Source organism: Lissotriton helveticus, chromosome 8, assembly GCF_964261635.1.
Source record: "Lissotriton helveticus chromosome 8, aLisHel1.1, whole genome shotgun sequence".
Taxonomy (NCBI): domain Eukaryota; kingdom Metazoa; phylum Chordata; class Amphibia; order Caudata; family Salamandridae; genus Lissotriton; species Lissotriton helveticus.
Window position 1 is genome coordinate 328,398,819 of NC_136069.1, and position 72,089 is coordinate 328,470,907.

Consider the following 72,089-nt stretch of genomic DNA (forward strand, 5'->3'; position numbering starts at 1 on the left):
GTTCTAAGAACTACTTGCTGATCTAGGGACATCTTAAGGATTTTAGGGGTCCCTGATAAACCTATTTTGAGGGCCCCGGATCCCAACAATTAGAATTTATGATCCATTTACTGCTAAATCACATCGATTGATCATACCTTAAAAGTACAGAAATGGTAAAAGAAAGGCAATTAATAGGCAATTGCTTATTTCAAAATAACACCCATAACAACACCCCTGCTTTTCTTGAGTTCTATTGGACTGCCTTGATCCAAAAACAGCACATAGATTGGCAAGGAAGCATACCATGAGACGGCCCTGTATGAGGCTATGGTATTTGTCAACATTCTATGACCAAAAGAGGTAGAAGTTTTAGATTGCTGACATGCTATTTTGCATAATGATGACGTCAAAGGAAATTACATCATATGGTTTTTAACCTGACCATGAGATCACAGGTAATTACCATACAACACATGACCTGGTACGCACCACAGAAAAAGACTACCAGGCCCTTGAATTAGAAGATGGAAGATCTAAGCTAAATTTATAGTGCGGTTTTATTGTCAACGAATTAAGCATATTAGCAGATAAGGACTGCAAGCCCTTTCCGGTCTAGATATTTGATACACATTGTTTATTTACCAATCATATGTGAGCCCATCTTCTAAGGGGGAACAGGGCAGAAGAGATGAGTGAAAGAAGAGCGAGAAGGAATGGAAACAATGCAAATGGGAAAAAGAAAGGAGGAACAGGGATAAAAGAGAGGGATCGAATGGACGCTGTAGAGAGGATTAAACAGAGTAGGAAATGAGGGAAGCACCTGAGGGTATCAAGGGAAAGGAAAGGGAAAATTATAGAAGTAAGAATGAGAGTAAACATTTATAGTAAGAAAATGGGAGTGGACAAATGAAGGAGTGGGGAGGATAAGAACAGGGAGAAACGATGAGAAAGCAGAACAAAGAGAGAAGAAAATGAGAGAAGGAAACCAAGGTTTAAGACTGGCAAATTTGATATTCGAGTAAAAGGTGTTGGAAGAGAGGACGTTGTAAAGAATGTGAAGGAAGAGAAAGCAAAGTAACAGGGAGAATGAGCGTGTGAGGTGGGGAACTGGGAAGAAAGTAAACAGAAAGAGAAGGTGAGGGAGTGGGAGTGGAATGACATATGGGGGAGCGAAACAAGGAATTCTCCATACAGAAAAAGTGAAGACTGGAGAAAAGGTGAGGAGAGGTGGAGAAAAAGTGATAAGGAAAGAAGTAAGCACATTAAAAAATCTTACTGTGATAAAGCACTTATTGTTTTAGATTACGTCGCAGACAATAGTGGAATTTTATATTCCCGTACAGTGCCTAAATGTTGATGAAATAGATTTGGACCTTTGTCTGTTCAATGATTTGATCATTCTAGACCTGTCTACTGCCTTTGATGTGGTCATCCATCTAATTTCTTGATCAATGACAGATGACAAATTAGTGATTACCGCACTTATTTTTAGATCTCAATAGCGAGTAACAAGCACGTAATGATCCCAGATATCCCTACTTCATTAACAGTAAGGCACATGTCCCAGATGTAAACAGCTCAGGCAAGTGAGCGACTTGAGAATAATACATAATTTGAGGACTGAGCCAGGGTGGCTCAAAGTTTCCCTATAGAAGTGTGTTTGTCAGTACACACCAGTCCTGAATATCCTCAGAGGCCTCTTCATTAGGTCATATCATTTTAAGACATATTTCTTTGGCCAACAGCCACTCCCTGACACCTTGTACTACAGAATTATTAAGGGACATCTAGGCTAGATCCAGTGTATCATTATTCTACATTTTGATAACAGCAGCACCAGGAATGTGAACCTATATCAGGTTTTACTTTTTGGGGGTTTATGGTGTAGGCCGAGTATACAATGTTTCAAAGAGCAGTCTATCTTCAATAATGGTACTCCACAAAGGGCCCCAAGCACCATTCCCCAAAAGTCTCAAATTACCGGACATGACCATATCATATGAAGGTCTGCCGCAGGCTGGTTGCATCTGGGACAGACCCCCATATGCGCAGGGTTCATTTTGCTAAAAATGTGCAGAGTTAGGTGAACGGGGTTAGGAATTGTAAACTGTAGTGAGCAGAATCTAGCATTGCTAGATACCCCTCTGTGATATTTCAGAGTCCTGTCCCACTCCAAGTCTGACCATACCATTTGTTTTATCTGCCTAGATGTGCAGTCCTAGAGGGGAATGTGCACAACAGATCACAGTCCTTTCTATCCAGATGCGTGCAAGCTGTAAAGTTTGATTTTATCTCCAAAAATGTCTTCACCCAATATGTTCATTATTTATTTTGTACCCATTGCAAATGCTCTCTCTAATTTAGACTTTAAATGGATTCTGATGATACAAAAATTGTTTTGCATCTTGATAATAATGCTCCATTCCAGGAAACCTTCCAATGCTTTATGCAATTTACTTGGTTCAGTTTGTGAAGCAATTGCCTAAAGCTTCAGGCAGAAAAACAAGGTCTTAGTAATTAGTGGAAAACCTAGCCTCTGCTAAACTCTTACTGGCCACACCAAAATTGTCCCCTCTGCTGCTCTAGTACTAAAGAACGTTGGGGTCAAAACTGATAGCTGCCCGACCCTGTCCAGCCAGTTCTCGGTTATAGTCACAAACTGTTACTTCCATCTTAGAATTTGAAGAAACTACTTCTTTTTCTAACAGAAGTTGGCAGAAAAACTGTGGTAAAAGCTATTATTGGAAATAGATCATATAACTCTAATGTCCTTGGTGAAAAGACTTTAAATATTCTGAAATGCGGCAGTGTAGTTGATCCTTACAGGCCACACCTTTTTGTCAGTTCATCCTCTTTAATGAATGCATTTGCTCCTTATCATGCAGAAGATCTATTTCAAATTTATCTGCATTAAATTTAAAGCTGTTCATGGCGCTGCTCCTAATTTAATCTCTGATTGTGTGATTGGATTTATCCATTGCCACATGCTATGCTCAGCATCTGACTTTCAGTTGATTCGCCTTAAGATCAGGAAAGCCATGAGTGGAGATAGCTTCTTTTCTAATTGTGCCATAAAATATTCTGCCCTACAGCCTCCTTATGGAATCTGATCTTCTATCTTTTAGACACACTTTAGCATATATTTTCCTTTTTTCAAACACTCAGCCCTTAACGGTTCAACATGTATTGTTTAACACGCCACTTAATGCCAAGGAACCTATAGGTGTACATGCATCCTACAAATGTGATTACCATAACAACAAGATTTTCAACAGGTTGAGGACAAAACTAGTCTTATTTGGCCCCAACTGGTTGGGAAGGGATTAAAAACTATAATGTGATTGGTATACACGCTGGATGTCATTTCTTACCTTCTGGTAGGTCACTGTTTACAACAATGAGAGATCATCATTAAAGTTTTACCAAACGTGGTAGGTATAGGCAATATTTTGTGGCTTGAAAGGGGGCTCCCCCGCTTTTGATCCCAGTCACTGATTTTCCATGCCAAGTGACCAGCATGATTTGCTCCTTCCTCTCATCATTTGCATATCAAGGAGTCATTGCAAAGAGGCCAGGGAAGTTGCAGCACTGCCTTCTCAACAGTATTCCGGATCTTGACCCACCTTCTCTCCTTCTCCTATATGAGATTTTTCGAGTCTAGTTGACCTCCAGTCACCTAAGTGCCCTGGGTCTCTGGAGACTTACCCCTGCTGCAGAGAGAACAGGAGTGGAGCATCAAGTATTTACCTGCTCATGACTGCGATTTAAATGGGCAGGTACTGAGTAGCTACACTTTTGCAATGTATAAGGGGATGTGCAAGCATTTCTCAAACAAGGCCACAAGATGTTTAATAGGAGACTAGCAACACACTTCTCATTAAAGAACACATACTGTCAGAATTTGCAATTATTTCCATTTATATCAGTCACTTTTGCGGTGAGTGCGTCCCCTCACAACCTTCGTCTTTGTCCTGCACTGCAGTGCACAGATTGACATGGAGATTTCTGAACACCAGGTGAGCTCTGGCACTGATAGCTTGATCACCAAAGGGAATTCAGTGTCAAAACACCAGCAGTTTGCAAAATTCATGTAATTTGCTTTGCGTAATTCCTTGATATTTTAGGAGAATTACATGAAATTCTGCGCAATCATACAAAAAGCAAAAAAGGTATTTATTACTGTGTTTTAGAAACAAATGCTAGGATACATTTCATGTTAAGAAAATAGCACTAAAAAAGAACAAGTACTGTGAATAACAGCCCCTCACGTTCCTATAATTTGTGTTGTTCCTGTGCTATAATTTTGCTGTAAGTGTATGCATAGTTACACAATGAGGCTTGATGGCTTAATTTGGGGAATATTACATTACAAGCATAATGTGAAATTCCCAAAATTACACAAACTATGCTGGTTTAATTGAAATTTCACCATGACTTCACCTGTATTAACAGATTAGGGGCCGGATGAACTAACGTTTTTTTTGTGGGCGCAAATGGGTTTTAGACCAGTTTGCGACTGCAAAAAACGTGTGGCCCATGTACTAATCCTATTTTGCGAGTCGCAAATCAATTTGCGATTCGCAAAATAGGATTAGTGACTCGCTATTAGGAAGGGGCGTTCCAAGGGCGTCCCTTCCTAATAGAGACTCCTGAAACTATGTATGACTGTTTTGCGAACGCAGTTGCGTTCGCAAAACAGTCGTAGTTTACCACCCTTCACAGAAGGGTGGTAAACCACTTGTAAATGGGAAATGGTCCCCAGGGGACCACTTCACCTTTGTGAGTGGCTCTCAAAATATTTTTATGGGCAGGCAGTGGTCACAGGGACAACAGAGGACCACTGCCTGCCCTTAAAAAATGAAACTGAAAAGTTTCATTTTTATATTTTGAATGCATCCCGTTTTCTTTTAAGGAAAGCGGGCTGCATTTTTTAAGAAAAACTGCTTTATTTAAAAGTAGTCCCAGACATGGTGGTCTACTGACGCCAGCAGGCCACCATCCCTGGGAGTGCCAGCCATTCCCAATGGGGTTGCAAATTGTGACAGCCTCATTAATATGCATGAGGCACGCAATTTACGACCCCGTTGGGAATCGCAAACAGTGTCTCAGACACTGTGGTGCATCCCAAATTGCGAGCTGCAAATTGCGAGTCGTAAATGCGACGCAATTTGGGGCTTGCAAATTGGTGGGTTGTACATCTGGCTCCAAGTCATTGAAAGATGCTTAACAGACACTGACAAAAGGATGCCAGTGTACACTACCCTCTACAACATAACTTGTGGAACTGAGAGCAGTCCAGTGGGCTCGGCTTGCCGGACCCCAGGACCACCAGACAGCAGCCCACAATTAGTGTGCCGGCAAAAACAGAAATAGCATAGGCGACAAACCCAAATTCCTTATTCAAATATGCTGGTTCACCTTTTTCGAGCACACATATATTTACTGCCTGCTAGTCTGCACACGAATTGTGCTGGGCAGCTCGGTAGTGAACTGGCACTGACAACTCGAGGCAACATGTTGCACACTCTTCTTCAATAAGCTTTAAGACAGGGTGACCAGATCTTGAGAACCAAAACTTGGGATATTTTCCAAAATAGAAGAAGGACCGCAATTTTACATCAACAGAGCAGCGCAGAATGACAGCTCTTATCTTTTTTTTAATATTTTTTTTAGAAAAAACACTTTATTGTAACAGTGGAAACATGACAAGGAATTTTAGGTATTCAGTAATGAATTAATTTATTAACATATTTATGTATAAGTGAACCTCGCACACTTTTTACAGCTAAACATTAAAGCATACCATACTACATAGCCAAAAAAAGCCATTAGGGTATGGACCTTTCACTATAAACATTATTTATACACCATATTTCATGCCCAATAACATTAACACAGAACGTGGATTTTGGCCAATCAGAACACTGTTTAGGAGGGCTTAAACTCTTGTAAAGTTTTCATAACCCCCCCACTTCTTCCCATCATCAGACCCTTATCGATCTGGTTCCTGTTATTACACTTAAAATGTAAAAGAGGGTTTTCGATGGCAACACATTCCCACAAAAATTTAGAACGCAAACATGATTGAGAAAATGTACAAAAGAAAAAGGAAACAACATTCTGAATGTAATTTAAAATTGTAACATACTTACACTTCAAAAAAACTATTAGGACCTGCTTACAAGTGCAGGTCATACATAATTATACCCAGGATAGATTATTTATCAGAATTGATAGATACCGCCTATTATGAGTTTTCGGGAAATAATGTGGATTATGGACCTTAACACACCAAAATCTGCTTGTTACAGTAAATACCATACATATTTCCCCTGTTACGTTTAGGCAAGTTCGACCTGCCGCAAAATAATGAAGGTTGATGTATATAACGCTTCTGATAATTAATGGATACGTTAAATATCTGCTGCCTCCAACGCGTATTGACAGTACACTTACCGGCGTACATCTTGTCCAGTCCTGTTGGGTCCCTTGCTCTTTCAGCTCTTTTCAACATAGGAATACAGAAGAGGCACAAAGAAAATAAATGAAATGTTATTTATAAAACCAGCATCTTACCTGTTAATTAAATTGCTTACTTATAACAGTTGCTTACAAGCACATCTTTAGAATACCCAAAAAGCGCCTCTCACTGGTTTCAGTCGACCCCTTCTAAAAACCAGGACTTGAAGTGAAATGGCGAAAATCTGCCGGGAAAGCTGGTGAAAACCCGGGACGCCTGGTCACCCTAGTTTAAGGGCACAATGCAAGGCACCTACAGTTGGGCTGAGCAGCATTTAGCAGAAACTTAGCCCACCCAATAAGAACCTGACTGACAGTTCACCATTATGAACTCTTGCTCAATTTTTAAACGTCTCTGTGCTGAACCCCTAACAGACATCTGCAGGGCTGCCCAAGTTATTTGTAAAAAACACATAGGGCCTAATTTAGAGTTTGGCGGACAGGGTACTCCACCTTTAATGTGACAGAGTACCCTGTCTGCCAGACTGATGGTTTGCCCACTTTATTTAGAGCCAGACAGTAGACTGACATGTTTCCGCTGGTGGTGCCTTTGATCCAGCGCTGCTCTCAAACAACCCTGCAAACAGCACAAAATACTTAGGAGCTATCACACTTTACTCGTCGGTGGGGCCCATAGCACCGCGAGTCACTCATCCACACAAATCGCACCGCCCCCAAGATCAGTGAGACTAGAAGGTGAGCTGCTAGACAGTGGAGTACCCTAATAACCTGAATTGTAAGTTCTATGCATTTTGTACATCTGCGTATATGGACGTCTCCATTATCTTTAGATTTATAAGAAATAATATCAAGGCACCCCACTGTTTGGTCGATGGACCAGCTAGTAGAAGTTAGTTGATGGAAATCAAGACCAGCTTAATTTACTATTTCTCATTAATCTTTATTTCTCTTATTATTTCCACTATTCTGTCATGACTTTATTTATTAAATTTAACATTTATTGCATAACATTTCTTATTAAAGCATTTCTATAGATTTAATCAAGAAGAAAACAATAACTAAATAAATTTGACATACATTAGTAAAACAAGTTTAGAATAAGAAATTTGAATAACATATTACCAAGTATGTTGAAGAAAAAGACAGGAATAAACGACGCAAGTTCCCAAAACTGACTCTATCTTCCTCGATGTCTACCTCCCATCAGGACTCCGCATTCAATTCTATACCCCATCAAAAGTTAAAGTCAGGAAAAATTGAAAAGTCTTTTGCACCCAAAAATCATTCAGTCCGACAGAATGTCGTGGTGCGCATTGCGCAAAATAATTTCAGGAACAGCTTTTTTTCTCTCTTTCGTACTGGCTCTTTCATACCCTTTTTAGGTCTCCGCTAGCGAAGGCTGCACACATGCACAGTCTCGCTGGCGAGATTTATTGACTCTGAGTAGCGAGGTTAAGCCCCGTCCCTCTTCTCCATTGGCTGGCCTCCTAAACGGCGGCCAGCCATTGGAGAAGAGGTCTCAGTGACGTCATTCTCTCGATCTAAGCCCCGTCCTTTTCGGATTGGGGGCTTGTTTTTTAGTTTCTTTCTACCCTCTTCTCCATTGGCTGGAATGGTAAACAACAGTCAAAAACACGCCCGTTGTTTACATTCCAGCCAATGGCGAAGAGGGTATAAAGAAGAACACGCCCCCCAATCGCAAAAGGACGGGGCTTAGTGACAAATGGCGAGCGCTTGTTTAATGAGTAAATCAGAATTAGACTAGGACACTTGTAACTACGTTACAACTGGTTTGTTAGATAACCCTCATAAACGCTATGGTTACTTGCGGTTTATATCGGTTTTCGGCCCCACATATGCGTCGTGGCATTTTATCATTGGGTTGTCTTTCGTGCTGTATGCCAGCCTCAAACCATGAGGCAACCTCTGGTATAGCGTAGTAGTGTCCAGAGAAATGTGCACATACCCTCACAAAGAAGGTTATTATGAAAAAGGACAGTTCTACATCCAAAAAGACATTTTTAATTTTAAACGGATGTGAACTGTTGTTAAAAAATTGATGGGTATGCCCTTGGATCTAGTTACTGGATCCTTGCATATCACTTTTAACAAAGCGTCAACATGTTTCAGCTCCTTTTTGCCCAGCCGGCAGGGCCGGACTGGCTACCGGGCAGTTGTGTATTCTGCTGTGCATAGGGCCTAATTTAGAGTTTGGCGGACAGGGTACTCCACCTTTAATGTGACAGAGTACCCTGTCTGCCAGACTGATGGTTCGCCCACTTTATTTAGAGCCAGACAGTAGACTGACATGTTTCCGCTGGTGGTGCCTTTGATCCAGCGCTGCTCTCAAACAACCCTGCAAACATCACAAAATACTTAGGAGCTATCACACTTTACTCGTCGGTGGGGCCCATAGCACCGCGAGTCACTCATCCACACAAATCGCACCGCCCCCAAGATCAGTGAGACTAGAAGGTGAGCTGCTAGACAGCGGAGTACCCTAATAACCTGAATTGTAAGTTCTATGCATTTTGTACATCTGCGTATATGCACGTCTCCATTATCTTTAGATTTATAAGAAATAATATCAAGGCACCCCACTGTTTGGTCGATGGACCAGCTAGTAGAAGTTAGTTGATGGAAATCAAGACCAGCTTAATTTACTATTTCTCATTAATCTTTATTTCTCTTATTATTTCCACTATTCTGTCATGACTTTATTTATTAAATTTAACATTTATTGCATAACATTTCTTATTAAAGCATTTCTATAGATTTAATCAAGAAGAAAACAATAACTAAATAAATTTGACATACATTAGTAAAACAAGTTTAGAATAAGAAATTTGAATAACATATTACCAGGTATGTTGAAGAAAAAGACAGGAATAAACGACGCAAGTTCCCAAAACTGACTCTATCTTCCTCGATGTCTACCTCCCATCAGGACTCCGCATTCAATTCTATACCCCATCAAAAGTTAAAGTCAGGAAAAATGTAAAAGTCTTTTGCACCCAAAAATCATTCAGTCCGACAGAATGTCGTGGTGCGCAAAATAATTTCAGGAACAGCTTTTTTTCTCTCTTTCGTACTGGCTCTTTCATACCCTTTTTAGGTCTCCGCTAGCGAAGGCTGCACACATGCACAGTCTCGCTGGCGAGATTTAATGACTCTGAGTAGCGAGGTTAAGCCCCGTCCCTCTTCTCCATTGGCTGGCCTCCTAAACGGCGGCCAGCCATTGGAGAAGAGGTCTCAGTGACGTCATTCTCTCGATCTAAGCCCCGTCCTTTTCGGATTGGGGGCTTGTTTTTTAGTTTCTTTCTACCCTCTTCTCCATTGGCTGGAATGGTAAACAACAGTCAAAAACACGCCTGTTGTTTACATTCCAGCCAATGGCGAAGAGGGTATAAAGAAGAACACGCCCCCCAATCGCAAAAGGACGGGGCTTAGTGACAAATGGCGAGCGCTTGTTTAATGAGTAAATCAGAATTAGACTAGGACACTTGTAACTACGTTACAACTGGTTTGTTAGATAACCCTCATAAACGCTATGGTTATTTGCGGTTTATATCGGTTTTCTGCCCCACATATGCGTCGTGGCATTTTATCATTGGGTTGTCTTTCGTGCTGTATGCCAGCCTCAAACCATGAGGCAACCTCTGGTATAGCGTAGTAGTGTCCAGAGAAATGTGCACATACCCTCACAAAGAAGGTTATTATGAAAAAGGACAGTTCTACATCCAAAAAGACATTTTTAATTTTAAACGGATGTGAACTGTTGTTAAAAAAATTGATGGGTATGCCCTTGGATCTAGTTACTGGATCCTTGCATATCACTTTTAACAAAGCGTCAACATGTTTCAGCTCTTTTTTGCCCAGCCGGCAGGGCCGGACTGGCTACTGGGCAGTTGTGTGTTCTGCTGTGCTGGGGGCTAATTTCGTTGCTGGGGACCTGCGTGTGCAAAACGAAATTCGTTTTGCTTTTTTTATTTCAAATCGCACGCAGGTCCCCATCAACTAAATAAGCCCCCACCACAGAGAAATGAGCCCCTAGCTCGGCAGCACACACAACTGCCCGGTAACCAGTCCGGCCCTGCCAGCCGGGTCTGTGGAGCCTTCGTCAGGACAAATACAACAAATTAAAATCTTTTACTCACACGATTCGTGCAGTAGTCAGTGGTCTTTTATGTTACCCACTTTAGTTTGCACAGGTTCAATTTGCCTGTAACGACAATGCAATGTAAAATCTTTTTTTACAACATTGGGGGTATATAGATGCACAATAGCACAACTTCATTTTTTAACATCTTGCACTCATTTATGCATTATTCTCACATCTTAAGTTACATGGGAATTCTTATGGCGAGTTATAGTGGCAGGATTGGGAGTGAGACCTCCATATTAAGGATACTAATAGTGTTTACTGTTACTGTGTCAAAGTTTGTTTTTCTGTAGGTGTGGCCAGGAGTTGTATGTTGCCACCCTTTAATTTTCGCGACAAACTGTATGTCTATTCAAATCTGATGTTATGCATGTAATGAAAGCCCTGTGATGTATAAGTCTATTCACACCCTATTCATTGCTTACATAGATTTGAAGTGACATGGCTATAACAGAAGAGCAGACGAAGGTATCAGGCTTTTTGGTTCTAAGAAACGACAAGTAGGAGCTCACAGTGTTTCGAAAGATTCTTTTTTTCTTTTCTTTATACACATGCATTACCGTAAACTTTACCTTCACGTTTATTGCCAAAAAAATTTAAAAAACATGACAATCACGGTTATGCTCACTGTGATTCACGAAATTATCACTTTCAAAAAAGGTCAGGCGGGTAATATCACTGTACCGCTGTCTTACTCGTAATGTATGTAGTCACTCGTTCTAACACTGCTGTAGCGGTGTTCGTGTTACGGACAAAAAAACATGTTTAACGGGTACACAGTGAAATGTAATTACAGCTCACATTTACCTGTTTCATTGTTCAAACGGTCCTCGTCAGGGGAATCGGACTTGATAGTCCCAGGCTGTAGGGAAAGCATAATTGAATTACCTGTGGTCTTTTGTTCTAAAACGCCATCTTTCTGATAGCTCCTCGTGTTCCTTACCCGCAGCGTTTGGCGAGTTCCGCGTCTAGTGCTGGCTCTGCCCCTGGACGCGGAATCGCCGTCAACATCCGGTATTTCAACCAGGTCGCCATGTAAAGATAGAAATGGGACTGCATTTACAAAAACATATTCACATGTTAGAGATAACGGTCTATTTTTGGCTAGAGTTATCTTTAGGTTTCATATTATCAAATATGGCTGTTTCATGTTTTGTTTTTTCTGTCCGTTATTTTTATATCTTCAGCCGAGTTCATTTTCTTTTTACAATACGATTCGTCAAATGGATCATTGGTAGTATACCTAAATAGAGAACTGAGTGTTATCAACACCCAAGGACAGTGTTCTGTTTTATCACAAGTTGATCTCAGGATATCATCATATTGGGACAAACATGATGCTAGGGTTCATCATAAGTTTGCAGATCTGACGATTGGACTTAGTTCTCAAAGCTATTAATTGTATATCGATGTCTCTCTTCACTTGGTGGCATTAATTATGCAAACTGATGCCATGGAACATTATCATTAAGGCCAAGAATGTGAGTTTTTAATCTGTCCACCCATCTCTGTTCCTTTTCATACAGGATTTTGTCTGCATTCCAGGATTTGTCTTTTAGCATTTCAATTACTGTCCAGTTTAATTCTTCTGCTTTGTGGCCATTTTCGACAAAATGGGTACATAATTTGGTGGTATTCTTCTTTAAATTTATATTGCTTTTATGTTCCCCAATTCTTAGCTTGACTTTTCTGCACGTCATGCCTATATATTGTTTTTTACAGGGGCATACATTATCATATAGATGACATGCGTTGAGTTGCAATTCGTGTGTTGCATTTGAGTCCAACTCATTGAATCTGTAAGCTGTAAGGTTTTCGTGACTTTTGTTAATTTGCATACATGACATGTCCCACAAGGGTAGTGTCCCGTTATTGGGGCCATTCCCACATCCATTGTCAGTCTATTCACCTGACGTTTCTTTGGTCGTGTATGGACGAGAATGTCCTTTATATTTCGCGTTCGTCGGTTGGAAAATCTTGGCTTCGGCCAGTCAAACTTTCCAGTAGATAAAATACGCCAATTTTTGTTTACCAGTTTTTGTACATTGTAAGTAGCAGGGCAGTACGTAGTAACACATGTCACCAAATCCTTGACAGGTTCCTTAACAGTTGTTTCCAACAAAGATGCTCTAGGTTGATTTTTTGCTCGCTTCTGGCATCTTGAGATTGTTGACTGTTTATACTCCCGGATCTGGAGCTTCTGACACAGTTCTTGTGCTTGTTGTCGATAATCACTATTTAGACTACAATTTCTTTTCAACCGTAAAAACTGGCTATAGGGCAGATTGTCTCTTAGAGGTTTTGGATGGAAGCTTTTGTAAGATAAAATGCTGTTCTTTGCCGTAGGTTTTATGTATGTTTTTGTTTCCATCTTCCCATCTTTAATAAAGATCGTCAAATTCAGAAAATCAATGCTGCACTTATCAGATGTAAATGTAAATAGATGTAAATTTTAGCCATTTTTCTTGTTTGTTCAGCCATTCGATGAATTGGTTCAGATCTCTGTCATTTTTCCATACCACCAAAACGTCGTCTATATACCGCTTCCAGTAAACTATACTAGGAGCAAAGGGGTTGGTATCTAAAACGCCATCTTTCTGATAGCTCCTCGTGTTCCTTACCCGCAGCGTTTGGCGAGTTCCGCTTCTAGTGCTGGCTCTGCCCCTGGACGCGGAATCGCCGTCAACATCCGGTATTTCAACCAGGTCGCCATGTAAAGATAGAAATGGGACTGCATTTACAAAAACATATTCACATGTTAGAGATAACGGTCTATTTTTGGCTAGAGTTATCTTTAGGTTTCATATTATCAAATATGGCTGTTTCATGTTTTGTTTTTTCTGTCCGTTATTTTTATATCTTCAGCCGAGTTCATTTTCTTTTTACAATACGATTCGTCAAATGGATCATTGGTAGTATACCTAAATAGAGAACTGAGTGTTATCAACACCCAAGGACAGTGTTCTGTTTTATCACAAGTTGATCTCAGGATATCATCATATTGGGACAAACATGATGCTAGGGTTCATCATAAGTTTGCAGATCTGACGATTGGACTTAGTTCTCAAAGCTATTAATTGTATATCGATGTCTCTCTTCACTTGGTGGCATTAATTATGCAAACTGATGCCATGGAACATTATCATTAAGGCCAAGAATGTGAGTTTTTAATCTGTCCACCCATCTCTGTTCCTTTTCATACAGGATTTTGTCTGCATTCCAGGATTTGTCTTTTAGCATTTCAATTACTGTCCAGTTTAATTCTTCTGCTTTGTGGCCATTTTCGACAAAATGGGTACATAATTTGGTGGTATTCTTCTTTAAATTTATATTGCTTTTATGTTCCCCAATTCTTAGCTTGACTTTTCTGCACGTCATGCCTATATATTGTTTTTTACAGGGGCATATATTATCATATAGATGACATGCGTTGAGTTGCAATTCGTGTGTTGCATTTGAGTCCAACTCATTGAATCTGTAAGCTGTAAGGTTTTCGTGACTTTTGTTAATTTGCATACATGACATGTCCCACAAGGGTAGTGTCCCGTTATTGGGGCCATTCCCACATCCATTGTCAGTCTATTCACCTGACGTTTCTTTGGTCGTGTATGGACGAGAATGTCCTTTATATTTCGCGTTCGTCGGTTGGCAAATCTTGGCTTTGGCCAGTCAAACTTTCCAGTAGATAAAATACGCCAATTTTTGTTTACCAGTTTTTGTACATTGTAAGTAGCAGGGCAGTACGTAGTAACACATGTCACCAAATCCTTGACAGGTTCCTTAACAGTTGTTTCCAACAAAGATGCTCTAGGTTGATTTTTTGCTCGCTTCTGGCATCTTGAGATTGTTGACTGTTTATACTCCCGGATCTGGAGCTTCTGACACAGTTCTTGTGCTTGTTGTCGATAATCACTATTTAGACTACAATTTCTTTTCAACCGTAAAAACTGGCTATAGGGCAGATTGTCTCTTAGAGGTTTTGGATGGAAGCTTTTGTAAGATAAAATGCTGTTCTTTGCCGTAGGTTTTATGTATGTTTTTGTTTCCATCTTCCCATCTTTAATAAAGATCGTCAAATTCAGAAAATCAATGCTGCACTTATCAGATGTAAATGTAAATAGATGTAAATTTTAGCCATTTTTCTTGTTTGTTCAGCCATTCGATGAATTGGTTCAGATCTCTGTCATTTTTCCATACCACCAAAACGTCGTCTATATACCGCTTCCAGTAAACTATACTAGGAGCAAAGGGGTTGGTATCTGTGAGCACATTATTTTTTTACATATAGACATGCTACTGATGGAGCAAATGCACTGCCCATGGAAGTACCATGGCATTGGACAAAAAGACTTCCATCAAACTCAAAGAGATTTTCGGTAAGTGCCAGCCGGCAACATTCAAGGACAAAATGACGGGGAGTACGGTAATTCCACTGTTCTCCAAATAGTGTGTCCTCAAGCATTTGTAATGTCTCTTTCTGTGGTAGGCTAGTGTAGAGTGACTCTACATCTAGCCCAACTAGTAACATAGTTGTTTGATCAAAAGGTATTTCTTTTACTTGATTCAGCAGATCTCGAGTGTCCTTTAAATAAGTTGGGGTTTTTTGAACTAAAGGTTTTAAAAACTGGTCTGCAAATTGTGACAGTGGTTCTAAAATTGACCCTATCCCCGAAACAATCGGGCGTCCTGGTGGTGGGGACTTGTTTTTATGTATCTTCGGTAAAGAATAGAAAAAAGGAATTTTTGGTTCTTTTGTGATGAGATAATCTGCTTCCTTTTTTGATATCCATCCATTTGTCTCAGCTTCGTAGACCATCATGGCGATTGAATTTTGTAATCTCGGTGTCGGATCTATCAAGATCTTACTGTAGAACTTTTCATCTGCAAGGAGGGCTAGTCATTGTTGTTTGTAGCCTTCATTTCCTAGGACAACGATACCCCCGCCCTTGTCCGCTGGTTTAATGATGATTTGCTCATTATCTCGAAGTTCTTCAAGGGCTTTGCGTTCATTCCTTGTGAGATTTTGGAATGGTTGTTTATCATCATTGTGAAGTGCATCTACGCCATTCATTAAGGCTTGTTCGAAAGTCTGAATTTCTATTGGAATTGCAGCATTCGGTGGATTGAAGCTTGTTTAATGATTCAGTTTGATGGTAAAATGCAGAAGCGAAGAGTTGACTTTTACTAGGCACTGTAACTTCTCTTCATCGTAAACCCGGCTGCTTGGTCGTTGCTGGAAGATAGCATATAGGGAATGCTTCGATTCCGCACTGCGCGAGGGTTTTGCTAATAACACGCGTCAGCAATTTCCTACGGAAACACAAAAAATGTACACCTTGTATTCAATTTCTTATCCAGCTGTGAAGTTTATAGTGAATTCTTTTACAAGGTTTACTCTTGGGTCAGACGCTAGAAACTGCAGCATGCATTTTGATCTAATACGATTGCTTGTAATAGTAAACCACACTGCCCTGTTCTTGCTCTTTCACTTTCTCCTAAATCGAGGGGCGGTATATTCAGGGAGCGGATGGTACAGTCCTTCACGCCCCGTGTTTGCTCGGTGAATGGTTCGGCCGGGGTGGCGGCAGCATTCCAGAGAGCCATGCAGAGAGTGTGTATGCTGAGCGTGCTCCTGTGAAGCGGGAGTCTCGGGCTGGCTCGCCGGATCTCGGGGCTGTGTGAAGGAGGCTCCACCGCACAGTGAATCACGGACCTGGCTCTGCTGTCCGCGGATACACACTCGCGTGCCCCTCCATTCACGAGCATGGTACCGCCCGGCGGCTGCTAATCCCGGATCTGACTTTGCTGCTGGGGAGCCGCAGGGACGCTCACTGGGGTGCATTAGGTGCTCTGCATTGGCCAGTCCGCCTGCCCACGATGGACGATGAGAGGTATGTGTGTGCCTGCTGCGGGGAACTAAAAAAACAAATGAAAGTAGATAAAGGGCACGCCAAATCAAAACAGCGGCCTGCTGGGGATGGAGATCCAGCTGGGCGCGCATGCACACCTGGGCAGACAGGTTGCCTCGTGGCTTCAGGAAAGGGGTGATGAGCACCAGCTGCTAACATGTTGGGTCTGAGTAGCAAAAGGTACTTGCTAGAGCTGCATGATTGGGGTGACAGGAAAGCAAGAGCAGGCAACCTGCTGCATGGATGACAGGAGGGCGAAGCAAGCAGCAGGCTGCAGGAGATGGGTAGCAGGGGTCACTCAGTAAGCGCTAGCCTTCTGTCAGGGGTCCTGAGACCGTTACTCGAGAGCATCCTTGCACTGGAGATGGTTAGCTCTGGCCAAGGTCAGCTGGCTTGCTAGAGGTAGGTGGTGAGGCGTGAAGGGAAGCGGAGCTAGGGCTGTAGTGATTTATTTAGTAGGGTGAGCAGGGTCGGACGGGGACAAAAGCTAGGCCCGGTCACAAAAATAAGTGGCCTCTATTAGCGAATCAGAAATATTGGCCGACATTTTCAAAACGTGGAATTATACGTTGTGTAATTGTTTTGCAAGGTATGGGAGAATGCATGGATTTGAGCTTCTTGCAGGCAGTGTTAGTGGAAATATCGGGGGAATCAACAGTAAAAGCCATCCCACCAGACCATATAGCAGCCCCCACATAGAGCTGTCAGATCAGCCCTTAAGGTACTGCCAGATTGCCCTATCGGACAGTCTTACCCTGGCATAGAGACAGTCAGAGGTGGTAGGCAGAGCTGGCGCTGTTGGCATCGAGGCACAGGCAACAGTTTGGAGCAGCTTGCAGCAGAGTGATAGCTGTATTGTTGCATTGCTTTGATTTTTGCACAGAGGGTTGCTGCCACTAGTGCATCTCCATAGTCTGTATTAGGCTCATGCCTGAGCATGTGTGAATGGTCGCCTTGCCCTGTGTGGTGCAGACCGGCTTTGGAGATGACTAGTGGCATGCAGGGAGTAACACAGGCAGTCTGACTGCACGTGGCCACAGGAGCAAACAGATGTTGGGAGAAGAAAGCTCGGGATTAAACGTGTAGTGAAGGTATCTGTTTGAAACGTACTGTACAGCAAATATCAGTGACCCCTGAAAGGTAGTTCAGAAGATCAAAGCAAGTTGGCTACTGGAGGCAGACAGGTAAGGCCATGTGCCTACATAACCTTTTGAAGTTGAGGTCAATATGCCGTGTACCCAATATCATTCTGTCTGCCAGAGTTGGATAACTATGACCAAGGGAGTAGAGGATGAAGGTCGTGTGGTGAAAAGGCACCAGGGATTTGGGGAATCAAGAAAGGGTAACTTGCCTAAAGAAAGGGAGACAGTTATATGAAACTTCTGGGCTTTAGGCTCAGGAAACAAGGTGCACTGGCCGCAGAGAACTGACGTGTGGGTCAGAGGGTGACCGAAGTAGCAATGTGTTTGAAAATGAAATCTGGGCACAGTGCGACAAAGCAGCAGAGCCCAACTGGTGAAAAGTGTTAGAAATTAGAAGTGTGTAGAAAACAGCTAACTGGTGTTCAGGTAGGAGCAGTGATAAACAAGACTGCATGGGCAATCTCAGTAGGCGCAAAGGACTTGAATTACTCTCTTTTATTTAAATGGGAAAGTAGCATACAAAGAAACTGTGTGCAACATAAGGCACCCCATCTAGGACTCAGACCTGCCTGTGAACAGGAATAACTGTTTTGCGTTCAGTATTGTAGGACTGTGTGATGAATCAGAGCTGTCAACTTGCTAACAATGAGAATTACCAAGCCAGTGTGCATGAATGGAGGCAGATGGAATGGATGAATTATAGTCATATAGCCACTGAAGGCATGGTGTAGAGCAGTAGTTAACTGTAGGTAGTGACTGCAGAAACTGAAGTATGTTCATTAGGCAGAAAATTGATTATGCAAAACCAAGGGTAGTGGCAATATCAGCAGGCAGCCTCCAATTGATGTACATCTGAGAACAGAGTATTGAAGTCCCAGGTATCTCACCCGTGCTAGGGAACACAGCAGCATCCGAGCACTGGTGATAGGCAAGGAGGCCTTACAACAATGTGCTGCGGATGGGAGTTAAGAAGGGACAGAGGGACCGGTCACCCGCTGTTGGTGCTGACAGGTTAGCAGGGCACAAAACCACAACCGCCACCACCACCACATCCACCACCACCACATCCACCACCACCACATCCACATCCACCACATCCACCACCACCACATCCTCCACATCCACCACCACCACATCCACCACATCCACCACCACATCCACATCCGTGTGTGTGTGGCTCTGTGTGTGTGTGTGTGGGTGCAAATGCAATAAGTCTCGCAGTCAAGCTATTGGCATTGTAAATGACAGTGCCATTTATTTATCTTATTTCAAAACCAACACATAAATTAAAAAGTTGTCATTTACAATGCCAATAGCTCTAACTTTTGCAAAGGCAAGATCGTTGCATTGTAAATGCTTGTTCACTAACTATCTAACTAAAATTTGAAACTTTTGGGTCCATAACTCATTCCTGCTTAGTCCATTAGAGGGGTGGTGAAGATCACCTCATCTCCTTATTGTCCAAATTTTGCACTGTCATTTCCATGTTTCCCATGTGGTCAAAATTGTCCATTTTGATACTCATCATCCTGTCCTTGTATTGTTTATACATCATGTAGTTACTTCACTCAATTTTCCCAGGCTCACAAACTCAAGCATCTCTTTGGCATCAGTCCGGTTTTCCAGGCCACTCTGACCTTGACACCAGTAGCCCAGGCACAGTCCGTTCATACATTTCTCGAGCACAGTCGCGCATGCGTAGAGCTATACTTTCTTGGAGTCTCGCAAATCAGCTATTTTCTGGCTAGGCCGCACAGGCCTCAATGGGAACTAATAGGCGTTAGATTATAGAATTAAAGCCCTTCTGTTTACCTCCCACCATTCTAATTTTACCCTGTTAAAGGTTACCTAGCGAAAAGCAATACAAATGCATTGTTTACTTACCAAATTTGTTTGTTTTGCCACAGAAAGCACATACAATAAGCATAAATGCATAGCTCAATCTAATTAAAAAATAAAAAGCTAGGCAGCATACTTTCAGCAGCATCAGGGAAGCCACCATGGTGGCTGCTTCTCTGAATGCATAGCAGTCTCTGCCGGGCAGGTGAACATCTCTTAAAGGCAGGTTTTATGTCCTACAGGGTAGCAGAAAACAGCCACTCTCTGCCCTGACGGAAACATTACATCAAGCCTTAGTTTAAGTGACCCCTATAATCATTACGCCAATATTGTTTCACAACTGTTGGGCCGACAGCAGAGACAAAGGCTCTTTGATACATTGTTGGATCTAGAACTATAATATATTGATCCTAGCTGGAAATCTACCACATCTATACATGCATGGTGTGAATGGGCGAATTTAATGAGAAGAGGTGTAGGCAGTACCAGGACTAAATACATATTTCAAAATGAGGCAGCTGTAAATCATCAGTGTCACTCTATTGGACACACAACCTTAAAAGTCATCTTATGTCTTTTCCACTACATCACCAATCTGTTACCCACCCAGTAATAAGGGCATAAAGCTTCAGCCCATCATAAATTAATTGATACATACATTCTCCCATTTTATAGTAAACTTATTAAACATGCATAATTATTATCCTTTGGATATAGTAATTGCTTAGAGTTTGCTCACAGTTGTGTGGACCACATTCCTTGTCCTTCTGTCTTAATCCCCACCCCAACGGAGGTGTACTATAATAATCATTATGTAACTCTAACAGGGTTCTATGTCAGAATATCCATAATAGAAAATAATGTCCAAAATAAATATCGTGGCCTAAATACTGCTAACCAAAATATGGCTCCACTGGGTTTAGTCTTTTAATTACTACTCCAGTAGATCAATATTTTTGTAAATCAGATCTGGGGCACCATATTTTTATCAAGCAATATTTAGGCCACAATATTCTGGTCCCATAACAATTCCTATGCCCTTGTCTTTCGTAAAGTCCCTAGAGGCATTGTGGTGGTGTTACTTTCTCAGAAGTCATATGTGTTTGGTTACAGAAAATGTTAAAACCTTTGACGTGGAGGCAGAGACCTGAATGTCATGCAGGAGGAACAGAGATATGCTTCAATCATGTTGTAGCTAACTTGCCACCCAAAGAAACTATGAAAGAAGTCAAAGAAATATGGGAGGGCCACAGGGAGTGTATGTAATTTGCAAAGAAGTTGTTAAACAATTGATGGCAGAGAATGTGTGAGGTGATGCAGCGCTACTCCGGAAATATTTTCTAAAACCATATCACCTTTCCCTGTAGTACCAAATCATACATTTACTCATCAGTGGGGCCCATAACACTGTGAGTTACTCACAAAACACTTCCATTCTACTTCATGGATCGGTGAGATTCAACGGGAGAGCTGCTGTATCATAGCGGAGTGTCTAAATCAAAACTAAATATTTATACTATTTACACCTGCAGTTTAAATGAGTTTTACCATGGTTTTTATCAACAAGACATTTTATTTAGACACACCACCATTATAGTCGATGAATCTGCTAGTAAAAAATTAGGCGTAGGAAAATACAAGACCAGCTTAATTCTCCATTTATCTAATTTTTATTAAAAGCAAAATTTTGCATGTCTAACAGTTTATTCGCTTTATTTATTTCTTTATTCAAAAATAACTTTAAAGGAGTAAAAGTTTTATCTCAAACAGTTATATTCATTTATTTCAGAGATTCAGAAATAGACATTATTATTTAGATTTCAGAACACACATATTAGCAAAAGACAGATAGTTCCCAAAATTCATTTTCTCCTAACTTCCCTAACTAATAACCTCATCTAAAGCTCAGTTCCCACTTAAAGAAATAAAACATTTATTCATGAATTCTTACATCTCAGGAAATCAGCATACCGACAGCATCTCAGGAGGAAATCGAAAAGAGAGTTTTTTCTTAGGAAAAGTCATGACTTTTTATACCCTTTTTCACTAACTTTATCTATCTACAAAAGTAACTATCAGTACAAACTCATGTCCTGATTGGACAATTTGAGGGGGGATGAGCATCACCTCATCATTCTAATATTCAATTTCCGTAGCATCAGCTGAATTTTAAAGAGTTCTTTGTTTGGAAAAGTCTTTGGCCTAGTCACATCCACAACTAGTTACCACAGGTTCCTTTCCCACGATCAGTAACTCAAATGTTCATTCTTTTGGCAGTCATCAGGACATCCAGGGTAAGCCGTCCTTGAACCGCTCTCGCTCAGGCACAGGCAGCTCACATTCAATCTCGGCTTTGGGCTGCACATGCTCAGTTTATCTTCCATTCACAGTTAATAAAGCAGCCATCTTTTTACTAGGCATCACGGGCCAGAACGGGACTATCATAGAAACAAACACAAATAAATGTTAATTATTGAAATATAGCCCTTCAGTTAGCCTCCCCCATACTAAGGGTTTCCCTGTTAGTTGTTACCTAGCAAATAAGCAACACATATGCATGATATGGGGCCATATGTATGAAGCCAAATTGACTTCGCAAACGCCGAAATTCGCAGAATTTCGGCGTTTGCAAATGCAATTTGGCCTAATAGTATGTATCAAGGGAATTTGCTAGCAAAATAAGGAATCGCAAATTTTGCAATTCCTTATTTTGCGATCGCATGTAAGGAATCGCAAATTCTGCGATTCCTTACATGCAATGTAAGAAGCCCAAAAATTTCGCAAATTGGCCTTAAGGAATCGCAAATCACCACCAACTTCTAGTTGGTGGTAAGTTGCGAATTCCTTCCAAAATAATTTTTTTTCATTTTTCAAAGTGCCATGTGACGCACTGGCATGCCCTTAGGGCATGTATGTGCGCCACATGTGCACCCATGCAGATTTCAAGGGTGCAACAGGGTGTCCTTTGGACACCCATGCACCCTTGAAAATATTCACAATTTGCGAATAGCAAATTGCGAATCGCAAATTTCCCCTTCATTCCTATGGGCTTCCTGGCCCATAGAAATGAATGGGAAATTATTCCTTAATTGCGATTAGCAATTTGCTAATCGCAATTAAGGAATTTTAAGGAATCGTTAAAAAGTAGGTAATACCTTGATACATACCATTTTGCGATTTCTAAATAGCGATTCCTTAAAAATCGCTATTAAGGAATCGCAAAAGGGTATGTTGATACATATGGCCCATACTCACCTAACTCCATGTTTCTGCCGCAAAATACATAAACAGAAAGCCCATTTATGCTACTTTTGATTAAATTAAAGCTTTGCATTAATAAACAACATGACGACATTACTAAATTAGTCAGTTATAGTTTTCCATGAAAGCAGATTAGTATTCCCACATGTATTTGTGTGTGCATTCTATACTACGTTGATTAGTTTTTCCAAATCACACAATTAACAAAGGTTACAGTTATGAGGAAATTACATTACGAGGGGTATATAAAATTTTGTTTCTTCACCTCGCTCCATATCGCCCAAAATTTTGAAAATGTTATCCAAACATGTTTCAAGTTCTTAAGATTAGTACAGTTTATACTCTAGTATCTTCTTCTCTGGTTTCTTAAAAGACCTTTTCTCAAAATTCTTTAATTTCTATATCATAGTTTTCTCTTTCTCTTTCTCGTTTTTCTTGAATTGCTTTCTTTATTGACTTTCTAGCATTCCTTCTTTTTCTATATATGCAACATAATCTTAACATCAAAATCACTAATACTGTTATTGTTACGGGGATTAGTATCTTACCTATAATTGAACTACCTATTTCTTGAAACCAATGTTTAACTGCTGAGACTTTTACCAAGTTGGTGAAGAACACCATCAACCTCCAGTGGTTCAATTTCCTTATGCAATTCTGTAATGTTTGTAATGTACTTTTCAATATTTTGACTTTTGTCTAGAATGTAGGTACAACAGTGCTGCACCTTCAAAATTCCACAAACTCCTTCTTCTTTTGCCAATATTATATCAAGAGCAAGATGATTTTGCATCACCATAGCTATCATAGCAACCATTTCAGTATTTACCATTAAAAATCCTCCTGCTGTGTCTGTTGACAAACGATCTACTATCGTTGATAATGTTCCAATTTGGTTTGCATTAAAAGATATTCACACTGCTGGTATCAGTGCTCCAAAAATATCACCTATAATTTCAATTACACTCTCTCTTTTTCTACGACTTAAAGGTTTACCTATCTCATGTAGTCCATTAGTACCTCTTTCTACATGGAAGATTTTATGAAAGACCAGACCTACATAACATGTCCAATACCAATGGTCTGGTAATGTATAATAAGCTTTGTTTCCGCAAATAAAATAAATACCAGGGAAAACTGGATCTTTTCCACCCTTAAATCCCCAACCCCCTATTATTCTATAGGTGTCTTTACACTGACTTGCTCCCACAAAATAATTGTCATACACAGTGTTGTCTCTTCTTATACAACATTTCCCTATCAATGGAGTATCTATACTTATGGACATATTCACATTTTTATCATCAAGATTCTCATCTTCAAATGTCCAAGATTTGGATTTCTCATGTTTCACTTTTTTACTACGTTTATAAGCAATTCTTCTCTCTTCAACCATATCTAAAAATGCTTTCTCCTCAATTCTCATTTTCCATGTCAAATTATTTTGAAGGAATATTCGTGGCTCAATTCATCCATTTCCAAAAAGAATTCCCCATTACTTTAGCTGGCTTTACTTTATTCATGCAAACACAACAATGATGGACAGAATGTGGATCAATGTCACACATTCACCCCAGTCCAAAGATCTGGGCCCAAATCCATCGTTTTTCCACTCCACACCACCCTGGGTTAGACAATGGCGATATGCAAATCAGCGCTGACCCTGTGCCCCATGGGAACAGTCCAGTCCGAACTACAAAAGCCATGTCCTTCCCAGAACGGAATCAAGCATCCGAGGACCGGCCCGGTTTCGAGGTAACACCTCTCATCAGCCCGGCTAGCTTGACTCCAGTGGTGTGGAGTGCCTGGGACTCACGTCTGAGCATCCCCAGTACACTTAGAGCGGTAATTGCAAACACAACAATGATGGACAGAATGTGGATCAATGTCACACATTCACCCCAGTCCAAAGATCTGGGCCCAAATCCATCGTTTTTCCACTCCACACCACCCTGGGTTAGACAATGGCGATATGCAAATCAGCGCTGACCCTGTGCCCCATGGGAACAGTCCAGTCCGAACTACAAAAGCCATGTCCTTCCCAGAACGGAATCAAGCATCCGAGGACCGGCCCGGTTTCGAGGTAACACCTCTCATCAGCCCGGCTAGCTTGACTCCAGTGGTGTGGAGTGCCTGGGACTCACGTCTGAGCATCCCCAGTATACTTAGAGCGGTAATTGCAAACACAACAATGATGGACAGAATGTGGATCAATGTCACACATTCACCCCAGTCCAAAGATCTGGGCCCAAATCCATCGTTTTTCCACTCCACACCACCCTGGGTTAGACAATGGCGATATGCAAATCAGCGCTGACCCTGTGCCCCATGGGAACAGTCCAGTCCGAACTACAAAAGCCATGTCCTTCCCAGAACGGAATCAAGCATCCGAGGACCGGCCCGGTTTCGAGGTAACACCTCTCATCAGCCCGGCTAGCTTGACTCCAGTGGTGTGGAGTGCCTGGGACTCACGTCTGAGCATCCCCAGTACACTTAGAGCGGTAATTGCAAACACAACAATGATGGACAGAATGTGGATCAATGTCACACATTCACCCCAGTCCAAAGATCTGGGCCCAAATCCATCGTTTTTCCACTCCACACCACCCTGGGTTAGACAATGGCGATATGCAAATCAGCGCTGACCCTGTGCCCCATGGGAACAGTCCAGTCCGAACTACAAAAGCCATGTCCTTCCCAGAACGGAATCAAGCATCCGAGGACCGGCCCGGTTTCGAGGTAACACCTCTCATCAGCCCGGCTAGCTTGACTCCAGTGGTGTGGAGTGCCTGGGACTCACGTCTGAGCATCCCCAGTACACTTAGAGCGGTAATTGCAAACACAACAATGATGGACAGAATGTGGATCAATGTCACACATTCACCCCAGTCCAAAGATCTGGGCCCAAATCCATCGTTTTTCCACTCCACACCACCCTGGGTTAGACAATGGCGATATGCAAATCAGCGCTGACCCTGTGCCCCATGGGAACAGTCCAGTCCGAACTACAAAAGCCATGTCCTTCCCAGAACGGAATCAAGCATCCGAGGACCGGCCCGGTTTCGAGGTAACACCTCTCATCAGGCCGGCTAGCTTGACTCCAGTGGTGTGGAGTGCCTGGGACTCACGTCTGAGCATCCCCAGTACACTTAGAGCGGTAATTGCAAACACAACAATGATGGACAGAATGTGGATCAATGTCACACATTCACCCCAGTCCAAAGATCTGGGCCCAAATCCATCGTTTTTCCACTCCACACCACCCTGGGTTAGACAATGGCGATATGCAAATCAGCGCTGACCCTGTGCCCCATGGGAACAGTCCAGTCCGAACTACAAAAGCCATGTCCTTCCCAGAACGGAATCAAGCATCCGAGGACCGGCCCGGTTTCGAGGTAACACCTCTCATCAGCCCGGCTAGCTTGACTCCAGTGGTGTGGAGTGCCTGGGACTCACGTCTGAGCATCCCCAGTACACTTAGAGCGGTAATTGCAAACACAACAATGATGGACAGAATGTGGATCAATGTCACACATTCACCCCAGTCCAAAGATCTGGGCCCAAATCCATCGTTTTTCCACTCCACACCACCCTGGGTTAGACAATGGCGATATGCAAATCAGCGCTGACCCTGTGCCCCATGGGAACAGTCCAGTCCGAACTACAAAAGCCATGTCCTTCCCAGAACGGAATCAAGCATCCGAGGACCGGCCCGGTTTCGAGGTAACACCTCTCATCAGCCCGGCTAGCTTGACTCCAGTGGTGTGGAGTGCCTGGGACTCACGTCTGAGCATCCCCAGTACACTTAGAGCGGTAATTGCAAACACAACAATGATGGACAGAATGTGGATCAATGTCACACATTCAACCCAGTCCAAAGATCTGGGCCCAAATCCATCGTTTTTCCACTCCACACCACCCTGGGTTAGACAATGGCGATATGCAAATCAGCGCTGACCCTGTGCCCCATGGGAACAGTCCAGTCCGAACTACAAAAGCCATGTCCTTCCCAGAACGGAATCAAGCATCCGAGGACCGGCCCGGTTTCGAGGTAACACCTCTCATCAGCCCGGCTAGCTTGACTCCAGTGGTGTGGAGTGCCTGGGACTCACGTCTGAGCATCCCCAGTACACTTAGAGCGGTAATTGCAAACACAACAATGATGGACAGAATGTGGATCAATGTCACACATTCACCCCAGTCCAAAGATCTGGGCCCAAATCCATCGTTTTTCCACTCCACACCACCCTGGGTTAGACAATGGCGATATGCAAATCAGCGCTGACCCTGTGCCCCATGGGAACAGTCCAGTCCGAACTACAAAAGCCATGTCCTTCCCAGAACGGAATCAAGCATCCGAGGACCGGCCCGGTTTCGAGGTAACACCTCTCATCAGCCCGGCTAGCTTGACTCCAGTGGTGTGGAGTGCCTGGGACTCACGTCTGAGCATCCCCAGTACACTTAGAGCGGTAATTGCAAACACAACAATGATGGACAGAATGTGGATCAATGTCACACATTCACCCCAGTCCAAAGATCTGGGCCCAAATCCATCGTTTTTCCACTCCACACCACCCTGGGTTAGACAATGGCGATATGCAAATCAGCGCTGACCCTGTGCCCCATGGGAACAGTCCAGTCCGAACTACAAAAGCCATGTCCTTCCCAGAACGGAATCAAGCATCCGAGGACCGGCCCGGTTTCGAGGTAACACCTCTCATCAGCCCGGCTAGCTTGACTCCAGTGGTGTGGAGTGCCTGGGACTCACGTCTGAGCATCCCCAGTACACTTAGAGCGGTAATTGCAAACACAACAATGATGGACAGAATGTGGATCAATGTCACACATTCACCCCAGTCCAAAGATCTGGGCCCAAATCCATCGTTTTTCCACTCCACACCACCCTGGGTTAGACAATGGCGATATGCAAATCAGCGCTGACCCTGTGCCCCATGGGAACAGTCCAGTCCGAACTACAAAAGCCATGTCCTTCCCAGAACGGAATCAAGCATCCGAGGACCGGCCCGGTTTCGAGGTAACACCTCTCATCAGCCCGGCTAGCTTGACTCCAGTGGTGTGGAGTGCCTGGGACTCACGTCTGAGCATCCCCAGTACACTTAGAGCGGTAATTGCAAACACAACAATGATGGACAGAATGTGGATCAATGTCACACATTCACCCCAGTCCAAAGATCTGGGCCCAAATCCATCGTTTTTCCACTCCACACCACCCTGGGTTAGACAATGGCGATATGCAAATCAGCGCTGACCCTGTGCCCCATGGGAACAGTCCAGTCCGAACTACAAAAGCCATGTCCTTCCCAGAACGGAATCAAGCATCCGAGGACCGGCCCGGTTTCGAGGTAACACCTCTCATCAGCCCGGCTAGCTTGACTCCAGTGGTGTGGAGTGCCTGGGACGTCGGACTGGACTGTTCCCATGGGGCAACAGGGTCAGAGCTGATTTGCATATCGCCATTGTCTAACCCAGGGTGGTGTGGAGTGCAAAAAAACGATGGATTTGGGCCCAGATCTTTTGACTGGGGGAGTGTGTGACATTGATCCACATTCAGTCCATCACTTGTTGTTTTTGCAATTGCCGCCCTAAGTGCGCTGGGGATGCCCAGACGTGGGTCCCAGGCACTCCACACCACTTGGAGTCAAGCTAGCCGGGCTGAAGAGAGGTGTTACCTCGAAACCGGTCCGGTCCTCGGATGCTTGATTCCGTTCTGGGAAGGACATGGCTTTTGTAGTTCGGACTGGACTGTTCCCATGGGGCAACAGGGTCAGAGCTGATTTGCATATCGCCATTGTCTAACCCAGGGTGGTGTGGAGTGCAAAAAAACGATGGATTTGGGCCCAGATCTTTTGACTGGGGGAGTGTGTGACATTGATCCACATTCAGTCCATCACTTGTTGTTTTTGCAATTGCCGCCCTAAGTGCGCTGGGGATGCCCAGACGTGGGTCCCAGGCACTCCACACCACTTGGAGTCAAGCTAGCCGGGCTGAAGAGAGGTGTTACCTCGAAACCGGTCCGGTCCTCGGATGCTTGATTCCGTTCTGGGAAGGACATGGCTTTTGTAGTTCGGACTGGACTGTTCCCATGGGGCAACAGGGTCAGAGCTGATTTGCATATCGCCATTGTCTAACCCAGGGTGGTGTGGAGTGCAAAAAAACGATGGATTTGGGCCCAGATCTTTTGACTGGGGGAGTGTGTGACATTGATCCACATTCAGTCCATCACTTGTTGTTTTTGCAATTGCCGCCCTAAGTGCGCTGGGGATGCCCAGACGTGGGTCCCAGGCACTCCACACCACTTGGAGTCAAGCTAGCCGGGCTGAAGAGAGGTGTTACCTCGAAACCGGTCCGGTCCTCGGATGCTTGATTCCGTTCTGGGAAGGACATGGCTTTTGTAGTTCGGACTGGACTGTTCCCATGGGGCAACAGGGTCAGAGCTGATTTGCATATCGCCATTGTCTAACCCAGGGTGGTGTGGAGTGCAAAAAAACGATGGATTTGGGCCCAGATCTTTTGACTGGGGGAGTGTGTGACATTGATCCACATTCAGTCCATCACTTGTTGTTTTTGCAATTGCCGCCCTAAGTGCGCTGGGGATGCCCAGACGTGGGTCCCAGGCACTCCACACCACTTGGAGTCAAGCTAGCCGGGCTGAAGAGAGGTGTTACCTCGAAACCGGTCCGGTCCTCGGATGCTTGATTCCGTTCTGGGAAGGACATGGCTTTTGTAGTTCGGACTGGACTGTTCCCATGGGGCAACAGGGTCAGAGCTGATTTGCATATCGCCATTGTCTAACCCAGGGTGGTGTGGAGTGCAAAAAAACGATGGATTTGGGCCCAGATCTTTTGACTGGGGGAGTGTGTGACATTGATCCACATTCAGTCCATCACTTGTTGTTTTTGCAATTTACTTTATTCATGGCATTAATTACTTTCAATTTTGCAAATACATCATCTGAATTTGAATAATAGTACTCTAATTTTCCTGTTGATAAAACAGACTTGCAATTACACTACACGTGACACCATATGTAAGTGGAAGATGGTGGTACATCACCCCTTCTGAAACAGATGCAGGTAATTTCACACAGACATAACAGTCACTAGCATCCATGGTCTTAACATATTCAGACAATAATCTTGAAAACATGTTTTTGGTGTAGTCACTGCTTGACCTATCTTTATACATTTCTGGTCTATATACATGCTGTTTGTTAGACTTTGATTCAACAGTTTGTTCATTTGAACTCACATTATGTTTCAACTTCACTAAGTTATCCTGGAAAGGGATGACAATAGCTAAAATTATCCATATCAATATTAATAGTCCTGTACATATTAAACACATTCTACACCATTTTCTAAAGATAGAACATTTCGTTTTACGGTCATTGTTAGCCATTTTTTTCCTGCTTTTACAATTCTCTTACAACTTTGTCATCTATAGGCTTTCACCTTTCACTTACAATGTCCTCCTTATATCAGAATTTCAGGTTTTGTCTTTACCTTATACCTTTGATAAATTATCACTTTTCTCTGTGATTCAGTTCTTTACTCACTTTTCCCAATGGACTTTGGGCAGTATAAGTTCTCTTGGCTACTGTTTACTTCTTCAATTGGAGGCAAAACAATGTATGACCATTCAGGTGACTTGTATTTCTGATTTGGTCTTCTCACTCTTTTTGGCCTCGGAACAACTTCTATTCTTTTCCCCAACGACTCCTTTTGACTGGTTATTTCATTTAATTGATCTACTGGCTTTCTTGCTTAGTTAACCAGTTTACATCTCAGTCCATCATTCTCTTTAGGCCAATTATCTCCTTTACAAACTCTTTTTGTCTTAGGCTCTGTGGTGTTATGTTCGACTCTCCAAGACCTTTTTCTTGAACTCTTCCTCAATGGAGTTTCATCTGCACTGTCGTCAGTTTCACTTTCAGTCTCTTCGACAGTTTAATTTATTACAAACTTTATGATGTCTTTTTCTTTTTCAAAGTCAGTTTTCTCTTTTGACAGTTCTTTTACTCTGTTAGGAACATCTCCATAGCTGGTACTTGGAATCTCATCCTTATCATGTGTTATTTCCTCTTTTCCAGTGTCAGGATTTTGGTTCCTGCTTTCAGAGCTTTCAGACTGTTCTTCAGTATTTTCTTGATCACCGGTTTTATTTCCACATTGCTCAGTGTCCTTACTGGTGTCAGTCTCTACCAAATCTCGATTTTCAGATTGATCTTCAGAATTTGGTATTTCGACAATTTCTCTTACTCTTTCAGACGCTGAGCTAGCATCTTATACTTCCAGATGTCGACGTTCTTGTTGAGCTTCAGTATCTGGATTACTCTCTGGTTCACCTTCAGAATCAGAATCAGTTGTGCTTTCACCTTCTTCGTTTAGGTTCCCAGGTTCAGGCACAAGGATGATGTGACTTGCATGCACCCATCTCTTTACTCCGGCACATTTAACTGCAGTGGTGCTGACCAGTATAACTTGTCTTGGTCTCTGCCAGCGAGGCACCAAACAGTTTATTCTGCGATGTACCTTTATCCGAACCGAATCTCAAGGAACTAGATCATGAGCTGGATGTTTCTCTTTCGTGTTTGATTCAGTTCCCACCTGATGGAACACAGAAGTCACCACGTCAGACAGATTTTTGAAGTAATCCAGTATGATGTCATCATTAATAGTTAACAGTTTATCAACTGGTACAAATGCTTGTCTCATCACTCGGCCCATCAAAATCTCATGTGGACTAAATCCAGTCTTTTTGTCAGGGATACTCCTTATGGTTATCAAAACAAGTGGTAAGGCGTCTGGCCACTTCAGTCCTGTTGCCAAACACATTTTTGCAATCCTGGTTTTTATTGTTCCATTCGCTTGTTTAACTACCCCTGAAGCCTCAGGTCTGTAAGCACAATGCAATTTCTAACGAATGTCCAGGGCTTCACAGATCATTTGCATAAGTTAATTTTGGAAGTGCATTCCGTGATCAGTTTCGATCATTACTGGAAATCCATACCTTGGGATGATTTCACGTGAAAGCAACTTTGCAACAGTTAGTCCATCGTTTCTCCTCGTGGGGAAAGCCTCCACCTATCTCGAGAACAGACAAATGATCACCAAAACATACCTGAGCCTATTACAAGGTGAAAGTTCTATGAAATCCAACTGCATTCTTGTAAATGGACCTCCCTCCCGTCCTATAGTTCCCAGACTCACAATTGTTTTCTGTTCGGATTAAATTGCTGACACACCAAACATCTCTGGCACAGGCTTTCAGCAATCCTCCTAAACTTAGGATTATACCACGTCTGTCTAAATAGACGAAGCATGGCATACCTTCCAACATGAGCTTGACCATGGTACATTCGGGCCATATTTGAGATCATGCTATCAGGCATTACTGGTCTTTCATCTTTGTAAACCCAAATTTCATCTTCTTATCTTTGCCTACATCCTGCCTTTAACCAGATGTTTTTCTCTTCCTCATCAGCTTCTTCCTGCATTTGCCTCACTTCCTGCCAAGTCTCAAATACTGTGGTTAGGAATTGAAACATGCTCTTTACTCCTGTCCTGATTTATGGATGCAAGATTTCTGGCACAATATTTTGCAATGGAATCTACATACCTGTTACCTCGAGTTATGTAGTCATCTCCCTTTTTATGAGCTGCGCATTTCACTACTGCAATCTTATCAGGCAATTGAATTGCGTCAATCAACATTCTTACGAATTCGGCATTACGTATGGGGGATCCTGCAGAAGTAAAATAACCTCTTTGGAACCACAGTTGTCCATAGTCATGGACAACCCCAAATCCATACTGACTATCAGTCACTATGGTAACCTTAATTTCCTTTCCCAGTTCACATGCTCGAATCAAAGCAATCAATTCTGCTATTTGAGCAATACGAATTCCTTTCAGACAATATGCTTCCAGTACATCTGCTACTGTGCAAACTGCATGTGCTGCACTCAAAACACCTTCATTTGTTCTCAGACACGAACCATCAACAAACATTACATAATCGGATTCAGGCAATGGCTCATCTATGATGTCTGGTCTTGGTTTGGTACAGTATTCAAGAACATCTAGGCATTTATGATCAACGTAATTTCTTACTTCAGTTTCCATGGTATCAGACAACAACGTAGAAGGATTTATGTTGACACATCTAGAGATTGTCACATTTTCTGCTCCCAGAATTACCTTCTCGTATTTTGTCATCCTATTGTTGGTGAGATACTGGGTCTTTGTCCTAGTGAGGAGAATCTCCACAGAATGAGGTACATACACCCTCACAGGAAACCCCATCACTATTCCTTCACTTTGTTCTAGACTTACGCTTGTAGCTGCTACTGCTTTCAGACAACCTAGCAACGCCTTTGCAACTGGGTCCAGAACAGCTGAGAAATATGCAATTGGCTTTCTCAGTTTTCCATGTCTTTGAATTAACACTGACAATGCGCATCCTTCTCGTTCACTGGAATACAGTTCAAACTCTTTTTCATAGTCAGGCATCCCTAAAGCTGGTGCTTCACATAAGCTTGTTTTTAACTGTTCAAATGCTTCCATCTCAGTCTTGGTCAATGCTATAGGTTCTCTGATATCTGCTCTGGTTAATCTCTGTAATGGTTTTGCTATCAGCGAAAAATCTACTAATCCATTGTCTACAGTAACCTACCATTCCCAGAAACATTCTTACTTCCCTTTGGGTTTTTGGTGGCTGCATTCCTTGTATCATTTTGATTCTTTCTGCAGTGACTTGTCTAATTCCTTTGGCAATCTTATGACCTAAGTATTGCACTTCTTTCTGACACAATTGTAATTTAGATTGAGACACTTTATGTCCCTCCTCTGCCAAATGATTCAACAATGCAACGGTATCTGTTATTCATGCATCTTTTGTCCTTGATGCCACTAGGAGATCGTCAATTTACTGAACCAATACTGACTCTCCAGGCATGCTCAAACTTTCTAGTGATTTCTTTAGCAACTGATTAAAGATAGATGGACTCTCAGTATACCCTTGAGGAATTCGGCACCATGCCAAAATACGATCTCTGAACCGGAACTCAAATACTGTCTTGCTTTCTGGGTGCAATGGAACAGTAAAGAACGCATTACACAGATCGATCACAGTGTACCATTCTGCATCATGGGGAATTTGATATAAAATCACTGCTGGATTTGGTTCAATTGGGCAACATGGGACAACTATTTTATTAACCTTTCTAAGGTCTTGCACAATCCTAAATGTTCCATTTGGCTTTTTCAATCCCATTATCTGTGAATTACAAGGACTACTTTCTATCTCTCTCAGAATGCCTTGATCAATCATTTTGTTTATTACTGGAGTTATTCCTTCAATTATCTCTGCTGTCATTTTGTATTGAGGAACGTTCGGGTAACTCACACCTTCATTTATAGAGACTTTTACAGGATTTACATCTTTCATTAACCCAATATCTTCTCCTGTGAAATCCCACACCTTCTCTTTTACTACCTTTTTCAATTCATCAGGTATCTTTTCTCGATCAAACACAGGAAACAATTTATTTTTCTCTGCCTCAATCATGAGCATGGTCATTTTATACTGGCTATCTTCATCTGGGGTTTGTAGTTCTATGCCATCTGGTGAACAGTATATGGCACAGTTTATTTTACACAAAATGTCTCGTCCTAACAGATTTACGGGGATACTATCACACACCACAAATCGGTGCATGTCTTTGGAATTTCCAATTTCTACTTCAACTGGTTGTGCTGGTTTAGCTACACCTACAACTTGGATGTGGTCTCCCGAGAGAGGAAGATTTTGGACTTCCACTGATCTAACAGTAGAACGGGTAGCACCAGTGTCCACTAGGAAAGTTATTTCTACATCATTCACCTTTCCGTTCACAAATGGACCAGACTGATCTACCTCAAGAGTGGATCCAAGCACACACTCTTCTCCCTGTCTTAGCCAGCTTCAGAAACTTTCATCCGACTCACTCCCACCTTCCTCTTGTAACTAATACTGGGGACTCACATTCACTCTGGGCGATCGGTTTACCTGCTCGCCTCCACTGAATCCTGTCTCTGCACTGTATCTCTGTAGATTTACACTGTGTGGAAGTGGCGGTTGTGGCAGTGGCACCTGACTTTGCTGAGTAACTATCTGCTGCGGCTGCTGCGGTTGCTGTTGAATTACCTCATGCTGCACCTGTGGATTCAATGATGTATTTTCGGGATTAACTCTTGGTGGATACTTACACTCTTTTCTCCAATGCCCTATTCTGCCACATTTATGACAAGGGAACTTTTTCTTAAGCTCTTCTATATTTCCTACCAATTTTGTTTTGTTAAAATTTCCTTTAAATTTTCCTTGACTATCTGTATTTTTATTCTCCAATTGTGCTACTTGGTGTTCTGCTACCTTCACTTGTGCCCACATAGCTTTTTCCTTTAGCTTCTTTTGTTTAGCTTCAATTTCACCACTACAATATCTGGCCTGTCTTAATACTTCATCCACTGTACTCGATTGCCATCCTATTAAACTATGTCTAATCATGTCTCCAATTTCTGGTCTTAAACCATATGCAAATCGATGTACAAAATGACTCATGTCTTTTTCACTCAGTTCCTCATATCCGCTGTATTGTTTAAACACCAACAACAGTCTTTCATACAATGCATGTACAGATTCCTTCGATTTCTGTATAGTTCTGTCTATTTTAACCCAATCTGTTTCTTTTGGTGGAATTTTATTCTTCAAAAACACTATTACTTGTTTGTACTTTCGCATTACTTCAGGTGACGAGCACCTGTTACTTTGTCTCGAGGATATTCCTCCTTCGGCCAATTTACAGTTATCTTGCACTCAGTCCACAGATCTGCTGGTACAACTATGTAAAATAATCCATCCAGATCAACTCATAGTACTTTTGAATCTTTCACAAATCGATCTACTTGTCGATACCATTCTACTGGATTTTCTCTCAATCTGGGGAAATCATTTGTAAAGGATAATATATCTGTCTACTCAAAGGAACATGTACATAACCTCCTCCAGGTATTTCTCTCATAGGGAACTCATTTGCAACTGTTTCCTTTTCTCTCACAGGGAACGCTAATGTAGATTTATCACTGGCCTCTTGTTTCTTCTTTGCCCATTTTATTGTCCACTTATTCACATCTCCCCATCTCCTTAGCAATACAATTAATTCTTTTATCTGGGTTAACCTTCCTGCAGTATTCATATTTTCAATGTCTTTTTCTGAAAAGTCTACTCTGTAGGATTTCTGCAATGTTTTATTCTTTGTGAATTCTACTTCAAATTCATTCGCTAATCCTTCCAATTGATCATGTACAGACTTCGCTTTCCATGTTATACTCTTGCACATGAACATAAGTTCATCATCTTGGTAAGTTTTTAATCTGTCGGTTCCAATTGTTCCAATAATTAATTCTTCCATATCGATTTTTAATCTTGCCACATCTAATACTTTATGTTCATGTTCTTTTAATTTCAAAGTTTTAAGCCAATCATTTAATTCTTTTTCCGATGGTCCTATAGGAGTCTGTGTTAAATCTATTTTCTCTATGCTCTTTTCAGGTGTAGCAGAGTCCGATTCTGCTCCGGTTGTATACTTATAGGGTAAACTCTGATTAAAAGTTAAGTCAGGTGGATTTACATTACTTGCTCGTCTAATTTATGACAAATCTGGATAAATATTTTCTTTTACCCTTTGCAAACTTTGCTGTAAAGGGATTGTCAAACTTGGCTCTTTTATTCTTTGATTTTCAAACACTGGGATTACAGGTCCTATTGTTACTGGGACTGTTATTGCTTCTATGTTTTTCGTAAGCTCTTGTATCTTTTCTGTCAATTAATTTGTAGATCGTGTATATTCAGAAGTACTTGTTTGTTCTTCAACTCGTTTTTCTACTCTATTTACACTTCCTCTTTCATTATTTTGCTTGGGAGTACCGGTAAGTCTTGTTTCTGTCATTGAGGCATTTGGGTTATATCTCATTTCTACTCTTTCTGGTATATCTCTAAAATTAGAAAATTGTCTTGGGGTTTCATTAATTCTATCTTCTACTGGTGGAGCATTAGGGGTGGTCCATAAAGAGCCTGGTTGATATGGTGGTGGTCTTCTATTTAATATTTCTTCCGGTACAGCATCCTCTGATTCACCATCACCATAACTTTCTTTCCCTGTTTCCACATTTTTCCTCTTCTCTGTACATTTACGCCCTTCGTATTCATCCACTAATCTAACTGGATACATTCCATCACACATGTCAGCATTTCTCCATCTGCGCATTCTACTCTCATGTGTCTCTCCCCATAATCCGTGTAATCTACTTTTTGGTCTAAGATGTCTTTCTGACCTCTCTCTCTCAATTTCATGCATCTTATCCTCCCATTCAACTAGGGCTTCAAATTGAGTCGGTCTAGGTCTTGGCTCAAGCTTCATCATCTTCTCTCTCAAGTTTTGCAAAACTGCCAAATTAAAAGATCCGACTTCTGGGAAAGCTAACGCACCATCATTCCTGGTATACCTTGCCCAATTCTCTAGCCAAACACATGTATGGTAACCATATTTCGTCAACATATAGGAAGCGGGCGTTTTCGGCAGAGGAAGTAATTTTCCTTCTCTTGTTACTATTGCCTTATCCTTTACAAACACATTTTTCAATTTCTTAAACCATGAAGGTTTCTTCTTTTCTTCTCCGTAATAGTAATCTATTTTTCTGTAAATTCCCTGTCTTTCAAAAGATCGCGTACTTCTCTGTTACTGTTCCGTAACACCAACCTATCACAGCGCGGTTTACACTAGCATACCAATTAGAAGAAGATACGTCTCCTTGGTGCTTAACCAATAATTTCGCTGCTTTTCGTGATGCACCAATCAGCCCTTACTCTGTCTTGGTCTCGAGGACCAATCCCTGCGCGACACTTTTGACGTCAGCTCCGGCTCTCGCCTCTGCAGCTTCGACTGACCTCTCCTTTACAAGGTTTATCGAGAAGCCGTATTTACAAGGGATGTACGACATTACAACACATGCTTTTACATCGCATGCTTTTACAACGCGGTTTTTACAACGCATACCATTACAACGCATAGTGCTTTTGGGCGCTGGATAGTGAATAGTTTAATTTACTATTACAACTCCAGTCCCCGTGGACACTAGGGAAGGTTATTGGATAGTAAATTAACCTATTCCCTATCCTAGAGCGTTCCCCAGCGCAATGCGTTGTAATGGTTTGCGTTGTAATGGTTGCGATGTAAAGGCACTGCGTGGTAAAAGTTGCGTTGTAAGTGATGTTTCCCATTTACAAGATATACAACTAAATTGGTTAGTAACTTACACAAAACAACTCCATTCGCCTGTTTCGCTAAATAAATTAATAGAATTTTCAATCGTACAAGTATTCTGTATTTCCAGTAGACAGCGCTTACCTCTTCTCTACCACAGAATTTTTCATTTGCCGATAAAGTAGCACCACTTCCTCCACTTTACCCTTCTCTCAAGCTCGGGTTAAGCTCTATTACTCTCCCAGCAGTAAGTTTTAAATCAGGATACACAATAATCCCTGTAGTTGAAGGCTAAGATTTTATAGACTGTCCTTGCTATGCATTTATCCTTTCACACGTAAAGATCCATAAACTTGTGATGTGCGACGGCACCACTTGTGATATACGACGATACCACCGTAGTATACGACGATATTACGTTTTGAAACAGACTATGCGATGTGCGACTTCACTTGCCACACTTCCGCTGCCTGGAGACAGAGTGACTAGCTTCACGCAATCCTCGGAAGCCTTTTCAGGATTACATATAACATAATACAAACTCAACAGATGCTAGTTATAATTCTGTACATCAAAACCCTTCTATTTCATTTCATACATAATCCTAGCTAATTCTATAGCAACCATCGCTTGCTTCCAAGCTAATAACTGATGCAGCGCTACTCCAGAAATATTTTCTAAAACCATATCACCTTTCCCTGAAGTACCAAATCATACATCTACTCATCAGTGGGGCCCATAACACTGTGAGTTGCTCACAAAACACTTCCATCCTACTTCATGGATCGTGAGATTCAAAGGAGAGCTGCTGTATCATAGCGGAGTGTCTAAATCAAAACTAAATATTTATACTATTTACACCTGCAGTTCAAATGAGTTTTACCATGGTTGTTATCAACAAGACATTTTATTCAGACACACCACCATTATAGTCGATGAATCTGCTAGTAAAATATTAGGCGTAGGAAAATACAAGACCAGCTTAATTCTCCATGTATCTAATTTATATTAAAAGCAAAATTTAGCATGTCTAACAGTTTATTCGCTTTATTTATTTCTTTATTCAAAAATAACTTTAAAGGAGTAAAAGTTTTATCTCAAACAGTTATATTCATTTTATTTCAGAGATTCAGAAATAGACATTATTATTTAGATTTCAGAACACACATATTAGCAAAAGACAGATAGTTCCCAAAATTCATTTTCTCCTAACTTCCCTAACTAATAACCTCATCTAACGCTCAGTTCTCATTCAAGGAAATAAAACATTTATTCAAGAATTCTTACATCTCAGGAAATCAGCATACCGACAGCATCTCAGGAGGAAATCGAAAAGAGAGTTTTTTCTTAAGAAAAGTCACGACTTTTTATACCCTTTTTCACTAACTTTATCTATCTGCAAAAGTAACTATCAGTACAGACTCAAGTCCTGATTGGACAGTTTGAGGGTGGATGAGCATCACCTCATCATCCTAATATTCAATTTCCGTAGCATCAGCTGAATTTTAAAGAGTCCTTTGTTTGGAAAAGTCTTTGGCCTAGTAACATCCTCAACTAGTTACTACAGGTTCCTTTCCCACGTTCAGTAACTCAAATGTTAATTATTTTGGCAGTCATCAGGACTTTCAGGGTAAGCCGTCCTTGAACCGCTCTCGCTCAGGCACAGGCAGCTCACATTCAATCTCGGCTTTGGGCTGCGCATGCTCAGTTTATCTTCCATTCACAGTTAATAAAGCAGCCATCTTTTTACTAGGCCTCACAGGCCAAAACGGGAACTATCATAGAAACAAACACAAATAAATGTTAATTATTGAAATATAGCCCTTCTGTTTACCTCCCCCCATACTAAGGTTTTCCCTGTTGGTTGTTACCTAGCAAATAAGCAACACATATGCATGATATACTCACCTAACTCTATGTTTTTGACACAAAATACATAAACAGAAAGCACATTTATGCCGCTTTTGATTAAATTAAAGCTTTGCATTAATAAACAACATGACAACATTACTAAATTAGTCAGTTATAGTTTTCCATGCAATCAGATTAGTATTCCTACGTGTATTTGTGTGTGCATTCTATACAACGTTGATTAGTTTTTCCAAACCACACAATTAATAAAGGTTACAGTTATGAGGAAATGACTTTACGAGGGGTATACAAAATTTTGTTTCTTCACCTTGCTCCATCAGAGGCCAAGAGGAAGGTGAGTGGGAGTAGAGCCTAGGTTTAGAAGTATGTCAATGCTTCAGGGTCGTAGGTATGATCTGAACGTGCAACATGCCTACCTCACTGTCTAGATGACAGGCGAGTATCATTGTTACGCTTTACTACATACCTTCTCCATAGTAGGTTTGCTCTCGGTTGAGAAAGCAGTTGTATTAAAGAGTGTTCATAATTAAATGTCTAGCCGACTGTTTGTGGACATGAAGTAGGTAATAGGTAAGAGGTTTATTAAGCTTAGTTACAGGATAATCAAGATGGTAAGCAAGATAAGATGTTCAGCCCCACCAGGATCAGCATCCTTGCTGCTCAGCCCACACACTCCAACTGTCTCTCTGTCAACCACACCTGGCACTCCAGCATTCCACTACCTCAGCAAGCATTTCAACATTCCAGACACACACCACATCCATACTGGCTGAGTAGCAGGGACAGGTAACTAAAGGAAAGGATGCATAACGAGAATACAAGTCACAACACAACTCCTTTCCTTAGGGAAAACACATAATAATCATATTACAACAAAGTACAATGGAAGTGCACACCACTTGATGGCATAAGCACAAAAGATACATATACAATTTAACTATGACTAATAGAAAATTGGAAGGACTTAGGATAGGAGAATATGAACACAGTACTTTTGAAATTACACGTTGTAATATTATGCAGAGCTGGGAGAATAGAGGACACCGCTGAGGTGCAATTCCCTCACTCACCCCTTCTGCACTCCACAACTAGCGCACCTGACAGGGCTGGAAATGTCAGGCTAAACAACAGCACAGGAACATGATTCTTCAACACACACCTACGGTTAAACAACAGTACAGGGTACACGACCCTTCAATGCACACCCAAGGTTAAACAACAGCACAGGGTACACAACCCTTCAATGCACTCCTCAGGTTAAACAACACAGCACAGGGTACATGACTCTTCAATGCACACCTAAGGTTAAACAACAGTACAGAGTACACAACCCTTCAACGCACACCTTAGATTAAACAACAGGATGCATAATGAGAATAAAAGTCACCACACAATTCAACTCTGAGCTTACTTTCTGATCTAGATCTTCTCTTAACCTGTGTTAGTGATTGTTGACGTTAAGGTAAAAGGCCTGTTCATATTTTTGTGTGTGTATATATATATATATGTGTGTGTGTGTGTGTGTCTGTTCGTCCTTGTTAACTTAATGGAATACTTAATAAAAAGCTCCAAACATAAAAAGTGAGGATTCTGATTTTTTTTAACATCAGACCGGGTACAGATTACATACAATAATGGACCGGACAAGCATTTCAGAAATACATTATGGACAGCATTTTGGATAAATGAAGTTTGTAAATGTATTGTGCATGGCATATAATCCCTTTTAATGTAGTTGCACACCCTCCCATCACTCAGCCAAGGACTAAACAAGAGGAGGCTTCTTCATTGTTTAAAAAGTTGCAACCAGGTCTGTGTTAGAGGATGCAACATATGGCTACCTTTTTGTGACCAATTGCAAATTTAATGTATGATGTCACCATTATGAAGAGTACACGGGGTTTTCCCAGTCACCTTGCTTTCATTATTAATCAATACTGTTTATCTTTCTCGAACATTTTTACTAGGCTAATCTAAGAAATTCATTGATGTTCAGTTGTGAGATCCTATCACCATCTTGTTCATTGTGGTCCGCTCTGTATTTTTGTCTGCACAGTGGCCTTGCATCTTGAGACCAGTGGGAGTTGTGACTCGACAATGATTGTTGTTACTCCTGAAGCATAGTGTAAACACAGATGGACTTAGGGAATACACAACATGCTTCCCTGTATTGTAGGTGACTACAGTCCACGCAAAAGGTTTTCTACCCTGGCTGGTGGTCAGCGGCAGCTAGCTCAGAGTCATTGGCTTTTTCACCTGCAACCTTGGTAGAGAAGTCGACTGACCATCTCAATAAACTATGTATTATCTTCCACAACTGGAACAATTCTGCAAGTATTGACTAATTGGGCTATGGTGCGGGGCGCATAGAGGCAATTTGCATTATGTATGGAGTCCTATGTGAGAAAATAGAGCATACAGTACAAAGTTGTGGTTCCCTGCATAGGAAATCATTAAGGCTATCCTAATGTTGGAGCAGGCTTGGGGCCTGCATCACTTTGACCCAATAGGAGTTTCATAATTGGCGCTACGGTTATGGTTCGGGTATTTGTACAGCACAGTATTTACCCTAGGGTTTCTTGGTGCTATTTTAGTAAAAAGAAAAGGCTACGTAAAGGAGAATCTCACATAAACGTTTAAGTTAGAAAACAAGAATTAGATGGGTTTGGGACTCGAGTTGCCAAGTGAAGATGGGAGCGAATTTAAATTCTCAGATCACAGACAGCTTTCATGGGGAGAGGAGGTGGTCCTGTACTGTGAGACCAGTGAAGATTACGTTGCTTTTAGGGGAGATTAGCAAAGGATCGGTCTTTTTGGAGTTCATTTTGGGGTAAATTGTCGATGTCCAGCAGTGGGTGACTGCCAAACTCCCAGACTGACGGCTTCTCCTGAGCTGCAGTTATTTCTGCAGCGGCAGTCATCCAATTACAAAGCAGCTCAACTTGTACAGGCGCAAAGGTGAACAGGAGGACCACTCCCTGCACATATCACATGTGCTGCAAAGGGGTACATGCGGGGTTGACTGACCTTTAGGGCAATGTGGCAGTGCCAGAAATGCTGGTCTGACAGGTCAGTGCTTGGACCTGTTTATTGGCTGCTTGTGGGCCTGTTATATGGTCTGATGGGTCGGTTTTTACTGTTGATTTCCCTGATATCACCACAGACATTGCCTGCAACAAGCACAAATGTTTGAAGTGTCCCATACCTTTCAAAACACCTGTGCAGTGTGTCTTTTCAAGTCCACAACTGCCCTAATGTGCAAATGTGGACTACTTTTATAGACATCTAATTCTCTAATGGCCTCCCTAATTTTCGTGCGCGGGTGTATTTTCTGTCCCAGTTCGACCCTGGTTACATATGCCTGTGTGCAGTGCTTTACCATTACCTCACTACTTTGCATTCTAGCTGTTAGTTTGCTGAGATGCTGAGGCTGTATATTAATCTCAGCCCTGGTGTCATGCTATGAAATGTGGCTTAGTGCTTGGTGGCATAAAGAGAAGGATAGTTCATGAGTGGCAATCATAGTAAGGAGATGGGACGCTTGGCCTCTGAAGCACTTTCACCAACTGATGAATGCAGCCACTTGTATGCTGTGACAGCTGCAAAGCCAACCCTCCCCCAGCTAAGGACTGAATGCATAATTGTGTTGTATAGTTCTTCTGCCCCAGTATCGGGAACAATATACAGAGAGAAGGGAGTAGAAAGGAAGGATAGAGTAGAGATACAAGGAAAACAGAAGAAATGCGGGGATTACTACAGATATTAAAACAGATAGAGAGCGTTAGTGAAACGGGATGGAGAGATACAGATGATAGGGATGAGCAGAGAATGGAGAGATTCAATGCAGTGCAGAGAAGAGAGAAAGTGAGTGGAGAGGTACAAGGGAGGATGGAGAAATGCAGGGTGAATAGAGAGATACACGTCAGAATGCAGAGGTACAGGGGCGAATGGAGAGATATAAAGACAAGTGGCGAGCAAATGAAACAGGGTAGAAAGATACAGGGAAGGATGGAGGGGTAAGGGAGGGGAATAGAGGAAAGCAGCAAGAGATTCATTCGGAGAATGGAGTGATATATTGAACTGTAAATTAAAGGTTTGGAAAATCAAGCACAAGAGGAAGAGGAGGTAAATGTAAATGTAGTGTACTTTTATAGCGCACGAATCGACCCCAGCTGGGGTATCTCGGCGCTTGTACGAATACCGCTGTGGAACCCTTCCTGGCTTTTCCCTGTGAAGTGCCCACTCATGGGCACCCCCAAGGTGAAGCCAGGCATCCTAGCGTTGTGGGGGCCGTTGTGGAGATTAAGCAAGCTATTGCCCAGAGTTGCAGAGTGAGACCCATGATTAGAGTAGGCACCGAGGCAAGAATTATCAGGTCCGAGGAAGGTGAGCCCAAGACCCGCCGAGGCAGGGAATTGAACCCTGGTCCCAGGCCAGACCTCTGCATCAGGGTCTGCCGCTCTAACCATTGAGCCACACTTCTCCACAGGTGCGTCTCCACAGGTACAAGGGATAAAGAAAAAGTGCATGGAATCATTGTACATGGGAAAGAATGGCAGTTGACTGGAGAGACAGGGGCAAAGGAAGAGGCAAGAGAATGTAGAGAAATGGCCGAATCTAAAAGGGGGAGAAAGGTAAGAGGGAGTTAGTATTCGGAGTATTGCAAGGAACTTTCTTGAGCCTGTCACTATTTAATATTTAAGTAGACCTCTGGTGGACATCTTAGAATCTTATGGGCTCTTGCTGACTTCTTATGCAGATGACCCCCACATGGTTCTATCCCTTTCATGGTACTAGGATGAAGACTCCTGCCAATTCAGGAATTCTATAACTGAAGAGGAAAGACCACAGGTAGGTTGCAGAGTAACTCATTTTATTGCCAGTAATAATCAGATCCAGGCTGCAACTGCCGTCCTGGAAACCTACACTCCACATTCCAATCCCCCGAGATTCCACCCACAACATTCCACTCCCAATCTCCCCAGTACCAGCTAATTCCAACACATACATCTCCCTACAAAATAATAAAGCACATACATCCAGAATAGAATAAAATAGGAAACATTAACAAATGAAAATAAAATCTGAATATAAAATTAGTTATAAGAAGAACAATAACATGCAGAAAATAGTTGACAAGACACAGTACGCATAAAATGAAAGATAATAAGAAATAATCTTGAACAATATATTCAAGTCAACTGTGACATATTAACTACCATCATAACAATCTATTGGAAACACATTATCTAATTAATACAATAATGGCCAAAGTTGGTTCTTCATCCATTCAATTCATAATCCTTCAATTTGGAAGGTAAAGACTTAACCCATAATGCTGATAGAGCGCGCCGGTTACCCGACTATAATATTTTTACCATATGCACATTTGGGCCCATAAATTCAATTTACCATATTCATTAATCAGGTAACCTACACTCTACTACCAGTAACCCAGTTTCTTCCTATTTCTTTCCAATGTACCCGACTTACCAATCCTCGTCACAGGTACCTAAGATCACAATGGATCAGGGAGCTAGCTGAAAAGATAAGCAGTCACCAAAATACAATAACATTTATAATATTTGCTCTCTTTATAATAACCACAGACTCGGGAAGTTTTGAAAACCTTTATCTAGTTCTCGTCAAAGTCAGAAAGTATGAAATTCACAGCGAGTAAAATATCAATAACCAGAATCATGAAAAGAGTATATCCATGTAAGAAGAAAATAAGGTCAACCATTTAGAAGTCTAAAGGGAAGGTAAGAGCAGGGAACATACTATAATGAACTCACAGAATCTTTATTTAGGAAGGTGTTTCTAAAGGACGGGAACATAAGGAACATGCTAGAATGTCAATTTTATCACTGTTAATAAAATGGATAAGAGAAAGGAACTCAATGTGAAATGACGATAATAGGAATATCCATACAACTAAGGGGAAAGAAAAAGTGGAACATACTAATAATTCAGAAATGATCTCACAACTTCAGTAATTTGTCACAAGGGAAGGGAAAAAGAAGGAACATATGCAACTGATAACGTTTAGTAAGACTTCAGGAAGGGTAAAAGAAATGTTGCAAGTGGATTTCCCTCACAGATTTATATTTACCTAGAACGGTGTGGAGACCAACCCTGGCCACGGGTCAGTTAAGGACAGAAGAAACCCCAAGGAATGTAGTCGCCAGTAGGCCAGCAGGTGCAGAATGGAAACCCAGGACAGGAAAACAAGATTAGGATCAGGACAGGACCACCAAAGTTCAGACCGGCACCCGCAGTTCAGTTGCAACGCCTGCACTACACCCTCTCTGCAGCTATCAGTCAAAACCCCAATTGGGTTCTCGAATTCCCCAGCAAAGTGCTTCGCCAGAACTTTAAGGTTCTCAAAACCCCGAATGGGTCTGTGAGTCTGTCTGACAGAGTGCTCCGCAGCACCTCTGCTTCTCGATCAGCTATTGAGTGCGTTGGGTCAGTGACAGGCCAGCTATTCGGACAAGTCGGACGAATTCTCTAGCTAACCTAGGCTAGTTATACTGTTTTCAGGTCAGTGTTCCACCCCCCAAATGTTGCAAATGTAAGGATCCCCAATTTCGATTGGACAAAAGAAAGGACAGGTCATCACACCACCTAGGATTTGACTTTCTCAAGCTCATGATTTGCATTTTTCAAGTCCGCCCATCGAATTTTAGGTTCTCATGACATATGCTTTACACCTAACAATGGTGACTTTAACATTGTATACAATGTAGAAACTTCAGCACGGTCCAGTCTATTTGGCTAGGTGAGAGTTCATCTTCCCATGCACATCTTGGCTGGAATACCCATCTGGCAAGGATTCAAAGGTCACTGCTGTAGAGACTCGCGGACCTCGCGCAGACTCAGTTTCACGCAAGATGCGCGGCAAAGGGAAACAGCCCAGATTTCGTAATGTACCATAAAATAGAAAAGAAACAGTTTTTAGAACACAGAAAAAATTAAAGCACTGCATACCATGAATCCCTACATTATTCCCCTTATTTCATAATAACTATAGCCTTAATGATTAGTGCAGAACAAACAGCATAGCAAAAGCATCGCTGCAAGCTTCAGGCATGTGAGGACACAAAGCAGCCATTTTAGTTCTACTGCACAAGAGCAAAGAGATTCCCACCAGAACTGCGAGTACGTCACGTCACATGGGTATGACCGACGCATGCGCAGAAGAAATTCCCGCATAGCAGCAACCATCTTAGTAGCAAGCATATTGATTAGAAAACACATAAGCAAGCTTCACTGGGACACCCCAATGTCAGAATAAAGGGTAAATTAATAAGACAAACGAGTTGATTAATACTATAAGGGTTATTCGAGGTTCATGATCACAAGCAAGTCGCTTTACGTGCGAATCCTTGCTCCATCAATCCCCTCTTTGATGATATTTTATATCATCACAAATTAATGGAACCAGATGCCAACTTTTCACATTTTACCCAGTTCAATCTCTTCAAACATTCGGTTCAGCTTTTTCTCAGTATCTTTATTAGGATGAGAATTTTTCACCCTTTTATAAATTTGATTATTTAATTCTTCTAATTCAAGTTCATCAACATTTCTTTTCACTCCTCGCTTATTCACAGTATATTTCTTTTTGTGTTTTCGACATTTGCAGCAAATTATTACTATGAACACTACTAAACCTATTCTTGCTATTGGCATCAGTATTTTGCTCACAAAGCTTTTACCTAGGTTAGAAAACCAACTACCTACAGTGGAGAGACCATCAGTAAGTCTCTTCCAGGCACTGTCAACCTCAAGTGGTTTAAGCTCTTTTTCCAAATTAGTCATATTTGTCACATACCCTTTAATTTCCACACTTTTGTCTGGTATGTAAGTGCAACAATGTTGCGCTTTCAACATTCTGCAGACTCCGCCCTCTTTTGCCAATATTGAATCAAGAGCAAGTCTGTTTTGTAAAACCATTGATCTGACCGCAACCAATTCGGTATTGACCATCAGAAAACCTCCAGCAGTGTCAGTTGATAACCTATCTACTACTGTTGACAATTTGCAAATTCTGTGTGTGTTCAGAGCCACTCCCACTGTAGGTATCAATGCACTAAAAATATCACCTACTATTTCACCAACACTTTCTCTTTTACTACGTACTAATTCATTAGTCTTTTCAGTGCTTCCAGTGATTTTCCCCACATGGTATATCTTTGGGAAGACAATACCAAAATGACAGCTTCCGTACCAATGGTCGGGCAATTTGAAATAGGCCTTGTTCCCACATATATAATAAATTCCAGGAAACACAGGCTCTGACCCATCTTTGAAACCCCAACCCCCAATTACCTTGTAATTGTGTTCGCATTCACTGGAACCAATGAATATATTGTTATAATAACTGGTTCTTTCTCTTTGAAGACAAAGTTTCCCCTTATTTTCTAAATCCAGCAACATAGCAGCATTAGCCCCACCAGATGAGGTGCTCTCTATGCTTTCAGCCCATTTAGGGGTTTTCTGATTTTTGTCTTTTGCTTTCTTTTGGAAACTTTCTCTTCTTTTCTCTACCATGTTTAGAAACATTTTCTCTTTTTCGTGTAATGAACAGGTCCAGTTATCTCTGTGTGCGTCATCTATATTTATTTTACCTACAGTTAGAAAATAATCACTCATGTATTTTGCTACATCTCTAGTTGTATGTACAGGGTTCAGGTTTCTTCGGACAGGAAGTTCAGAAAATATCACATCAAAGTTTGAGTAATAATACTGTAAAGGTCCTCTTCTATAAAATAAACTAGTTAGAATACTGCAGGAAATTCCATAGGTTAAGGGCAAGTGGTGGTATGTCACACCTTCAGCTACTGAAGTGGGCAACTTCATGCAGACATAGCAATCATCTATCTCCATAGATTCTACATAATGTACTAACAGGTTTGCGAAAACATTTATATAAGTTTTGTTCTTGATCTTATTGTAATGTAATCCTTCCTCATCTGGTGCTTCTAAATCTAATTTTGTTTGCTTAAGGCTAAGTGTCTTTTCTGGTGCATCTACTCTTAGTGGTGTATTTCTTGTGTGTGATTCTACAGTGTCTTCTGGTAGGTGATTATTCGGGTACAGGTTCGGGTCTTTACTCATCATGGAAGGAATAGCTATTGTTAGTCCTATCCAAAGTATCAGTACTATTGCTACACTACATAAACATACTTGGCAGCATGTTTTAAAACAACCTCGTCTCGGTCTCCCATTCACAGAAGAATCAGACATTTTGACTCAAAAGAAGCTTCAACCCCTCTTTGTAATTCTGCACAGCTTGCTTACTCGAGGCAATTTTTCAAGTGGGTTTTGCCTCTTCACTGGTCTGGTCAGCAATCAATTCTTCATCACTTCCGTCACTTAGGTCCAAATTTTCAAAGTCTTCCAACACAAAGTATGTCCATTCAGGACTCTGATATTTGTTATTCAGTCTTTTTAGTCGGGCACTTCGTCTCCTAGCTTGTACCTCTGACGGACCTGCTTGACTTGAGACTTCGTTTACTTGCTCAGGTTCTTCGTTAATTGTTTTTAGTCGCAGTCTCAGTCTCTTGACAAATCTAGGTACTGAGTCACCTTTTCGGAGTCTTTTAACTGGGACTGTGTCTTGACTTTCCTCAAACACTCTTTTATTTTCGTTCAGTTGTGGCACATTTGGTTCAAGTTCGTCTTCGGTATCTTCCCCTAACTGGCTAGGTCCAGGTCTTTCATCAGTTTCTTCTGCCTGGTCACTAAACTGACCTTGTTCAGGTGTATGCTGAATTTTGCGTTGATCTGTTTCGATTTCTTCTTCCTGAACACAATTGTCTGGTCCTATCTGTTCCTGTTCAAGCACTTCGAACCATTGATTTTCTTCCGCTTGAACCTCCGCCCTAGTTTCTATCTGTCCCTCTTCTGGCTCAGGAGTTCTTGGTGGAGTGTCAATTACCTGTTCTCTCCCTATCTGGTCCTCCTCAGACTCAGATTTGACTTGGATTTCGATGATCTGAGTATCTTCCTCTTCACCTGTCTCGTCCTCACTATCCCACTGTCTATCTAAATAGATTTGCCTTCTGGTCGTATAGGGTCTATGGTCAGGTCGATTATTGGTACCCAATCTTCTTGACTGGAGCTAGGTTGTTCTTCTTCAGCTACTTCAGGACCGATATCTTGGGACCCCTCAGCTGTATAACCTTCAGCCTCAGTTTCGTCAGGTTCAGTCACTTTCTTCGTATGGCTGGCATGGATCCAGCGAGGTACTCCTGCACACTTCACAGCTTTGGTGGTCACCAGAATAACCTGGCGTGGCTTTCCCCACCTTGGTGCAAGACAATTTTTCCGTGTATGTTTCTTAATCACGACCCAGTCACCTGGATTCAGGTCATGTGCTGGAATCGTTGGCCTGGCGACAGCGTCTTTCCCAACCTGGTGAAAGATAGAACGCACTTGGTCAGCCAGTTCATTGCAGTATTCTAGTACCAAATCATCAGATGTGCTTATCAGTTTGTATCCTGGCACCCATGCTTGCCGCATTGCTCTTCCCATTAGTATCTCATGGGGACTCAAGCCTGTGTTCCGGTCTGGAATACTTCTGAGTCCCATCAACACAAGTGGCAAAGCATCAGGCCATTCCAATTTAGTGTATTCCCACCTTTTTCGCAATCTTGCTTTAATTGTGCCATTCAGTTGTTCTACCACTCCAGAAGCCTCTGGGCGATATGCACAGTGCAGTTTTTGCGTGAATTTGAATGCTTCACAAATCTGTTTTATTATTTCATTTTGGAAATGACTTCCTCTGTCTGATTCAATTGTGACTGGAAAACCGTACCTAGGTATGAGCTCCCTAAGTAATAATTTGGCTACTGTAATGCTGTCATTTCTACGTGCAGGGTAAGTTTCCACCCATTTTGAAAACATGCAGACAATGACAAGTAGGTATTTCATTCCTCGACAAGGGGGCAACTGAATGAAGTCCAAGTTGTAGTCTAAGCAATCTTTCCTGGTAACACTACAGTTTTCTTTCCTGGGTTAAATTGCTGACAAATTAGGCACCTCTGGCAGAGTGCTTCTGCTACGTTTCTGAATTTCGAATTGAACCATGTCTGGCGGAACATACGAATCATTGCATCTCTGCCTAAATGTGTGTCTCCATGTATAAACCTAGCCATAGGAGCAAGCAGACAGTCTGGCAACACAGGCATACCATCAAGGTAAACAATGACACCATCTTCATCTCTCCTCTGACAACCACATTTCCTCCAATTTTCCTTTTCTTCTGCCTCTGCTGCATCCTGTAAATCTCTCACTTCCTCCCATGTACTTATTCCTTCTAGCATCATAAGTTGGCAGCTGTTTCTGTTTCCCCCAACCTTTTTATTAATTGCCATTTTGTATTTTGCACAATGGTGAGCTAACTGGTCAGCATATCGATTACCTGCTGTCACTGTGTCATTGCCAGATTTGTGAGCAGCACACTTGACCACAGCCAGTTCTTTTGGTAACTGGATTGATTCCAGTAGATCCTACACGTATTTTCCATTTCTGATAGGGGTGCCTGAAGAAGTCAGGAAATCTCTTTGCATCCATAATTGGCCAAAGTCATGCACAACCCCATAACCATACTGGCTATCAGTATATATGGTTATCTTCTAGTTCTTCCCAAATTTACAAGCTCTTGTCAAAGCAACCAATTGAGCTATTTGTGCAGACTTGACTTCCACTGGACCTCCCACTGTGCATACTGAATAAGCAGCGCTTAGGCCTCCTTCCTCATGTCTCAGGCATGAGCCATCTACAAATAGCTCATAATCTTCGTCAGTTAAGGGGGTTTCCTTTATGTCTGGGCGTGGTTTTGTACTAAACTCAGTCAAATCAATGCAATCATGTTCAGTTTCCTCCCTTACTTCTGCTGCGAATGAATTTGGAAGTAAGGTGGCTGGATTTAGAATATTACATCGGGCAATTGTCACGTTTCTTGCACCTACAAGGATTCTCTCATACTTAGTCAGCCGACTTGGTGTGAGATACTGAGTTTTAGTTCTTGTCAGCAAAATTACAACAGAATGCGGAACATACACAGTTGCTGGATGTCCCATAACAATGGACTCACTCTGTTCGAGACTCATGCACATTGCAGCTACAGCTTTCAAACATCCAGGTAATCCAGCTGCTACTGGGTCCAATGTGGAAGAAAAATATGCCACTGGACGTCGAGTTAAACCATGAATTTGGGTCAGGACTGAAAGTGCACAATTGTCTCGTGTGGCACAAAACAATTCAAATTCTTTTGAATAGTCAGGCATTCCTAATGCAGGAGCAGTACACAGACACTCTTGCAATTTCACAAAAGCAGTCATGCTTTCGTCATCCCATTCCACAGGATCCTTTGCTCCTTTGTTTGTTATTTTTATCAATGGTCTTGCTAGGACTGCAAATCCCACAATCCACTGCCTACAGTATCCTGCAACTCCAAGGAACATTCTGATTTCTTTCTGGGTATTGGGCAGTTCCATGTTACGAATTATTCTGATTCTTTTCGTGGTAACTTTCCTGATACCTCTCTCTATCTGGTGTCCCAGATATTTTACTGATGAGGTGCAAAACTGCAGTTTGTCTGGTGATACTTTATGTCCTCCTTCACCTAAATGGTTCGGCAAGGCAATTGTGTCAGTCACACAGTCTTTTCGACTTTTAGATGCCACCAAGAGGTCGTCTATGTATTGCACCAAGACTGATTTTCCCGGCAATACCAGAGTTTCAAGGCATTTTTTCAGAATCTGATTAAAAATCGAAGGACTCTCCATGTACCCCTGAGGAACACGATTCCAGACATATACATGACTGTCGAATTCAAATGAGAAAAGAAATTTGCTGTCTGGATGCAATGGGATTGAAAATGCATGACATAGGTCAATGACGGTAAACCATCCAGCATTCACGGTATTTGGTATAGAATCACTGCAGGGTTTGGCACGACAGGACAGCAAGGAACCACAATTTTATTAACCCTGCGCAGGTCCTGTACGACCCTGTACTTTCCACTTGGTTTCTTTATGCCAATTATCGGTGACTTACAAGGACTGCTCAACACTTCTTGCAATATACCTGCTTCTAGCGATCGTTTGATTTCAATAGCAACTCCTGCTTTGACTTCTGCACTCATTTTATATTGCTTAGTATTTGGGTAGACTGCATCTTCTTTTATAGCTATTTTAATTGGGTCAACATTGGCCATTAATCCTACATCTTTTCCAGTAAAATCCCATACTTCCGGATTTACTGTCTCTTGGAGTTCTTCAGGTAAGTCTCGTACTGTCAGTCTTTTAATTTCTGAGTCAGGTCTTGCTAACATTAATTTGTAAATTCCATCTTCATCTGGGGTCTGGAATTCGACGCCATTTGGAGTGCAAAAGATAGTGCAGTTCATTTTGCACAACAAATCTCGTCCTAGCAGGTTTACAGGACTGGAATCACAAACAACAAATCTATGCATCTCTTTAAAAGTCCCAATTTTACTCTCCATAGGTTCTGTAACTGGCGTACTGATTAGAAACGCCCACTACTTGGATCGCTTCTCCCAAGAGGGGTAGGTTTGGAACGTCTGCTGTTCTCACAGTAGAACGGGTAGCACCAGTGTCCAACAGAAAGGTGACGTCCTTTCCGTCAACCTTTCCTTCAATGTATGGCCCTGACTAGTCCACCGGTAAGGAGGCGCCAAGCACGCACTCCTCGTCCTCCCCCCTCAGGCACCGTCAGTAGGTGTCGTCACAAAGAAATGTGTCATTTAACAAAAATTGTGAAGTTGCTGCATTTCTATCCTCCCTTCCTTCCCAAACTTCGGTGTCTGCACCCTATTGTGCTTTGCTCCTATAATTTGGCCTAGGTGCACAAGGCAACTGATTCTGTTTTACCTGCTGCTGGGTCTTCCGTGGTGTCTCATTCTGCATCTGTGGATTTAAATCATTAATTTGCACATTACCATTCTGCACAGCCTTACACTCGTCTCTCCAGTGTCCTATCTTTCCGCACCCGTGACAGGGAAATTTCTTCCGTGCTTCTTCTCGGCTCATTTTTACTCTGGGCTTTCCCCCACCCCCAGGGCCCTGACTCTGATTACTAGTTATTTTGCTCAACTGCTGCTCTTGGTGCTCTGCTAATTTTACCTGTGCCCACATGACTTTTTCTTTCTATTCTTTTCGTTTATTTTCCAGCTCATCTTCGCAATATTTAGCATACTTCAGGACTTCATCAATTGGTTTAGCTTGCCAGCAGATTTTATTGTCTTTGATCCACTGTGAAATTTCAGGCCTTAACCCTAGCACAAATCGATATATGAAGGGGGTCATGTCCTTCATTTCTATGTTATACAGGCCGCTGTACGTCTTGAACACCTGTAACAGTCGCTCATAGTATGAATGCACAGTTTCATCTCTATTCTGGGTAGTTCTGTCTATTCGGGTCCAATCAGTTTCATTTGCAGGCACCTTTCCTTTCAGATACAACATTACCTGATTGTACTTCCTCATCACATCCCCTGAAGGAGCCCCTGTCTTCGGGTCTCTAGGGAATTCTTCACTAGGCCAATCAACAGCAATTTTACATTCTGTCCATAAATCTACAGGAACTACAATGTCAAAGAAACCATCTAAATCTTTTAGGAGACACTTCTGAACTTTCACAAATCTCTCGACCTGTCTGTACCATTCTACAGGTTTTTCTCGTGATTTTGTGAAGTCATTCGTAAAGGACGGGGAACATCCTTTACAACGAAACTTTTACAACGCAGTGCTTTTACAACGCAGGTTTTACAACGAAAACCATTACAACGCATTGCGCTGGGGGGCGCTCTAGGATAGGGAATAGATTTAATTTACTATCCAACACCTTCCCTAGTGTCCACGGGGACTGGAGTTGGAAAAGTAAATTAAACTATTCACTATCCAGCAACCCAAAGCGCTATGCGTTGTACAGGTTTGCGTTGTAATACTTGCGTTGTAACAGCATGCGTGGTAAAAGCATGCGTTGTAACGTCATACATCCGTAAAGGACACAATATCCTGTCGGGACCATGGAACATGTACATATCCTCCACCTGGCACTTCTCGCATAGGATATAATTTTCCCACTTTTTCTGCTTCTTTTAAAACATACTCAGAAGTCATTTGCTTTGATCTACTATCTTCCTTTTTCTTGGCCCACATGGCTTTCCATTTTTCTAAATCTCCCCATTTTTGTAACAGGTTTAGCAATTCTCTAATCTGTACCTTTTTTCCTGACACATTCATGTTCTCTAAATCTTTGTCTGAGAATTCTGCTCTATAGGGTTTTTGCAACACTTTCGATCGGCTAATGTCTATTCCCATGCTAGCTGCAGTATCCATTAGTTTTTCATGGTACACTCTGGTATTACGGGTAAGACTTTTACAAATGAATAACAATTCTTCTTCACTAAGGGTGTTTAGTCGTCCAAACCCACATTCCCAGCCATCAGTTCTTCCAATTCTATTCTCAGTTTGTATATATCTAATGGTTTTGGCTGAGTATTTGGTTTCTCTAATTCTCGAGTCCATCTGTCAATTTCTTCAGGAGTCACCACCGTGGCACTTCTCATACCTGACGATGACTCAATTTGAACTTCCCTTGTACTAAATGGATTGTTCTTTCTTTGTGAACTCCCTTCTGGTTCCCTTATCGGTAAATCCATCAAGGAAATCACAGATTCAAATTCACTTGCCTGATCATCTACTATTAAGGGCTCTTTTCTTGTCTGTACTACAGATGGGGTTATAATCAAAGGAGGGTTATAACTCGGGGCACTTGGATTTGTCATACTCGGTCCCTCACCATAATTAGGTTTCAGGAATGGATTTCTCGTACTTTGGGACCTGGGTTCCTCATTATAAGGTGGTGGATTCTTCATGAACAAATCCTCTAGATAATCATCGTCTGAATCACCACTGATCATTAAATGCTTTGTTTTCTCTGTCCTTTTCCCTCCCATGGGCTCTTCTACTGTTATTACAGGGTACAGTCCTTCTACCATCATGTTCTGTCTCCATTCTTTCATTGTTTTCTCTTGGGTCTCTCCTTGTACCTTCGGATAAAATTTTGCTAACCCTTTGTCAATTCTGGGTCTGTCTCGCTCAAAAGCCTCTATTTCCCATTCTTCTAAGGCCTCATATTGCGTTAGTCTGGGTCTGGGATGTAAATCATTCATTCGGGTTCTCGGATTAAACAGAATTCTGCCATTAAATGTACCTTCTAAGGGAAATGCTAAAATTCCGTCATCTTTAGTATATTCCACCCAATTCTCTAACCATACGCAAGCATGGTAACCTCTGTCAAATAGCATAAATGATGCTGGAGTATTAGGTGGTGGAATAATAACTCCTCTAGTTTTGATGGGCTTTTCTTTCTTAAAATAATTCTTTACTCTGTCTACAAGAGTCATATATCTCTTACTTCCGTACATAATGTTATATCTAGCGGATTTCCACTGATCCCTCGCAAAACCTTGATATCTTGGATCAGGTCGAGTCTCGGGATGAGTCGGATACCACATATACTTTTTCACAATCTACTCTGTTTACAAAAATCTCTTCCAATAGAAATGCGTCTTATTATTTTTCTACAACCAACCAAATACGCGATTTCAAACAATTTCAGCCAATGGGTGCGCGGCGTTTCTCGTAAACGAGTTCCCACGCTCCTGTGCTCACCCCTCCTTTACAATGCTGTCTCAGCTACACGTCCGCTGTCTCGACCAATACCAGCGCGGCACTGAGTGACGTCAGCGCAGCTCCGCAACTGACTCCCTCCTTCACAAGGTAACAGAAAACTAAATTTCTACCTTTTAAAGTGCAAGTGCTTTGTTTAATTTACAACGCAAAATATTCGCCACTGTACTCGAGTGTCTAGAAAGAAAAAGATTTCTTTCACTGCAAGTAGATCCCTTCTGTTTACTTTTCATATACTGCGGATAGATCCCTTCTGCCTATCCTTCACACAAGCATTAGAGAACCTGCTACTCCTTCGAATCATCCACTCTGGGATATATACTAAGCCAAAAGTTTCACCAGTGAACCCCTTTGCTGTCAATCAAGCTCAGATGAACCTGCTACTCCTTCCGTGTGACCCTTACTAGGTGATATCACAATAGAAGTTTTGCCAGCGAACTCTTTGCTATCACTTATTCATACATTTATACAGAAACCCTAATTAGTGCTTCCAGTTCTGCCCAACCCGCACTAACTTTTCCTCAGGTAAGTGACCTCGCTGCGACGTGGCTTCTATTCTACCACTCGCTATTCTGCCCCCGGGGATTCCAGACAAACATGTAACAATCACTAACGAGTTTATTAGTACATAAATTGATATAGTAGCATATCAGATAAAATTTTAAAACATTTCATAACATTTCAAAGCAAAGAATAAAAAACAAATTTACATTTGATCGATCAATAGTTTTAGCAGCAATAAAATGTTCACAGTTTAGGCAGCAGTTTACTTATGTACCTACCTTAACTAGTCCCTAACCATCATTCTGCTACCAGAAAATTACTGATAGAGCGCTCAGGTTACCCGACTATAATATTTTTACCATATGCACATTTGGGCCCATAAATTCAATTTACCATATTCATTAATCAGGTAACCTACACTCTACTACCAGTAACCCAGTTTCTTCCTATTTCTTTCCAATGTACCCGACTTACCAATCCTCGTCACGGGTACCTAAGATCACAATGGATCAGGGAGCTAGCTGAAAAGATAAGCAGTCACCAAAATACAATAACATTTATAATATTTGCTCTCCTTATAATAACCACAGACTCAGGAGGTTTTGAAAACCTTTATCTAGTTCTCGTCAAAGTCAGAAAGTATGAAATTCATAGCGAGTAAACTATCAATAACCAGAATCATGAAAAGCGTATATCCATGTAAGAAGAAAATAAGGTCAACCATTTAGAAGTCTAAAGGGAAGGTAAGAACAGGGAACATACTATAATGAACTCACTTTATTTAGGAAGGTGTTTCTAAAGGACGGGACAATAAGGAACATGCTAGAATGTAAATTTTATCACTGTTAATGAAATGGATAAGAGAAAGGAACTCAATGTGAAATGACGATAATAGGAATATCCATACAACTAGGGGAAGGAAAAAGTGGAACATACTAATAATTCAGGAATGATCTCACGACTTCAGTAATTTGTCACAAGGGAAGGGAAAAAGAAGGAACATATGTAACTTATAACGTTTAGTAAGACTTCAGGAAGGGTAAAAGAAAAGGACGCAAGTGGATTTCCCTCACAGATTTATATTTACCTAGAACGGTGTGGAGACCAACCCTGGCCACGGGTCAGTTAAGGACAGAAGAAACCCCAAGGAATGTAGTCGCCAGTAGGCCAGCAGGTGCAGAATGGAAACCCAGGACAGGAAAACCAGATTAGGATCAGGACAGGACCACCAAAGTTGAGACCAGCACCCGCAGTTCAGTTGCAACGCCTGCGCTACACCCTCTCTGCAGATATCAGTCAAAACCCTGATTGGGTTCTCGAATTCCCCAGCAAAGTGCTTCGCCAGCACTTTAAGGTTCTCAAAACCCCGAATGGGTCTGTGAGTCTGTCTGACAGAGTGCTCCGCAGCACCTCTGCTTCTCGATCAGCTATTGAGTGCGTTGGGTCAGTGACAGGTCAGCTATTCGGACAAGTCGGACAAATTCTCTAGCTAACCTAGGCTAGTTATACTGTTTTCAGGTCAGTGTTCCACCCCCCAAATGTTGCAAGTGTAAGGATCCCCAATTTCGATTGGACAAAAGAAAGGACAGGTCATCACACCACCTAGGATTTGACTTTCTCAAGCTCATGATTTGCATTTTTCAAGTCCGCCCATCGAATTTTAGGTTCTCATGACATATACTTTACACCTAAAAATGGTGACTTTAACATTGTATACAATGTAGAAACTTCAGCACGGTCCAGTCTATTTGGCTAGGTGAGAGTTCATCTTCCCATGCACATCGTGGCTGGAATACCCATCTGGCAAGGATTCAAAGGTCACTGCTGTAGAGACTCGCGGACCTCGCGCAGACTCAGTTTCACGCAAGATGGAGCGCGGCAAAGGGAAACAGGCCAGATTTCGTAATGTACCATAAAATAGAAAAGAAACAGTTTTTAGAACACAGAAAAAATGAAAGCACTGTATACCATGAATCACTACATTATTCCCCTTATTTCATAATAACTATAGCCTTAAGGATTAGTGCAGAACAAACAGCATAGCAAAAGCATCGCTGCAAGCTTCAGGCATGTAAGGACACAAAGCAGCCATTTTAGTTCTACTACGCAAGAGCAAAGAGATTCCCACCAGAACTGCGAGTACGTCACGTCACATGGGTATGACCGACGCATGCGCAGAAGAAATTCCTGCATAGCAGCAACCATCTTAGTAGCAAGCGTATTACGATTAGAAAACACATAAGCAAGCTGCACTGGGACACCCCAATGTCAGAATAAAGGGTAAATTAATAAGACAAACGAGTTGATTAATACTATTAGGGTTATTCGAGGTTCATGATTACAAGCAAGTCGCTTTACGTGCGAATCCTTGCTCCATCACTGCCCTGGAACACCCCACCAAATCTGACACCACATCTCTTCCATGGTCAGAACTGGTGCTTGAACTCTTACGCACATCATCAGTCATGGCATCAGGAACAACAGCAAACATACTATTATTCCATATCTTACCGTTCTCTAATACCACAGCATGGTCTCTGACGTCTTTAACTCTGACTGACACAGAGAACCTGGGATGCTCTTTGGTTACAAAAATGGGTTTCTTAACTCTTACTCGATCTCCCTCTTTAACAGGTGGTGTTCTCCATGAACTCTCCACAGTATAGTATGTCCCTTGTACCACACTTCTTATGTCTGTCACCAGTTCTAGTTTACTTGAGTCCTTAACCTTTCTACACATCCACTCCTTATTCAATCTATAACCCGCTATCCTCCCCTCCAAAATAGCAAAATGTGAAATGACAGTACTTTTGTGAGATGTTGTTTGGCTTGCCTAAAGCATATCAAATACATTCCTTCCAATCAAGTCTATTAACTAGTGCCAACTGTAAGTGATCTTTAAGGGTGTAATTAAATTGTTCCACTAATCTATTGCTGTGGGGGTGATATAAGGAGGATCCAATGTGCTTGATTCCTACTGATTTAAAAAAAATACCTCCATCTCCCTAGACACAAGTTGGGTTCCATTGTCTGTTACCAGTTGTTCTGGATAGCCTTCTCTGATAAATACATCTTGTAAAAAACTCAATAACTCCTGTATTGTTCACTTTTTTCACAAACTTTTAACTCAGGCCATTTGGACATATCATCTATTAGGACCGAAACATACTTAGGAGTAGCACCATGAATGGCCAATGACCTGGCAATGTCCAATGTTTTTGCTCCCTAGTACATTGTTGTTTTGCACTGGTATGACAGGAGCAGGCACAGTTACTTGTGTTTTATCACTCAAAACACTTGCAGAACACTCCCTTACATGATGTTCAATGGTAAATGGTCAAAATATTGATTCCAAAATATAGGCAAACCAAAATATCGAGTCCAAAATATAGAATGGACAAAATATCGAATGGACAGAATATAGACATCCAAAATATCGTTTTGAAGGTAAGTAATGTAATATCGTTTTTAAATATATAGACAGTCAAAATATCGAAGTACATAATATAGTTTATAAAAAATATCAAATTTTTAATAATATCACATTTTTTAAAGTGTTTTTTATGTTAGTATATGTGTGAAAAGTGTATATATTTTTGTAATTTATTTTAAGTCATTCATTTTATGTTATTTAATTATTGTGTAATTTAATTCTGTAGCGGGTTGTGGGTTTATAGGGGAATAGGGTGGGAAGTAATTTAATTAAAATATAATTAATTAAATATGTTAATTAATTAATTGGTATTTATTTTGATAAAATTGTTAATTAATTTTTAATTGGTAATTAATTATTTCTTAATTGATAATAATTTTTTATTAATTGATTAATTGATAATTATGTGAATAATATTAATTTATTTTCTGTCGCGGGTTGTAGGTTTATAGGGAAATAGGGTGGGAAGGAATTTAATTATAAATAATTAAATATGTTAATTAATTTATTGGTATTTATTTTGAACAAATTGTTAATTAATTTTGAATTTATAATTAATTAATTCGTAATTGATAATTAATTTGTATTAATTGATTAATTGATAATTATGTGAATTATATTAATTTATTTTCACTAGAGTGGGAATAGTAAAATTTACCCCTATGCTATCCAACGCTTTCCCTACTGTTGCACTCTCTGGAGTAGGAATATTAATTTTTACCCCTACGCTATCCAACGCTTTCCCTACTGTTGCACTCTCTGGAGTGGGAATAGTAATTTTTACCCCTACGCTATCAAACGCTTTCCCTACTGTTGCACTCTCTGGAGTGGGAATACTACATTTTACCCCTACGCTATCCAACGCTTTCCCTACTATTGCACTCTCTGGAGTGGGAATAGTAATTTTTTCTCCAACGCTATCCAACGCTTTCCCTACTGTAGGAATTTAATTATAATTAATTAAATATGTTAATTAATTTATTGGTATTTATTTCGAACAAATTGTTAATTAATTTTTAATTGATAATTAATTAATTCGTAATTGATAATTAATTTTTAATAATTGATTAACTGATAATGGTGTGAATTATATTAATTTATTTTCACTAGAGTGGGAATAGTAAAATTTACCCCTATGCTATCCAACGCTTTCCCTACTAATGCACTCTCTGGAGTAGGAATATTAATTTTTACCCCTACGCTATCCAACGCTTTCCCTACTGTTGCACTCTCTGGAGTGGGAATAGTAAATTTTACCCCTATGCTATCCAACGCTTTCCCTACTGTTGCACTCTCTGGAGTGGGAATTGTAATTTTTACCCCTACGCTATCCAACGCTTTCCCTACTGTTGCACTCTCTGGAGTGGGAATAGTAATTTTTACCCCTACGCTATCCAACGCTTTCCCTACTGTTGCACTCTCTGTAGTGGGAATAGTAATTTTTACCTCTACGCTATCCAACGTTTCCCTACTGTTGCACTCTCTGGAGTGGGAATAGTAAATTTTACCCCTACGCTATCCAATTCTTTCCCTACTGTTGCACTCTCTGGAGTGGGAATAGTAATGTTTACCCCTACGCTATCCAACGCTTTCCGTACTGTTGCACTCTCTGGAGTGTGAATAGTAATTTGTACCCCTACGCTATCCAACGCTTTCCCTACTGTTGCACTCTGTGGAGTGGGAATAGTAATTTTTACCCCTACGCTATCCAACGTTTTCCCTACTGTTGCACTCTCTGGAGTGGGAATAGTAATTTTTACCCCTGCGCTATCCAACGCGTTCCCTACTGTTGCACTCTCTGGATTGGGAATAGTAATTTTTACCCCTATGCTATCCAACGCTTTCCCTACTGTTGCACTCTCAGGAGTGGAAATAGTAATTTTTACCCCTACGCTATCCAACGTTTCCCCTACTGTTGCACTCTTCGGAGTGGGAATAGTAATTTGTATCCCTACGCTATCCAACGCTTTCCCTACTGTTGCACTCTCTGGAGTGGGAATAGTAATTTTTACTCCTATGCTATCCAACGCTTTCCCTACTGTTGCACTCTCTGGAGTGGGAATAGTAATTTTTACCCCTACGCTATCCAACGCTTTCCCTACTGTTGCACTCTCTGGAGTGGGAATAGTAATTTTTACCCCTACGCTATCCAACGCTTTCCCTACTGTTGCACTCTTTGGAGTGGGAATAGTAAGTTCTACCCCTACGCTATCCAACGCTTTCCCTACTGTTGCACTTCCAGGAGTGGGAATAGTAATTTTTACACCTCCGCTATCCTATGGTAATAATATTGTGTATTTTTTAATTAATATTATGTTAATATATATATATGTTTTAACAGATATGATTGTTTTTTTTTTATAAGTTACATTAGTTATTTAATAATTGTAAGGTAATTTAAGTATTTTTAAGTATATTTTAGCTATTTATTATTAATATTTTTTTTATTTTACATTAATTTAAAGAAATTCGATATTTTTATATTGTATATATATATATATTACCTACTGGCGGTCGCCAGTAGGTATATATAGTTAGGATTTTTTCCCTATGGGATTTTTGAAAATTCTATGTCTAATAACTTTGGCGTTTGTGGACGGAATTGGCTGAAATTTTCTGGAAAATGGAACATTTTGTTTCTGAGCAGCCCCTGGAAATTTGGGGGGGGGTTCGTCAAGGGGGGGCCGAGAAAAAAGGAGGGTCCCAAAACGTGTTTTTAACATTGAGTTTTCCATAGGGCGGTTGGCCTCACTTTTAGCCCGAACGGCTGAATGGATTTCCACAAAACTTGGCAAAATTGTAGGGACTGGTAGCCCGATGTGCCTTTGCTAGGTCTCAATATATGTGCTTCAGTGGATTTTGAGAAATTAACGTTCAAAAAAAGATATATATCTGTAACAGCGGACCGGGCAGCGCTCCGGTTCGCGGACTTTACGCGTAACGGAACTTCGCGTAGCGAAGCTGATTGGCTCTCCGGTGTCTGTCAACATTCTAAACAGTCCGGAGCGGCCGCCATCTTGTCTCTCGGTAGGATTGAGAGACAAGAGGAGGCCAAAACAAAGGGGGAAATGACCATAAGGGGGCATAGTAGATCCTCCCTGACCCCCTAGGTTTAATGTGGAGGCTTTAAAAGGGCCCCGCGGGGCAAAAAAAAATAAAACATTTTTTAGTTTTTTTGCGTGGGTAGCGCCCGGTTCGCGAACCGGGAAGCGTTCTGGGCAGCGTACTATAAGGAAAAAAGAATGATAGACTTTTCAAATACTGTATGTTAATTGATTGTTGGTTTTGTTGATTATTTTTTAATTTTTTTATTTTTTAAGCAATTATTTATTATTGTGATTGTGTTTGAAAATTTTTTTTTTTTTTTTTTTTTTTTTTGGGTGTAAGTAGTTTATTCACACTGAGCATATATGAAAATACATTACAAGTGAGTCGCCTACAACCAGTGGTGGCCGGCTACAGTTGTTCTTGCCCAATCGGGCCCTCTCTGTTATGTACACAGCCCATCAGCCGACATCCATAGGCCCGGCGGCGTTTTACATCATCGTCATGTTCACTTTCCAATTCAGTGCTCCAGCTATGTATATTCTTGCCTGTGTTCACACATTTTTTGGTTACTTATTCTTCCAACTATAAACTTGATGGCGTCACTCCTAAATTAACCCGGAGTGTCCATCAACAACGTATACTCTGTGTCACAGCATCCTCCCTCCCTTCCCATACCACAGTATTCTCATACACCCGTTGACCACACTTCACGTAGCATTTCTAATCGTTCGCATTCATCCCCTCTTCATTGCCCCGTTCCAGTAAGTAGGTTCTGAGGTATTCCCAATAGTCTTTGGGTCTCGATCTAGCTGGTAGTTCCTCCTCATAGGTGTTCAGAGTATCGCGACAGTACACCATATCTTCTAACCAACTCTTAACCTCTGGTCCTTTTGTACTGTTCCAGTGTAGTGAAACCCTTCTTTTCGCCAGCAACAACGCCACTGCACAAAACTTTCGCCTCGTCGCCCTTAATGTTGGTTCAATACCCAAGAGACACATCCTGGCATCGCATATTAAAGCAGATTCTAACATGACATTCAGCGTTTGCACCACCCGTACCCAGTAGCCCGCCACCTTGCGACAATGCCATGCCAGGTGCATGAAATCTGCCCCCTCCTGCTTACACCTTTTACACTGCGAATCCTCTTGTAACCCATATCTCTGTAGTCTCTGCGGTGTGTAATACATTTGGTGGAGGTATTTGTAGTGTATGATTCGCAGGTTACCGTTGGGTGTCAGCATTTCTGTTAGCATGCATGCCGACGTCCATTCCTCCTCCGCGATGGGTGTCACTAGTCCCTCGCTCCACCTATCTCTAGCTTTGTCTGTGCTACCCCCTATCGCTCCCTGTAAGCTAGTGTATAATTTAGATACCAGGTGCGATGCCGCAGGCGTCGTGAGAAGGAGTTGTAGGGGTGCCAGCGGGGTCGGCTCCTCCGGATGTGTCGGATAGTGCTCCCTAAGCGCTCTCTGGAGTCTATAATAGTTAAAGGTGAATAGTAGGGACGGGTTGCTGATGTATTGCATGTCGTTTAACGTTTGGAAGACCCCATTGAGATACAAGTCTCCCATTTTATCTATGCCCGCCCGCCGTAGCAGATCCATGCCCACCTGTTCTTGTGTCACTGAGATATGTGGGTTGTGTGCCAAAGGCAGAGCTGGAGCATACAGTGGCAGTGCCTTCGCCGCCTTGCCCATCAATCGCCATGCTTCCGTGGTGGTATCCACCGTGTTTATGTCTCTGTCATGCAGCCTGGGGCGTTTATGTAGCAGTATGTTCACCAGTGGTATCGGGTCTGTATCCCCCGCCTCTACCGCCACATGCGTCAGGAAGGGTACCTCGTGATGCCAATAATGTGCGAATTGCGCTTGGGCGCACAGATAATAGAGATAGAGGTCCGGTACCTTGAAACCCCCCTGGGTATATGGAAGTGTCATGGTGCGTAGTTCCAGTCGCGCGTGCTTTCCGGCCCACAGCAGACTAAGAACTAAGGAGTTGATATTGCGAAACACTGCCGCCGGCGGCTTAATTGGAATGTTGTTAAATAAATACAAAAATTTGGGCAGTATCACCATCTTCACGATTGCAGTCCTGTCCGCCAGGGATAACGGGAGTTTATTCCACCTTTTTATTTTATCCCCTAGGTCCGCTATCGCTCGCCCATAATTGGTGCGTATAACAAGTTCTGGGTCCCTGTGGAACCACACACCTAAATATTTCGTGGGTTCCTCCTGCCATTCAAGTGGGTAGTCCAGGGGTATAGGGTGTGTGCTATCCGTCAGGGCTAGTATGAGCGATTTATTCCAATTAATTTGTAAACCGGAGTGGCTCCCAAACCTGATGTACTCCCTCATTAGTGGATTTAGGTTTTGTGCCGGGTTTTTGACATAAAGCACCATGTCATCTGCGTATAACGATATGTGGATGGGGCGTGATGGCATCTGTATGGCTGAGTAGTGATGGTGCTGTCTTATTTTACATGCCAATGGCTCCAGGATCAATGCAAAGAGCATCGGCGAAAGCGGGCAGCCCTGCCTCGTCCCTCTGCATATCGGGATGGGTGCTGAGACATGTTTGTTTATTCGAATGCGTGCCGACAGATTGGTATACAGCATTGAAATCCAGCCCAGAAATATCGGGGGGAAACCCATGCGTACCAGGACCGCCTGTATGAAGGCCCATCCTATTGTGTCAAATGCCTTGGCAGCGTCAAGTAGCACTGCCACCGCTTTCGTGTCTGGGGATAGGTAATGGGCCAACGCAAAGAGTGTGCGGGTGTTATGTGTGGCGGCCCTGTCAGGTATGAACCCAGATTGGTCCGGCCTGATTAGTAGCGGCATGAGCGGTTTCAGTCTGTCCGCCAGTAGACTGGCTATTATTTTTGTGTCCACGTTCAAAAGGGACAATGGGCGGTATGAGTCACATTTGTCCTCCGCCTTACCCGGCTTTAGGAGCGCAATGAGCAAGGCTTCCCTCATGGAGCCTGGTAGGGTTTGGGCTGCGTGCGCCGCCCCGTATAGCCTCACCAAGCGAGGTGCAAGCAGATCTGCATATTCTTTGTAAAATTCAGCCACGTACCCGTCCGGCCCCGGGGCTTTGTTGTTCGGCAGTCGCTTGATTGTGTCCGTAACCTCCTCGATCGTGACAGGGCGCGCTAGGTACGCTCTGTGCCCGTCTGACAGCCAGGCTAACTCCACATCCTCCATGTATGCTAGCAATTCTGCCTGCGTGGGCGTAGGGCGTGCTTGGTAAAGGGCACCATAATGTGACATAAATTCTGTCATAATCCCCTTGATGTCGTTCACCGGTTCACCCTTGTCCTTACAGATGGCTGTTATATTCTGTGGGGCCCTCCCTGAGCATATCTTGTCTGCCAGTGCCCTACCCGGTCTACCTCCTTCCCCGTAGCGTCTGGCCGTCGCCCGTTTAGTGACGTATTTGAGTTCATCCGCGGCAAACTGCTTGTGTTCTGTTAGAAGGGCGTGTATGTCTCCTAGCACCTTAGTGTCCCCAGTTTGCGTGTATTTGTGTTCCAGTTCCTGTATCGCTGTTTCGCGCGTGCGCAGCTGCCGCCTGATGTCCTTCAGTATGCCTGAGGACGTGCTAATGCATGCCCCCCTGATTGTGGCCTTAAACGCTTCCCACAGGAGGCAGGGGTCATTCGTGGACGGGCCGTTTATTGCGAAGTAATCTACTATTGCCTCGTGTATCGTGGTGACATACAGTGGGTCCTTCAGAGCTGTCGCGTTGAAACGCCAAGTGAAGGGCGGTGGTTCATATTGAGGGACCTCTATCTGTAGCAAAACTGGATTGTGATCTGACAGTGTCCTGGGCAGATGCGAGATGTGTCGAACCCATGTTAGTGTCTCTCGGGTGCCAAGCCAATAATCTAGTCGCGCCCAGCTGTTGTTTGCTGCATTAATGTGTGTTGCAGCGGTGATCCCTACGTTACTCTTCCTCCAAATGTCTGTCAGTTGGAGGTCCTCTATCGCATCCCGTAACATATGTCTGGCATTGCTATGATGTTCCGTGGTGTGTGCAGCCCGGTCTAACTGATCTTGTAGCGTGACATTGAAATCACCTCCCCATAGTATGTGGTCTATATGTGTATCTGCGAGTGTCTGCCAGATTTTCCTGTAAAACCCCGGGTCATCCACATTAGGGCCATACGTGTTCAGTAACAGGAGTCTCTGTCCCCTGACCTTCCCCTCTACCATCACACTTCTGCCCTCTGAGTCCCTGTTCACATTTGTAATGTCAAAGTGCGTTCCCTTACGTATGAGGATGCTAACCCCTCTGGAGTACGTTGAGTAGTTAGAGCTTGTGACTGATTCAGCCCACCGTGCCCCCAGTGTAGATGTGCGTGCGGCATCTTGGTGTGTCTCCTGTAAATACACTATATCCGCATGCAATCTGTCGAAATAAGCAAACATCTGCCTGATCTTTCTCGGGTTCCCCAGTCCCCTTACATTCCACGTGAGCAGGGTTAATGTGTTAACTCTTGACATTGTTATTTATGTTCATCTTGGCGTCTATTTCGATGTGCGGCAGCCGTGTACGGCTCCAAACAGGCAGTAAACAGTGAAGTGCTTGATGCGTGATCCCCGCCGGGTCGGTGAGGCCGCTATTGCATCGTGCACGCTCATGTATGGTCTTGGAGTTTGCCATGCTTCTCAGACACAGAGTGAACGAATCAAACATACCCAGATCCCCCGTTTCCCCCCCACCCACTTTAGCGCCCGAACTTTGCCAAAGCCATCCCTTAACTAACTTAATCTGAACTTGAAAACACATTTTGGGGCGCCCCCACTCGGGGGTATCGCCAGGTTCACACATCTCCATCCACGTAGTGGACGTGGACGGACGCCCATGTCGACATATTATGTCGTGTGTGAAGTTTTTCCACCCTCCACCCACCAAACACCAACAGAAAGTAGGCGTGCGCCATCGAACAATTCCTCCCATCAAGGATTCGATATACCCCAGGGACACTCGGTAGCTGTGGTTCATTCCAGTGCTAGCAACGAGGGCTGGTCCTAGGGCTAGCGTCTGTACCCCCCTTACTACACACTACTGCCATGGGAGCTACTCGGCCCCTTGTTTATGATGTCCCTTCGTGCAGCCATCGGTGGCCCCATGTTCCCCCATTACTCACTGCGAGGACAGACATCTCAGGTCCGCTGTTCCAGTGTTCAAAAAGAAAGGTCTGTGGTAGTGGACCTCCAGGCCAAGTGTTTCGGGGTGAGTCAATGAGCGCCACCCATAGGCCTCTGCATGGTTCCTGGGCCGCTTTCGTGTTCAACAAGGCTTCCTCGCCACCCTACCGTTCATTCCACATCGCTGGTCGGTTCCGCTCTGTTCTGTTCCTTCCGTCGCTTCCCCTGCTGCTTGACGAATTCGTGCGCCGCCTGCACTGATTGCAAGATGACCGGCTTCCCCAGGTTCGTGATTTTAAGTTTGGCCGGGTACAGCATGGCATATTCAAGACCAAGGTCACGCAGTTTCTTCTTCACCGGCGCAAATTCCTTCCGTGCCTGCTGCACTGCCATGGTGTGATCAGGGTAGAATTCCAGCGTGTTACCCTGGTGTGTGATTTTTCCCATGTCTCTGGCGAGTCGGAGGACCGTGTCTCTGTCCCTATAGTTGAGCGTACGCGCTATGATCATTCGTGGAGCGGCCCCTGGTTTCGGAACTGGCGCCAAGGAGCGGTGCGCTCTCTCGATCAGGAACACTGAGGATAGTTTGTCGGCGCCAAAGATTTCTGTTAGGAGGGACTCTATGTACGTTTCCATCCTCCCTGTGTTGGTGGATTCCGGCAGGCCGGAAATTCGGATGTTGTTCCTCCTGGACCTCGCTTCCTGATCCTCCACCTTCGCTCGAAGGGTCTCCACCGTTTTCTCCAGTCCTCCGCATACCTTCGACGTGGTTGCATGGTCGTCTTCTACCCTGGATATCCGTTGTTCTGCTTCCTCCAGGCGCTCGTCGTGCTTCTCTATTTTAGCCGCCATACTGTCCACTCTCTGTACCACGCTGTCCAGTTTCCCATTCATTTCCTGCAGACTCTGCTGGATTGCGCGAAGCACCGCTTCCATGGCAGACCCCTCCGCCATTTCTACGTCACCGTCGGTTTCAGGTGTGGCCGACACTGTTTTGGGCTGCTTCCTCGTTTCAAAGGGGAGCTTAGACTGTTGTTTGTCCGGCTTTCCCATAGTCCGCAGTGGTAATGGCGAGGTTTGTTCGGCCGCTTTTGGGCTGCCGGCCGTTAGCGTGCTTTTTCCCGCTGGTGCCTGGGCCCCCCACCTCTGGGTGCGTCTGCTCATTGACCCCCGGTTGTGGCAGGAAGGGGATGTTGTAGGGTTTGCTGTGTTATATCGGTCTGGTGGCAGAGTGTATCGTGGGGAGTATCCAATGGCGCACTTCAGCTCAGAACTCTCTCTTTGTGAATGTGGGAGTTGGTGCCTACAGCTTCAAGGGAAGTTCCACGCACCTCCATTGAGCGCGCAGTGCAGTGAGCTCGCCGGTCTGGGGGGCCAGCTGGTCTGGTCAGGCGGTGCTTGGTGCTGGGTTGGCTCACCTCGTTATTCGCTATTCCCGCTCCCGATGGGGCTCCATGTCGCCTGTCTCGGGGGCCGCCGATACCGCCGTTCTCGTGCGTTCCAGCGCCGCCGCCATCTTAGATTCAGTGGAACGCACACCGGACTTCTCCGTTCCTTGCCACAGCTATCGGCCTCCGTTGTCCTGCCGTCTCGCTGCCCCTTCAGCCGCTGTTAAGGGGCTCGGGATCATGCCGCAGCTGCCCTCAACGCTCCGCTGGGCAGTTGGTCGCTTCAAAGCGGCAGCCGTCAGGCGCGGCCATCTTGCTAGCGCCCCGGTGGCGTCTCGGGTTTCCGCTGTTTCCTCGCCGTGCAGCTCACCAAACACCGTCAAAAGCAGAGCATCTTGTTGGCTTTACCTTCCGACACCCGGAGCTGGCCGCAGTTTAGCTGGGTCGGTGGTCTAGAAGGGTGAAAGGGCCGTTATGGTGGCGTCCATCCGGCGGAGCCGACAGTTCAGCCAGCCATCCCGCAGTGCGCCCTCTAGCGCCCCTTGTGTTTGAAAATTTAATAACATTTCTAACATTTAACTAGTTTATGAATTACATATAAAAATGATTAAAGACTCAAACAATTTTTTAATATTACATACAATTTTATTTTTCGGATTGTTTTTCAAAATTTAATAGAACGTCTAGCATTTGACTGTCCGATATGTCCTCTTGTTGAGTGAACATAAGTTCCCACATTTGACCGTCATCATAATGAAGTAAATGATCCACAGATTCTACACATTGAACTAATTCATGGTCCCGTGATTCATCCATGAAATCTGAGTCATCATTGTCCTCAATATCTTTTTCTGTGTTGTTCTCCAGAACAATTTCGAAGGAAACATTCTGCTCACCTTCCATTTTATTGCTGTAATTTGCATACAAAATAAATATATCAGTAGAGATAGGGCACTGTTGGGTTTAAGTTCAGACAGGTACTTGTGAGTTTATAACAGAGAAGTAATCTATGGGCACTGTATGGTTTCAGGCGTGAAGTAGTACTATTAAAAAGTGCCTGTGAAGAAGCCTAAGTAAATTCATAATTATACCACAGAAACCTAAATCAATCCATAATTATAATAAAGAAGCCTTTCTCAATGTCTAACTCTTACAGAGGGATAGTATATAACTATCTGAAAATGTTTTCAAATTTATAAAATAATATCTCACCTTCTAAAAACAAGTTTAAGTTGTGAGTGAAAATGATCTTGCAATGTAGTTCAGGAAGTAGTAGTCAAAATGGCTGTGTTTCTCTCTCTTCCTTTATATATATTCAGGTACATAGCCAATCAAATGTCAGGTAAAAAAAGTAGAAAATGAAAGTAACATTTTAATTGGTTGTCAATTCCAACACTTCAGATGTGTTTTGTGAAGTAATTTACCTCAGGGTATTTAGAGAGGTCTACAGGCTAAATGGTTAAATGGAATTTCAATCAAATTTGTGAAAATGGTAGGCATTGGTATGTAGTATGAGCTAATCTATATTTGGTGAAATTGTCTCCAGTCGCTTTTCTGTAAACTACTTTCCCACCTTTTTTGATGGTGCGCTTCCCAGGGAGCGACCCGGTACGCGAACTGGCGAGCGCCCCGGTTCGCGAACCTTAAGCGTTACGGGAGTCCACCATTTTGTGTTTCGGTCGAATTAAGATACAAGATGGAGGGCAAATAATGTTCAGAATGGGTAGAAGGGGGCACGGTAGACTTATCTTGACCCCCTAGGTTTTCTGAGGGTGGCTGAGGAGGCCCATATGTGCGGAAATTTTTTTTTTTTTTTAAATTTAGCGAGGTTAGCTCCCGGTTCGCGTACCGGGTAGC